Genomic DNA, 72089 nt, shown 5'->3' on the forward strand with positions numbered 1-72089 from the left:
GGAATTCTATGGTGTGGCTCAATTCCCCAAAGTGCTTGGTGCAATTGACTGCACACATGTGGCTCTACGTCCACCCAGGGCAACAGAGCACATCTATAGAAACCGCAAGCACTGGCATTCCATCAACGTCCAAGTTATATGCAATGCCAAGGGAATCATCACATCAGTATATGCCAACTATCCAGGGTCCACCCACGACAGCTTCATCTACAGAATGTCTACCCTATGCCGGGACCTAGAGGCTGGCCAGCATGGAGATACATGGCTGCTTGGTGAGCATGAATGCCACTCCACATGTATGCATGTCAGATACTGGGTCATGACACAACACCACTAATGATACCCATCACCACCTCCGCAGGGGACAGTGCCTACCCTATCAGCCCCCACATGATGACCCCAATCCGGAACCCCACCACGCCACCCCAGGTAAGGTACAACACAGCCCACATTGCTACACGGGGCATAGTGGAGCGCACATTCGGAGTGCTCAAGTCACGCTTTCGCTCCCTTGACCGTTCTGGCGGGCAGCTGTTATATGCTCCCCGAATAGTGTGCAGGATCATAGTGGCAGCATGTGTCCTGCACAACGTTGCAACACGCCGGGGCCTGCCCGTGGACATGGTGGTGCCCCCACATCCACAACCACATGCACGCCCGCTGCGCATGGGAGGGGAAAGGGCACGGGGGGAGGCAGCCCGTACGCAACTGGTGGCCAACTTCTTCACCTAGGAATCACAGTGCTGGCTAGTGCACACTGCTCTGGCACATACCATCTGACAATCAATGATGACTCTACCTGACAATGTCTGAAAATTACTTGACAATGAACTGTCAGATACACATCAGCCTGAGATTGTTAACATGGAAGTGTCAATATGTGTGCACCCCTAGCTACACATACACCAGCTATGCATCACAACGCAAAGACACAACTCCATCAATCTAAAATGCATTGCCACAGGCGATTCACTACATGACAACATTGCCATGTCACCCACTCCCTTCACAGTCCCGCCACTGAGGACACCATGTCATGGTATGTGACAGCAAACAAACTGGCCATCACAACATGACACCAGTGTCACAAATAGCAGTGCCCCAAATGGAACATAGCCGCACTTGAGCAGCTAACCGCCCTGGAGCCACTACTACACACCTGTGTAAGAGTAATTTCTATCAAATTACACACCAACCCACCCTGAAGCCCACCCAAACAAGACACATTGCATGTAATCAATGGTAGTCTCATTACCTGATTCAGCTGGTATGTCCTCACCGTCCAGATGTACAGTGATGGCGCCATGCAAAAGTGTCAGTGCACATCTACCGACATGTAGTGTGACTCCAGAGAGTATGCCCTTGTGAAGATCTGTGTGAAATACCTGCAAAACATGAGCAACATATGTAAGTAGAGGCACATATCATACCATCATGCATAGTTAGGTGCAACAACAATGAACACTATGAATGTCTACACAGTATTGACTATGGACTGGCCAACAGCTCATGGGAGTCCAATGTCACCGTGTAATTTGCTGTCACTTGGGCACACCCTTTGCAAGCCCATGGAAACGGAAGCAGGAGGGGTGTGGATGTCTGCTACCCAAGCATCGAAACCAAACTCAGGACAAGCCTGCATGTGCCCAGCCACAATACAGTGTATGCCCAGGTACCCACACAAGGCAACACTCTTGCAAAATAAAAATGAAAAAGAGAAAAAATGGCCATGAAAGGGCCGGCGGGGGGGGGGGGGGGCCACCTATGAGGTCCGAGGACAGGATGCACGCCACAATCCACCTGTGTGGATCATGGGAAAGGAAAACACCCCATAGGCTCGTGGCCCACACGGCTACTCTGTTGTGGGAGATGAGTCGCTATGGCTCTGCCCAGACCCTGCAGCTGACTCTGGAGGTGGGGGAGCTGCCTCAGAAGATGGTGTGACAATGGGAGGCAGCCCACGCAAAGCACGAGTTTGCTCCTCCATGGCTGCAAGCAGGCGGGTCTGGTAGTTCTGGTTCTGGGTTATAATCATGCGGAGGTCCCCATGCAGTAACTCCCGGGATGACCTGACCTCCGCACGAGTTGCCTGCATCTCGGCCGAGAGCGTCCGTGTCAGACGCTCCAGCTGCTCCTCTCTCCTTCTATGGGATGAAGCCTCAAGCTCTAACAGGGTCGACCTGAGGTGACGGAGTTCTTCCCTCAGGGCTTCCCTGTGGCGCTGGGACTCCATGGAAAGTGATTCCCGCAGAGTCGCCAGTGCCGCCCGCCTGTCCATGTTGGACGCCAACATATCCTCCCTGTGTGCCTGGCAGATGGACTCTGTAGCCTGCTCCAGTCGCTCCATCAGCCTTTCTGGGGGGACAATGGAAGTGGCCACACTATCCATGGCCTGTGCAATCATCTCGGATGATGCTGCCTGTTGGGTGGCCATACCGTAGATGGATTGCTCCCATACGGTATTGCCAGGTGGCATACGGCCACCACGTTGACGGGCACCACACCTGCCTGGGGCAAGGCGGACTGCGCCTTGCTGTGCCGGCAAGGCCTCAGGCTGCAGGACTGCATTCCCTCTCTGATCTGCAGCCCCAGGAACAGGATCAGAGATTGGGTGGTGTGGCCCTGCATCCGTAACCACCGGAGGCTGATCTGCCGACACTGACATCCCCATTGAGGCCAATGGCCTGGCTGCAGGTGGGTCGGACAGAGGAGATTCTCTCCCAAGAACACTCACCTGCGACTGCACATAGGTGTCATCCTCCGAGTCTACACCTGAATACTGCTCGGGGGAGGAACCCCCAGAGACACCCCTCGACAGCACGGCCTGCAGCACTTGTGGGTTTTCACCCACAAACACACCACGTCCCTCACTTGTGGTAGGTCGGCCCGGGTTGCCCTCCTGGGACGGCTCCACCACCACATCCCCAGCATCAACAAGTGCTTCGTCCCCTGCAAAGACATGAAAGAGAAAAATGGAAACAGGCATTAGCACCATGGCATGCAACAAGGGCTGATGAACAACATAGGCAGTAGTCCTACGACACATGTCCTACATGACTGGGAGTCCTCCTATGCATTCACCATCACTGGGTCTGTAGGGGAGGCTCAGGGCATACTATGTACTGATTGGAGAGCAACGCCTGCTCACCTTGATGCCTAGCACTGCCATCACACATTGGGCGGTGATTGCCATGTCAAAGGCACATGCCATCACACACATGGCATGTGACATAGCCACCAAGTGAAGAGGGAGAGGAGGGCTACTTTTTTGGATTTCAACCACTCTGGTCCTGACATTGCATCGTCACATCAATTAGTATACATGTTGTACATGGATCTGCTAGTCCAAATTGGCAACGATGCACAGTGCCTTGTCTACATCAACATAATGCAGTAAACATTGTGATTCCACCTCCCCAACACCTGTAACGGAATAATTTTGCATTCGTGAAGCACCGGTCAAGTAATGTTTGTAGGTGCAGCGGAGCACTGAGGGGTGGTGGGGCAGAAGGGGATGCCAGTCAACAATACTACTGGTGCTGGTGTCATTCATGTCACGCAAGTGCAGGGGTGGGTGGCACAATGAAGTGCAAGGGGGAGTGGCGGCTGGAAGTGCTGTACAAGGTAAGTAGGACTTGACGTCAAGGGCAGATGGTGTTAGGCGCAGACAAGTGCTGGGGGGGTGGCCTATAGGGGTACAGAGACAATCATGCTGTGCTGTGGGCTCGGAGGGGACAGGGGAGGTACACACTGCTTCTGGCTCGGCAAGGTCCTTTCAGATTTCTATGTGTCCTGCAGAGTTGTCACATGCCGCAGATATGTGCCCTTGGATTGGGGATCTCATCTTGGTGAGAAGGGTGAGGCGCTATTGCCTTTGGAGCATGTGGCAGGCCAGTTTGCCAGAGGATGGCCATGATGCAGGACATTCCCTCTCTGCCACCCGGCACCTGTGGTTTGGGTTCCCAAGATCCGAGTCATGCCAGGACTCTGCATTGGCATGGGGCTTCAGACAGGTGGTCATGACCGTGGCAAAGACATCCAGTGTACCTGACATGGAGTGGAGCATGGAGTGGGCCCTGTCAGGATGGGAGTGAGCCTAAGGGGGAGCTGGATGGGGGGGAGATTTTGGCAGCATGAGCCTCGACTGACACACACTTCATGGGTCGGAATACCAAGAAGGTGTGTGACAGTGGTGAGGGTGGCTTTGCCTGTGGGGTGTTGAGGGTGAGCTGGGAGGAGAGGAGAATGTGATCACTCCAGGAGAGAGGAGTGCAGAGATGGACGGAGAGGGGAAAGTCAGATGAGATCAGAGCATCAAGAGTGTGCCCTGCAGAATGAGTAGGGACAGACGGGAGTCTAGAGGGTGAGAGGGAGTTGCTGAGGTCACAGAAAGGTCACGTGGGGGCGTCAACAGGCATGCAGGTGGATGCGTACCGCACCAAGGATGAGGAATTCTGTGTCTGGGGACATGAGTGAGGAGGAGAGGTGAGGACACTCAGAAAGGAAGTAGTACATTTGACCAGTTTTCCCAGACACAGTACGCACTGTTTGAGAATGTCAAGGTGTGGTGGACAGAAACCTCACACAAGCCATTCCAGAGTGGAGTAGGTCTAAGTAGGTGTGACAGTGGCAGGAATACCCTCAGGGAAGCCAAGGGCACACCCCCCCTGCACAGTAGTGGCGGGCCAAGGAGAGGGTCAAGGATGCAGACAGAGCTGGCCGTCAGACATGTTTCCATGAGACCAAGGATGTCAAGGTGCATAACCTCATGTAAGTGACAGTTATCGGAGGAATGCCTGATGCAGCCGCAGTGAAAGGAGTGTAATTGTGGAGGAGGTTGACAGCCTTGTAGGACTTACGGGGAGTGCTAGAGATCAGAGGTGCCGCATGTGTAGGAGTTGGAGTGGGAGGCGGAGAAGGTTCATGGGAGGGTGCAGGGAGGCAGTGCAGGATTGATGAGGAGAGAGGAGGGGGGACAGCAGGAGAGGTAAGGAAGTTGATGAGATGTGGGTAGCATTTCTCAAGGAGATTGAGGTTGGCCTAAGGGCCTTGGACTGAGACGCTCCCATTACCATGCACATCAATAGTGGTATCTGAGGATTGGAAGGAGGCCAGGAGTACACCCCAACGGGTCCCACCTATGATGGTGGAAGAGGAGCAAGGAGAGAGGACAGGGACCATGTGAAGGGTCTATGGGACAGGCAAAGGCATGTATGAGCAGATGTCAGTGAGAGTTAGCTTAGAGTAGGCTCAGATGCACTGGTCAGCAATAGGGTGGGTCGCATTGGAGGGCAGGCTGCCCTCATTTGACTTTTGGCAAGCAGGTGTCGTGCGTAGGGCACGATGGTCTGAACTGTAGAAGTCATGGAAGATAGACCATGAAGAGCAGCATGGAGTGTGAGGGAATGGGGCTCGAAACCAGACGGTACCAAAGGACCCAGGAAGGAGGTGGATGTCAAGGCTACATCCACAGTATGACTGCATGTTGGTAGGCATTTATATACAGAGGACGCATTAGCATGTGGTATCATTGCATGTCAGGCATGTGAAGATGAAACTTGAATGGCTGGGGGAAAGGAGAGGAATGGTATGTAAGACATCAGATGAATAGACAGGGGAGTATGAGCAACAATGTAGTGACAAAATTACTAATCAAGGGCAACTTCCATGGTGTTGGCCCATATGTGCACTGTTGCCAGTAGGGATAGTGCTGTGGCCAGATGGTGTTGCACTGAACATACTGGATGAGGCACATGGGTGCCACTATCAACTCTGCCACACACCCCCTTGACAGGCACCCAACATGAATGCTTCACACACACACCATGCACATGGATAATACACACATGCATGTGCACTCACCGGATGATGCCTCGTAATCAGGGAGGTCTCCCACACCTTGGAGTTGTCCCTCGGTGACGTAGGATCCAGCTACGGACTCGTGTGGTGTGAGTTCTATTTCCTGTGCTGGGGACCCACCTCCAGTCACCAAGGTTGCGGCATGACTTGAGGCCAGCTTATCCTTTGCCCTGCGCTTAAGGTCATTCCAGCGCTTCTGGCAATCACTAGCTGTGCGCCTCACTACTCCAAGGGCACTTATTCTGTCAGCAATGGTCTGCCAGTGTGCCTGGCGTCTGGCATGTGTGGTCTTGGACCCTGCAACAATGACCATTTCCCTATCATGATCTGACACATACTGAACAAGTGCATTAAGTTCGGCGTCTGTGAAGCTTGGCTTCCTTGATGGGCCGGACTGTGCAGCCGTGTCTGGGGCATCAGCCTGTGCCGGACGTGCACTCTTCCTCTTGCGCTTGGAAGGGGGTGGGGATCCAGAGTGTCCTACGCCGCTGTGGACACTAGGGGCAGGAGCCGTGGTGGACTCTGTACTGGGTGTGTGTGATTGCCCACTCAGCATGGGAGTAGGTGCAGGCATTGGGGGTAGTGGGATGGGGTCAGGCCTGATCTGAGGTGCATGAACTAGGACCGACACAGTCTTGGCAGGGTGTATGAGAGGTGGGGTGGATTGAGCCACACCCTGGCTACGGGGGCCAGCAGATGACCTATCTGGCATAGATGCGCGTGCCCTGATGACACCAATGTGCACCGGTGCACGTGCAGTGGACCTGCTGACCTGGATGTCAGCGATGGAATCACCCTCGGACAGGTCTGGTGCCACAATGGCCTGGTCCGACATGGGCTGATCAGGGTTGGGGGTTGGTATCAGCCACATGACTCTCAACTGGGGGGGGGGGGGGGGGCATGGGTGTCCCTGACTGTTCCTCCAGACTGGGGGGAACAGGGGCGCCCTGCAAGTCACAACCACGTCCCCTGTTGGATCCTCCACGGCCACCACGTGTGGCTCGGCCACCTTTGCCACCCTTACGGCTTGCACGCCTCCCAACCATGGCACTGATGGTATTGTGCGTATGGGAGTGGGTGTGCACAATTGTCCTGGGCAATTGGGTGTCAAAGGGGTTGGGTACCAGATGGTATTCGTACCCTAGTGCAGTGGCAAGGCTATATGACACCCCTGGGGAAAGATGACGGGTCACGCAACGCACAGGCACCCCAAAAAAGTTAAGGAACGTGCACAATACCCCTCCTAGACCACGTGTGCTGATGGAAAACCCTGCACTACGCTGTGGCATCCAGTAACACAATGAACGTATGCGTGTCACACGCGGCCTAGATTGACCTCTGAAGGGGTAGGCTACACACGGGGCAAGCACAGATGTTAGATACGTGCGTGACTCACCGTCTGCCAGGTAAAAGAGCGTGAAAAAATAGCACTTTTGGTTGGCAACACCCCCGCCAAAAGAAGAGGTGTACGCTGTCTGAGGAGACAGGACAACTGTAGAAGGGGACACTGTTTGAGGGAACAGGCCCAGGAAAACCAGTACAAGAGGAAAAAGAGAAAAGAGCTGTCAGAGGTAACAGGGAGTACGAACTGGAAACGCCGTGAAGTAAATCGCGTGTGAAACGACAAGAAGTACCGAATTCACCCACTCGCTCTCCACGAAAAGCACGTACAAGGAAATTGTGTTCAACACTACCTTTTATACAGGCCCACACGTACATCGTCACTTACGGCGTGTACGTGCTTGGCCCATTTTCACCAATCACACGCTTTGGCACTCCTGCGTGTAGCTCTCTTTTCACCAATCACACGCTTTGTCACTCCTGCATGTGGATCCTTTTTCACCAATCACGCGCTTCGACACTCCTGCGTGTAGCTCACTTTTCACCAATCACACGCTTTGTCACTCCTGCATGTGGATCCTTTTTCACCAATCACGCGCTTCGACACTCCTGCGTGTCGCTCACTTTTCACCAATCACACGCTTTGTCACTCCTGCATGTGGATCCTTTTTCACCAATCACGCGCTTCGACACTCCTGCGTGTCGCTCACTTTTCACCAATCACACGCTTTGACACTGCACGTGCAGGTAACTATTGACGCACATATGCTGGTGACGGGTTTTCGCGCGATGAGTGTGGGGTTTTCAGGTGCAAAATCACTCCCTATCAGGCTGTCCACGCGTTCTAACACGAAAGACCACGCTCCTGGCCAGGAGGCCAAATTTAAGTCCCCAAGAAGCCTGAGCACGCTCCCACCTGCCATCGGCTGCTGCCTGACTGCCTGCTGGCCACGTGCCCCACAGTGCTGGTGGGTGGGGGTGGTGGGAGACATGGGTGGGGGCCTGGTGGAGGGTGCCCCTGGTGGATGGGGGTTGGAGGTGGTGGGAGACATGGATGGGGGCCTGATGGCAGGTGCCCCTGCACTGCTGGGGGGTGGGGGTGGTGGGAGACATGGGTGGGGGCCTGGTGGAGGGTGCCCCTGGTGGATGGGGGTGCAGGGGGACATGATCAGGTGTGCAGGGTAGTCCACTGTTTTGTGGGCTGCCTGCAGGGGCCGGGGAGGGTGTACAGGGTACACCTGTGGGGGCCCACCCAGCCTATTCGCATGTGATAATTCCCACGCACCCCTGTGATACACGTACCCTGGCCAATCGCGTGTTGAACTTCCCGCTACCCCTGTAATACACGCACCCTGCCTGTTCGCGTGTGATGATTCCCGCGTACCCCTGTAATACACGTTCCCTGGCCTATCGCGTGTTCTACTTCACGCGTCCCCCTGTAATACACGTTCCCTGGCCCATCGCGTGTTGAACTTCCCGCTACCCCTGTAATACACGCACCCTGGCTGTTCGCGTGTGATAATTCCCGCGTACCCCTGTGATGCACGTTCCCTGGCCTATCGCGTGTTCTACTTCACGCGTCCCCCTGTAATACACGTTCCCTGGCCCATCGCGTGTTGAACTTCCCGCTACCCCTGTAATACACGCACCCTGGCTGTTCGCGTGTGATGATTCCCGCGTACCCCTGTAATACACGTTCCCTGGCCTATCGCGTGTTCTACTTCACGCGTCCCCCTGTAATTCACGTTCCCTGGCCAATCGCGTGTTGAACTTCCCGCTACCCCTGTAATACACGCACCCTGGCTGTTCGCGTGTGATGATTCCCGCGTACCCCTGTGATTCACGTTCCCTGCCTAGTCGCGTGTAGTACTTCCCGCGTACTCCTGATTTGGAGATTGCCCGCTTTGCTTTCCTTGTTTGCCTGCCCTGTGAAGTGGTCCGGGGTTAGCGCAGCCCTTAGCGATGATTTAGCGCTTTTGATGGCTTTTCCGTGCGCGAGGGCGTTCTTGGGGGCGTTACTGGCGCTGCTGCAGGCTCGCTGCGATTCTCTGCGCCACGGCTGTTTTGGGAGCTTGAAATCCATGAATACGCTGTGCGCGGAAATCTGTTTTAGCGCACGTGCCTGGCGCAGACTATCGCAGGCGCACGCTGTGCGCCAGCCGCGTGCGCTACTTGTGCGCTGGATTCTATGAATTACCCTGTATATTTTCTGTATCCACATAGACAGCACGGAATGAGGCTCCATCGACTCCCTGAAACATAGTATTTTCATTACTGTGTATCAAAATATTATTAGCATAAAACACACGTGAGGACGAACACACAGGTACATCTCAAAAGCTAAACACGATTTAAACATTGTGTGGAACAATCAAACGACAAGTATTCGAGCGCTGATGACCTAGTTCGATGGAGCTGTCAGTATCCATACCTCTGGCTCTGCATGGACTGCCAAGAATGATTGTATTGAAGAGGAGGCATCATCAACTCCTTGAAACACAGTACTTGCGTTAGTATGGTTTTCAATATTGTAAACATAACACACACTTGGGGTCGACGGCACAGGTACATATAAAGAGATGACCACAAATGTTGCATTGTCTAAAAGAATCAAGGAATATTTAAATATGATCAGATTTAATCAACTTATTTCTCCGATTTCTTTACATCTGCATCATCTAAATGGGATCTTGTGATTGTAGTGGAAGCGCCATCGTCTCCCTGAAACACAGTACTTGCGTTAATAGGGAAGAAAGTATAGCAAATGGAATCACGTTATATGATCACGTTCGATGGAGCCGTCAGTATCCATACCTCGTGCTGCTGAAGAATATCTATGGATGTTGTAAATGTGGTACAAACTTCCGAAAGCTGTAGCGCCGATTCGTATCCGCATGGACCCGCTTCTCCTGGAATTACTTGAATGTCAGGCTCTGCATCAAGTGCGTGGGTTGACGCTTCAACAACTGCCTGAAACATAGTATATGCATTAGTAAGGATTACAATATTGAAAACACAACACACACTTGGGGTTGACCGCACAGGTACATATCAATGGCTAACCACGAATGAAACATGGTGTAGAACAATCAAACGACAAGTGTTCCAGTCCTGATGATCACAGTCGATGGAGCTGTCAGTATCCATACCTCGTGCTGCTGAAGAACATCTAGGGCTGTTGTCAATGTGGTGGACGCTTCAGCATCTCCCTGAAAGACAGTACTTGCATTAGTATGGATAACACTAATTATAACTGAAAAACACCAGGGGACGACAACTAAGGTGTATAACAATTGGAAAGCACTAACCAAACAATTGGTAAAATAATCACACGATACATAAAAACTATTACTTGACATGCATAAAACAAGTCTGTAGCGGAATAGCCAAGTATGATTACCTGATACGCTCTAGAAGTGGTTGATAACTGCGGGCACGTCACGGATGTAGAATGTTCTTGCTTCAGATTCAGTGGTTAATAAAGCAGTTGTAAAGGTAAATTATTGTTTGATGAAAGGCAAATATTAAAAACATTGCCATGTAAACCGACAGAAAACTTGAGAATAATGCTATTGAAAATGCGCAATATAGTACAGTTCCCTGTGCCCATAAGTAGATTTCCTTTGGGGGTTATAAAATCGAAAAATAATTTATTGATAAATGTCATTCAAAAAGCTATACACTCATATCAATATCGAAAGTATTACAAGGGAGTATTACAAGGGACACAACACCTAAAATATCAATTAATCCATTCGGCTACCTACACACTACCGCAAGGCCTAAAGCTAAATCCGGACACTTGACTCACCAGTGGCGGAATGTGGACGAATAGAGTTGGAATAGCGTCTGCGAGCAATTTTCATGTCGTTCGCCGTTTATTCTTCTTTGTTATCCAAGATGTGGCATACATGTTCGAGGAAAAGTGCCGGCTGCAGATGCGGTATCGATCACCCCTCTTGTCCTCTAAGACTTGTTGGACTCTACTTTCCAGCTCATCCAGTGGATATCCGCAATGTCTGACCCATTCTCTTATTCGATCAACAGTTTTAGGGAATACATGCATTGTAGTGCCTTCAGATTTAGCATGGTTCTTCGAAGGGCAACCGCTAATCGAACAGGCAGGCATGGTTGAAAATTCTGAAAGTAAATATCAAGATTATTATAAAACCTTGATGAATAAAAATGTCATAAAAAAGTAAATTAACCATACCATGCTCAATGCAAGGTTTGTTTTGGTCGCCGGAACTATACCAGTTCATCATGTGCGGCTTAGTATTTGCATAAGTTAGACATTTTTTAAATTATGTGACTAAACTCTGAACATGTGACTCGTCCCTTGGATGTTCTGTTTTGCACGAAAAGGAAACATGCTTACATTATAGACAGGTCCCCCGAAGGATGCAATTCGATGCCAATTTACACAGATGAAAATAAATAGATCTATTGATAGCATAACAATTGAAACTCAAGTCAATAGCAACGAGACCAATGACCATAGCTCTATTGGGTACTGTAATCGCAAATAGATAGAAATGTAAAAATGACCGAAATATGACTAGGATACATGGCCTTACCTTGACCAACAAACAGTTGGATTCAGCAGGCCGAGCAGTATGTTGCAGGAGAACAGGTAGATGGCCACAGGTAGCACACCGACGAGTTTGCTCGAAGCGGTCGCAGATAGCACGACGACGAGCAGATTAGCATAGATCTCAGTGCTTCTCAGGTAGAAGGTTCAGGAGTTAACTTGCAAGGCACAAAGATGTTCTCATGAGACATATCAAGTGGTTTATAAAGTATTAGAAACAGGGGTGTGTTTGTGAATGAATGACGTGTGTATGTCGTGGTATTATGTGGTTCGCAGGGTGCCTCAGGGGAGGCCTGCCTGGAGACACGGGGTCTGAGGAGGCCATGTGCACGATGGCCCCTGGGCGTGGGATACATTTTGAAGTGTACATGCTGTTTGGCACCTTGGCCGTTTGCACCCGTGACAGCCCCCTATGCCATCGCTCATCCCCGGGTGCGAACCATCTTTGATAGAGGGGGGGTGGGATGGATGGGCCGGTGGGCATGCAGGCAAGTGTGTGGGAGCGAGGGGCCACCAGGCCCCTCTCATCCTTTACTTCTCAATAGAAACTCGGACCAAGTGCCTCCAGTAGTGGGTTCACCCCTTGCCCTTATGTGAGGTTAATGGTTGACATTCGCGTAGATGGGACCACTGAGCAGGACACAGGGCATCCATTTTTGTACCCCCTTTCCAATCCATCTTGGTGACCAGGCCTCACTGCGCACAGCACATGGCCCCCACCCTCGTTCCCACTCGGACTGGAAAACTCCAGAGGTATTTGCAACAGTTAATTTAACACATCACTCTTCCTCTTCGATCACTGTCCTGCATGTGAACCAGCCTGAACTAAGCACATAGCTCGTTCATCTCCACAAACGTGTCCTCAATACCTGCATGCATTATTGAGAATATATGTTAGCTTGGATAGTGACCACCCTGCTTCACAGCGACCTGACCTTCACCCATTCGGAGCACAGATGTCCGACGTCCATCCTTGAATGGAGACACACTTGATTAATTTAAAAAATGAAAACAACCATTGTTAAAATATATGTGGGGTTTTATTTTGTATCTTATTTTGATGACACAAAAATACAAGACTTTACACATTGTACAGGTCAGGTTGCAGCACAGTGAGAGAAAATCCCCTGTACTGACCGCTGTCACTCGGGAACGTTTCTCTTATGGCACGAACGGCACAGGCGGGTATCACTCTTCGAATGCGGTGTCCAAGCCTCCCTTGAAGCCACCATGTAAAGGAACGAAAGCCCATCAGCCTGTACCACCTGTGAAAAGGAATGACACAAACTGTTTTTAAATGACCAAGATAAGTTTAATAAACGTTTGTTGTCAATGACAATTCTTGTAACTAATGGCATTCTGCTCGGACAAATGCTATCTAGACACTGCACACTATTGAACGACTTTCATGCGTTACAATGATATGTATATGTAATTTTGGATATACATGAAGACCATGAAATAGGAGTGGCATGACAAGCAGAGTATACTTACTCGTTACTCGGATTACGAGGACGAACAGTTGCGCGAAGTTCGTGCATAAGCACCATAATTATCCTCAACACGGACCGTGTGAGGCAGGCTGCCCTGAAGTGGCAGCTCGGTGATGTATTGCGGCCGTGGCTCGCCTTCCGAAACGTAGGCCACGCATCCAGAGTTTTCACAGCAGCAGCAGTTCTCGTCCCCGGTTGGCATTAGCTTGCACCGATTGCATGCGCACCAGGTGGAAACACCGTCCATGCGACTAGGTCCAGGCTCTTCAGCTGTTGAATTGTCCTCCCAACTGCTGTCCGAAGACCCATCGTTTTCGCTTGTTTCCATTTCCAGAAGTTCCTCCTCTGTATACTCAGGCTCGTACATGTAGGGCATTATTGTAGCCATTGTGTGTTAAAACTAAAATAATTTATAGCGGTGGTACTGGTATCTGTTCACACGGGCTACAAGCAACGAAAGTTGCTGACCAGAGCACAGAAACGAGTCACAGAATACTCAAAGTAACACAGAGAGAGGAATGGAATCGAAAATCTGCTGCGGTGTGTTGTGAAACAGTCTGTTTATACTTATTGAGGAAAGAGGCGTCCTGCCATTTACATGGCGACACATCATTAGCTGAAGCGCAGCGAATGTTGACACGAGACTTGCTTTGGCGTTGTGAAATGGGCGGTACGCGTCTGCTGATGACAGGCTCAGGGGCGGGGATATGATTTAGTGCCGCAAAAGCAGGTCAGCCAGGGCGATGGGGGAAAATGATAGGATTATCACAAAATGGCAGCTCCCTGTTTTCGCGTGCGTTTAATGGATGAAAACTCGGGTAAGGTCCATAGGAAATTTTTCTAAAATCAAGCGATTTAGGCTTAAAAACACATGGCCGATGCGTAGGGGCAATAAAAAATGTTTACCGAACCATTCCTTTAACTCTGAGCAACTGTTCCCAGTTATCGCGTACTGCTACTCTTCCGCAGGAATTTCGGCTATTGGAAAGGATTACTGTGAAATTATGGCGGGAATAAGGAGTTAGAAAAAAAGGTATAACATTTGCAGTGCCTAAATCTACTGGGCAGGAGGCAATGGGAGTTGGCAATATTGAGGGAATACTGGGGAAATCCCGTGGGATGTATGTGTAGTTTATTGCAGTTATCGGATGGGGGAATCCCGCGGGAATGTGGAGCGAGTGAAAACAATAAGTAATGTTACACCTACAGTGATCACATCTGATAGGCAGGGGTAATGAATCTCTTTGCCCAAGGCCATGGCTAGTGGGTTCAATGAAATCTATTGGTGCAAGACATACAGTGGCCATGGCTGTACCACCAAAATGAGCCAAAAGCAGAGGTATGGTGGTGGCTAGAAGCATTATAAAACATGCTGGCTAGAAACAATTTGAGCCATGGGGGGTTAAAGAAGTATGAAACGGGTGGGTAAAAGATGTGTTCGAGGAGCAGCTGTGGTATAATGAGGTAGAGACAGTGTTTCAGGGCCTTGTGGTTAGAAAGTTAGAAGAATTAAAGGACCATGTTGGATAGCAAAATAGGTATGGAGACATTATCATTAGAAGTCAGTGGTTATAACAGATATAATGCAGTTATTAGAAGAGGTTGGGAGGCAGTGCTTACCTTTACAAGCTCACCTTAGAAAGATAGAAAAAATCACCATGAAGCATAAAAAGTCAAATAAAATATGAAGATTCTGCCAGATGAATGCACAATCCACCTGAACCCCTCTCCCCCACAGGACTTGTGAACAAAAGCAGAATTCATCCAGATACTGCATGTTTCCCTGTCTTTGTAATCTGTATATTATTGAAAATATTGACTTTGAGGAGGAGAGCTATTTGTTTGCCCTATGAACTAAACAAAGTCTTCGGAATACATTTTCGAAACACTGTAGCAAAGCAACAGATACTATGGTTGTAATGTCAAGGAAGGAGCTAATATTAACTCCAAACAATAGGTTTTATTAGAAAAATGTAAAAACAAAATTATGCAATTTATGGACAAGAAGAACATACGAGAAGTCTACCTTCCACCTTTCTAACCCAGCTGTCACAATAGATGCTATGGCAGGCCACAGGAGATTGTCATAGTGCCTATAAAGCTTAAAAAATTGGTCTTTATTTTAATGACATAGTTTTAAGTGCAATTCCTGTCCCTGTGTAGGCCATTCAGATTTGATTTCACTGTCTTTAGTTTTCCTCTGCTTTACAGTTTTAAAACATTTGTGTACCCCCACAGTGCCACTTTTAGAGACATTCTGCTTCTTCAGATAGTTGCATGTTAGATTAGAATAGTAAAGCGAGAGCCTACACTCTGAAAATTAGCCTGCACTGGCTTGTTCAAGCTTCGCTCGCATTAGTCCAGGTCGAGCATTTTGTTAGTCACCGCACAGCCTGGAAGACTTTGCAGGATTTGATGGATTCCTTGATCTTCAAATACAATGCCATTCAAGTTGAGGGACAGAAGTTTGGGCATCACTGTGCAGACAGAAATGATCGAACCCGGAGACAGGCCCATGCACCATTCCAAACCAAGACTGCTCAAATCTTTCAAAGAATCCAAGCAAGACAGCCCAAAATCTGTCAGGGAACGGAAATTGACCAGCTCCAGCTTCTGAAGAGCTTTCAAATGGCGCCCGATGACATGGAGCGCGCCGTCTGTGATGTTGCAACCTTGAAGTCTCAGGTGCTGTAAACCCTTCAGGTGCTCTGCTGCTTTTTCAATTCCCACATCAGTGACGCGGTATGTTCCAGTGAGGGACAGTGTCTTGAGACTAGTTTCACGACATAGCGTTTCTAGGTGGAGGTTGGAAAAGCCTGGTACATGACTTAGCACAAGGTGTTCCACCTTTGGGTAAAGTTTACAGTTTCCCTTTGTGCCATCTCCCTGGAACCAGAGCGAGGGGATCTCACAGTGGCTCAACTCCAACGTCTTCACAGAAGATGGAAGAGAGTCAAATCTCAAGCGGCGGAGGTCGGTCTCAGAAAGGCACAGCTTCAGCAGGTTAGGGCTTCGCTTTCCGAGCTCCTGCAAGAGTGCTTGTGAAAGAAACTCCAGTTTCTTTGCCGAATGCAGAAGTCCTTTCACCTTTAACGCCTTCAAGCTGCCTCCTAGGTAACGCCGAACGAGGTGCCACAATACTTTGGAGTTTATCTGCAAATAGGGAAAGAGTTTTCAAATTGTGATGCAAAATATTAAGTCATTATATTGTTTAACCAATATACCATGTCTTATAGTTAGTATACTGAAGTAAACATATCAACAGAATAGTAAAATCGATCCTTTGACCTTGTCAAACTCACATTAGCAAACACTGACAATAGTTTTGGCTTTTAAGTAGGCATGGAATATGCATTTACATGCGGAAAATAGTGCGATTATCTGGGCATATGAGATAACGGTGTCTAGCAAATGGTTATCTAATACCTATATACGGGGAAAACCTATTTTCTTTGTCAATGCTTGTTTTTAAGAGGACTTCAGAGCAAGGTACACACAAATTGAGTGTCAGAAGGCTCACTTAATAGATTAATACAGCAGTTGCATATTTACAGCTAGAATTAAGCCATGAATTCCCAGCAGACTGCTTAGAAAGAGCGCTGGCATGCCAAAGTTGGATGTTACTGCTCAACAGAGTTAGCTCAAAAGAAATCCCAGGGGGGGGGGGTGCTTTTGGTTGGAGGCAGCAGGTATTATGTGGAAATGACCACAGGGACTGACATTGCTATCAGTAGTCAATGGGTGGGTAAATAACGAAACATCATCCACAAGCTGTGTATTCCTCATCATACATCATCTCCCTCCTAGCTGTACTCCAATGCAATAGTTTTGCTTTTAGGTGTTGCTCAAGCACCACCCAATAGCGAGAACGTCACTACGCTAGCAAATCTGTAGTGAATGGATTGCCAACAGCATAGCAATACAGTCGACTGAAAAAGTGGGTCCAACAAACTGTGCATAAAACGATGCATTATGTGGTCTAGGGCATCCTACTGGTTTCATCTTCCTGTCTGAATATTTAAAGACAGAGCAAACCAGTGATACACCATATAAGACTCACCCAGATCTCATGAAGTTTTAAGTAGAATAACTTTCCAGTAAAGTGACCAGTTTGCATAGGATATGATTGGGTATTAAGCGTGTTATAAATAACCTGAGGTTTCTATGCGCGGACCCAGGATCGAACCTGCATTGCTCTGTGTGGTCTTGCTTCCAAGGCAAACACGTTGCCCCTGAGTAACCCTCCGAGACCATACCCACCAACACTGCAAATAACTAACAGAAAACAGTGGTACATGTTAAAAGACCTTGGATTGTTCCCAGAGGAGTATTTACAACCCCTTAACGGATGCCCATATGTTTTAGGAGAATATGACCAAGGCTCTCATTTCTTTTTATTTATTTATCCTGACAATAAGGTCTATTTTTTTTTACAGTCACTTGTTTAATGTACGCTGATTGTCTTTTACATTTATTTTTTTTGTTTATTTTTCAGAAGTTTTTTTTTTAAGGGAAGCTTTAGGAGTTTAAACACCCTCAACATGGCCAGTAACATCACCTGCACATTAGGGGATTCAACACGATGGACACCTCATTTGAGTGACCAATTTTGGATTTGACCGACTGCAGCAGTGGCCATCCTGCAATCTAGGATTATTCTTTTCACTAACCAGTGAGGACTGGCAGTGACACCATCACTGCTGCAATGTGCATGCCACTTGCTCCTCTATGCCCCATCCTAGAAACAGGAAGTGCCTAAACTGAAACATTTTACTTTTAATTAATGTTCAGTTTACAAAAATGTCAGAGTAACCAAACCTCTCGAGCAATACCAAAATAAAAGTGTAACCTGTAATACCTAGAGTAAAGTTAGTGTGAACATCAATCATACTGTGCTGAGCCCAAAGTTCTTTTTTAGAATTTAATATTCAAGTGTCCTTACAGTTTTCCAGTGCTCCCAAAAAAAGAAGAGTGTCATGACGAAGACAAAACGTCTTTTCCAAGGTTAATTGACACTTGAATAGCGTTGAATAGTGCTCTCAAACCTGGACTTCAACTTTCCCTCTGTTCGGATCCTCGATCGCTCTTCTGCCTTTGACACAGTCAACCACTCCATCCTCATAAGTCGTCTCCATGATACCCTAGGCGTCACGGACCGGGCACTGGCGTGGTTGACCTGCCTTTCAAACCGATCCTCCCAAGTGCAAATAGGCCCCTTCCTCTCCTCCACCTCACGCTCCATCTGTGGCGTCCTCAGGGCTCTATCCTATCGCCATGGCTCTTCAACATCTACTTAGCCCCTCTGGCCCACTTGATCTCCACCTTCTCTCCTTATTTCCAGTGTTATGCTGATGGCACACAGCTCTTCTTTAAACTTCCTTCCTCTTCCTCCTCGCCTTCTGCTCTCATACCGGACTGCTATTCAAGCGTGGTGCCCTGCCAATGATATCTGCCTTAATCCCAGTTAGATAGACAGAGATCCTACTCATTGGGACGCCTGCTTCCCGTTTCTCCCCCACTCTCTGGCTACCCAACTTGGGTCCCCTGCACTCACCCTCTTGTGAGGAAAAAAAACCTTGGGGTCATCTTTGACCCCTCCCTCTACACACATGACAGACCTTGCCAAGAAGTCAAATGTTCAGCTCCTCGCCCTCGGGCGCATTCTCGCTTTCCTCACCTTCCCCCAGAAGCTCAAGGCACCCAGAGCTATGGTTCGCTCTAGGTTGGACTACTGCAACAGCCTCTTCCTCAATCTGCCTCGTTCCTCCATTCGCCCCCTTCAACCAATCCAGAATAGGGCTGGAAAACGTATCCTTGGCCTCTGGCCCAGGGGCCGCAACTCTCAGTCCTAAAATCCCTCTACAAGACCCTTTTGCATCATCAACAAGGCTGTCTGGGGCCTGGGACCACTCTACATCCAGCTTTCTCTCCCTTAATACCCCCCTGCGAGAGTTCTTCGGTCCTCTAGCTCCAACTCTCTGCAGGTCAAACGTTTCACCAAACAGAGTGGGAGGTAGAACCCTTTCCTTGGGAGGTTCCTCCCTCTGAACAGCCTCCCTGCCCCCATCAGATTGAGTTTCCTTTTCACTTCTTCCTTCCTTCTCCCCCTCCCATGATAATGTTCCTCTGCAACTGGTGCCTGGTCCCTTCCGAGTCATACAGGGGCCAGACCACCCCTGACCAGTCTCCCCCAGCATCCCCTACCAGCACTTGCCCTCAGGCACCCTTCCCTGGACTAGCTCTAATCTGGCCCATGCTGTCCATCACAAGTATCAGCCCATACCCCTTTTTTCCCCCTGCCACTTGCCCTCACTGGCCACCCTCAGCACTTGGTCACTCTGTGCCCTTCATCCCCCTCCCATCCTCTACCGCCCTGCCCCCTACTCCTCGCTCCTCTGCACTTCTCACCTTTGTCTTTGCACTTCCACAGAAGGATTGTCACAAGGTCAATATAACCGTCATTGTGCTCTTCTTTTTCCTATGTCCCCCACCATTTGTTGTCTTGTGGCCCCTGGAAACACTTGTCTATAGGCACCATACCAATGCCAAATAAATATTACATTCTAAAAAAGAAGACTGGGGCCAGCGCAGTTTCATTGGTGTTCACACTATTCTTACACTACTTCCTTAAGAGGTGAAGGCATTTCCTCTTGAACAATAGAATATGCATTGGTCAACTCTAGTAATTTTTCTAAGCGCGTAAGACAATTGGTTGCCCTAAAAATGGTCTATACCTGTAATATCTAGAACATATATATTGCTCATTAGTAAGTAGGATACAGAATCATAGCAGCGTGCAATGGAAGGCTCTTTGAGAGAAAACAAGAATACCTTGTGAGGCGATAAGTCCACATTTCTCCACAAAGCTTTGTCTAAGACGAGTCTTTTCCAGTGTTTGCAGACTCTGAAAGAAATAAGAGAAATATCATACATATAAAGAACTTCATGTCACTGGCTACAATAGCCTAATCAGCTAACATTCCCAGTGGGAGATGTGGAGAATCCGGTGGCTCTCCCACCAATTCCTTGCCTGAAGTCTCCTCCCAGGAGGCCAGGAGAGAGCAGATGCTTCCGGGTCCGAATCCTGGAGGAGGATCTACTGGGTGGAGACAGGCCCAGGGCATTGGGGAGATTTTGCAGGGTGAGACACAGTATTTCTCCTTAAGAGGAATGGTCTTGTCACAGGCTTAGAGGAGGAATTTGTTATTGCCATATTGATATAGTTCAGCCTCCTATAAAGGATGGGAGGGTCAATTCTAAAGATGGTAGGAATGTTTGGAGGAATGGTGGGCACCTGCGCTCTCCAACCACTCGCCCTTGGTAAGAACCTCTATATTTAATTCAACAACTACCAGCTAACTTATTACCTACTCACTCTCTACCCTTTCTCCCCCTCCCTCCCTCCTTCCATGGTACATTCTGTGAACCAATTTATGTGACAAAAACATTGATATGTCAATGTTTGTGTACCTAAAAAAAAAAAATATTCACATCTTTCACCACAATGGCACTTCACACACCACTTTGAACCATGTACATACTGTTCCTGAATGTATTGGATGTGTGACCTATACATGTTGCGTCGACATGCACCAACCGTGTCACCAACACACACTCAATTCACTACGTATGCACAGCCTTGACAAAGACTTCGGTCGAAACACGTGTTGGTGCTTCTCACATGCACTTAAGCACACTAACAATTAACAATATATTCTGTATGTGAACACGAATAAAGTGTTGACGTTCTTCATTTAGCAATCGCAAACATGGTCTCAACCATTGTCCAGCGCCATTGCTAAACAAGGTTTCCCTATTCGCCAATACTAAATTCTAAAGATGGGATTCAACAGTGTTGTACTTAAAGAACAAGTCTTTTGTGCTCCTAAAATCCCATATCCTCCACAATGTCAAAGGTATGCCAAAAGGAATGACGGAAATGACATTTTTCCTGTCCCATCTGCCTTTAAGGTTAAAGCCTATAATTCCTCTTCTAACAACTTCAAGGGAAGAAAAAACATCCTTAAACCTTTTAAAGAAGTAGGAAACCCGAATCTCTTAAAAGTGGACTGCATGTCCCAGAGGCCAGCAGGGACAAAGCAGAGGGCTAGAGAGGCATGTAGGAGCCAAGGACAGACAGCCTGGCCTAATAGCTTTTGGCAGGGTCAAGTAATTAGCTCAAAAGGTCCTGTACCTGAAGCCAATTAACCCACCTGAGGGGCAATAAAGGCTGCAGCAGGAAGGGCAGTAGAAAGAAGCTGGAGCCGGAGCTGGAAGGTTGGCAGCAGTAGCAGTACAAGAAGCAAATCACGAGGCTGGCAGTTCACTATGAAGTGACGCCAGAGCAGAGGAAGATCAGATTAACACTTGCAGGCTTTGAGATGGTCCTGTGATCACAAACCCTGTTTGGCTGTGGCTGCATTAGAAGAGACTGGGAGAAACAGGTAGTCTTTCCCAGTGCACCCAATTGCTGCACATGCAGAGCTGAAGTTGTGCATCCACCCGAGACTCGTGTGCAGAAGCAAGCCGAGGGAAGTTGGAGAAGCGAAGACTCACCATTATCGAGGCCGGATCTGAGACACCCATGTTGCAGAGAGGTGTGGGTCCAAAGAGTGCCTGTAGCAGTTGTAACAGAAGAAATAAAGTCGGGACGTAGAAGCAACCCTACAACCTCTGCGATTGTGGAGCTAGTGAATGAAGCTTTGTACTCCAAATCAGGAATACCTTGCCAGTAACTGCTACCAGTAAATTGAAGCTCACATGCAAGCAAAGGTGGTTCACAGCCGTGGGAAGTTATTCTAACAAGGGAATTGTATCACACACTTATTTCACTGAAGTTAAAGTGCCCGTGTGAAGAGAAAGCCTTTCTTTTTCCCCATTGTAAACTGTTTGCGAACGGTCGCGTGTCTCCTATTAAGGAGGAGAACGTTGCCGGAAAACCTTTATGAAGTAGAAGCTTACTTTCCCAAAGTGTTACAAGACTGAACATCAAATAGTTTGCATGTATGAAACTGTGTTTCCTGATCAAAGTTAAAGCAGAACGCAGCACAAACAAAACGTAAGTCTTTAAGTGGATGTTTAACATCAGCGAGAGATTGTGTGTACCTACATTTGTTTCTAAAGTGAAACCGGACTCTCGTAACAGTCAGAACAATTATCAAGTAGTTGTAGAAGTTACTTAAGTCACAAAAAGAACAAGCATTACCCAAGCCAGTAGGCAGATCCTTTCCAAGGAGAAACCAGCACAATTAAGACATGAACACCGATGCTTTGAAGTAGTTATAAATCCAGAGTCCTCTGATACAAAGGTGACAAGGTTATCCAAGGCAGGAAGAGTGACAATACAGCTTTGAGGCAACTACTGGAAGCCAGAAGGTGTGCAAAAAAGCTATCTGGGGGCTTTCTGTGAAGCCGAGTCTGTTGAAGCGGAGAGAACTAGTCTAGAAGCCAAGACAGATTTTGTGATAGCTGTAAGACAAACAGAAGAGGCAACGAGGCTTCCCTTTTTAAGAGTGTCCTGCCTACCTGTATGGGTTGAAGAGTCTGTATATGTACAAAGTATCAAGTTGCAGCAGAAGCAGTAGACCTGTGGTGGTCTATAATTTTGTCAGAACATTTTTATTAGAATGTGGTTGAAGTAGTAGTAGACTGAGGCAAAGGAGCCTGCTTTCACAGTTTCATTGGCAAAAGGGAGGTGCCGAGAAGAAATCGGTCCCCTTAAAAGAAGCATCCTGACAAGTTACATTAAAGATGCTGCAGAGGGTACAGAAGAAGTACTGTTCAATTCAAACCGGTACTTTTGTTTTGAACTTTATCCATTCTATCCTCGAAGGAAGTTATCCAGGATTACCACTCGTGCCATTTTCGGGAAGGGAACTTTTCAACAAACTAAGAAGGAACTGTTACCATTGGATTTTTGTTTGATTTAACAGTTGTTTCTTTGGAACTTTTCAAGAACTGATTTAAGAGTATTTCTCCTTGGAAGAAATTGACTTTGGACATTCCCGGGGAACTAGATCTACCCAGGACAAGTAGAAGTGATCCAAGACACTGAATATTTGGTAATCTTTCAGTTATGTTGTTTATGCTTTATTTGGATTGTCTTTTTGTTTAGTGTGAGGACCATTTTTGTGCATGTTAGGCGATGTTCCCTTAGATCCTAGACTAGGTAGGGAATCCCCTGGTAGAGGAGACTTAGTTTTGCTTTGCAATTCTTGTGTACAATAAAATGTCAAATACTGAGAAAACTACAAGCAGCTGTCCGCCTCGCATTACTGACCCCTCACATCGTTTAGAGGAATAATTATCAACTCTTTTACCAATATTCTCATATTTCCTTATATTAAAGCAAAGTTTTGTCATCGGCACACTACCACCACTTCAAAATTAAGGTGTTAATGTCAACTTAGAATGACAAGTCACATTCAGCCTACCTGCGAAGTTGCCCGGTTCTATGCGGGCACCTTGGGCTAGTGCTGGTTTTTGCTTCCTTGACCACATAAACGATAGATGATATAATTTGCAACGCCACCGAGAGCTCCCAAAAATCCGTCCCATGATTTGTAAACATTGGACCAACAATAAACAAACAGGTTTTTGTTCTTGGAGTACGGGTGAGGAGGCATACTTTCCCCAAGAAGCCTCCCAGGAGATCCAATACCTTATTGTCATAAGACCAACTCAACATCTCCCACAATGCCTCACTATACTCTCCTTTGGACTGAAAACCCAGAGTATATTCAGAATTTCAGGGAAATACGGGAATGGAAACCTCACAGCCTTTCCTATACCAAAGCAACAGCTACAGTGAAGTATGCATATTTTCCTTTTTGGCACAGCCAGAAAAGTCTAGTGGGAAAACATCCCCTTTTCATCCAGCTGTAAGAAATTTCGGTGCAAAATACCTTACATGCAAACTGGGTACACCAATTTGAAATTCTTCAGGGAAATAGATGGTGCAGTCCAACCCTGAAAAACAACCCAAATTTTAACTTTTTACTTGTAGAAATTGTGGCAAACTGGAAAAGAAATGCAGAATCCTTCCCTCCGAATGCTAAAACGCAAAGCCTCATGTCCAATTAGATCACGCCTCCTGCAAATCAGTGAGCAGAAGTGTGGTTTGGCAGGTACATATGGGGATCACTTTCCTCTTTCAGAACCATGGTACGTTGGAATGCACACATACCTTACAGAGTCAAGCCAGTGGAAAGAGGGCGTAGGAGAAGAGATTGCAAGGGAATTCAGAATAAAAGATCAAGGAGGAGGATGGAAAAATGGTGAGGGTCAGGTGGCTGTGGGAAAAGGGAGCGAAGAGACTGAAAGAGGAAAATGAGGGAGGGGAAAGGGAGACTTGTCAAGGATAGGGAGGAGTTTTCAAAAGGGACAGAGAAATCTGGAAGGAAGAATATAGGAGAACAATAAAGGCATGGAGATGTTGCCATTGTAGAAGGAACAGAGAAGCAAGGAGGAGGCAAGGCGACAATAGATGAAGTTGGAGAGAGAGTGTTCTCCCAGTCTTGAACATCCTATGCGGTTAGCTTTCACAAGTAGAAAGCATACATTTCCCAAGCCAAGAGGGCCACAGTTTACCAACTTCCTCGATATTTGCAGAAGACTATTTCTTTAAGCCCAAAATGTTGGTATTATTTTTAACTTCCACCAGTCTAAAATTAGGGTGGCCATCTCCAAACTAAACAGTTTTTGGGGCCCCGATCACAGAGCCTTGGGATACCCCACTGAACCTTGTCAACAACTCCCCACCACCCCCCCTGAACCTTGCTAAACCACTCCCCCCTCCTCCTTGTGTCAAAAGGTGTGCTATTCTGTTTATATATATATATATAGACATCAAAGTAAGCGACTGAAAGACTGGAGGTGGGGGGGGGGTATCTGTACTCCAGCACTCTATATGGCAGAGTCGAGGCACAGAGCACCGCAGCAAAGATTCTCCATTTGGCATCGTGGGCGAGCAATCAAAGCTTAAGCTCTCAGGAGGTAATGCAGGCTGGTTCTTAAGTACACTGTAGTCCCCAAGCACCCACAAAGGAATGCCCACACACTATATTAGTGATATATAATATAAATAAGGTCCAAAGTTATATACACAATAACACACTTTGTACTCTGGCAATACTATAATGGCAAATATATACAGGTCTGTGTGGTACCACTCTTAACTATCGATTCATTTGAAATGTCTCAATTACTAACAGTTCATATGGCATCCGAATCAGATTATAAGAGTAATCAACGATAGACATAGAAGGAAAGCAAGTTAAATCAAGCAATGGCAGAACAGCCTCCCGTCTACCTAGAGACAGTCCTGTGTGAGGATCCCCCCCAACTGGGCAACCTGTAAATAAAGCATATTGACACGCCCAGTCCAGATATGCTCAATATAGTCTTGATTACTTCTAAAGGTTCTACGACCCCAATGTACCTGGTTTCGTAGAGTTCTTTGATGAGTCGTCGACGGGCCCTTCTTGAGTGAACTCCCTTTAAAAGCAGGAGCGATGGGTCGTCAAGATTCCAAGTGAAAGAAGAGGTGAACGCTGTTGTCGGGAACAGCTTCGATCCTCGCTGTGCTAGTTGATGAAAAGCTTGTGAACGTCCTGTAAAGAGGAGGCATGCGGTATACCTCGATGAAGATAATTCGTTGTCGCAGAGAGTCAATGAAGGACTTTGGACCTGCAAAGGTGCTGGGACGTTGGCGATCGGGACGTGACCACGACTGGCTGTTGGATCTTTGGTGACGTTTTAGAGGACTTTGGGTGGCGGGAAACCCATCACCCGATTCTCCTCGGTCGTCGACGACCTCGACTTTCTCCAGCCGGACAAAGCGGTCAACGGTGATGAGAAAGGGAGTCCTTGAATCAAACGTCTTAGGCAATGGAGCGTTTGCGGCTCTGGTCGTTGAGCAGAACGACGTCAAGTTGTCCCTGCGTCTTGGCAACACACTTCGACCAGCGGTTATAGCAAACCTGCGAACCCTGGTCAACGACGATGGACTGGATGTCCGGTTGCTTCATTTCAGATTCCCCGGCAGTCCCCTTCTCCGGTCGGCAGCCTTTCGAGGGTCTGACTACCAGAGAGCTTTGGCAAAGATCAGCTGGTGCACAATGGTCCCTCGTAGCTCGGGAAGAGGTGCCCTAGCCCGGTCTGCTCTTGGATCAGGTTCTTAAAAAGGCACATCAGCTTTCAGATTACATCGGTTCTTCTTCTTATTCTTCCTCCGGCTCGACTTTGAGTGTAAGCATCAAGTTTCGACTTCAGCTTCTGAACAATCAGTGAGAGGTCCCCAGATATACTGTTCGGTCTCTCATTCACTCTGCTGAGTCACACACAGGCAACCAATCATTCAGAAGAGCAGCCATGCAGGCAGGCAGCCAATCAGGCTCACAGTGCATTCAGGCCATTCTTCTCCATCTAGACACTCACAACACGGAATGTGGATTTGGACAAGCACCCAGCCATTCAGCCATCCACACTTTTATCCATTCCTGGGCTTCAAATTACAAACTTAATTGCCTCCAAGAAAGACTGGATAAGGTAACCTAAGCTCACTGTTCCTCCCCTCCTTATACCTCTGATAAAGGGGGAAGTTTACTTGCACAACTGCAGCATATCATCTAAATCACACTCGCAAATCTCTTTTCAAAAGATAGCATAGCTAATCGCCACCTAGTAATAGTCCTGCTCTGGCATTGAGATGCAGCCTGTGCGAGGGACCCCACTCCACCCCTGCCTTAACACATTGGTCTCTTTGGGAAGCACTGCTCTAATACACATCAATGCACACTGTGAGAAGCACTTTCCTAATAGACATACATACGTGCGTACATATTCACATCCAGGTGCCAGATCTGATCACTATGGTTTCACTATTTCTAAGAAAAGAGCCCCCTCCCACCCACAGGATCGAGCATCAGTCCAAATAACTCTTGCAGAGTAGGGAAATCATGTGACAAGACTCAAGGAGCTCGATATCACACAGATCATGGAAGGAAAGCCTCAGACACACCCATTGCTTCAAAAGCTTTATAAACACATGACCTATTGTGAGGGGAGACTGCCCAGAGGAGGGGCACGCTGTACGCTTGGCTAACTTCTGCAACCACTCCTTCGCCACTAGAATCTTCCCTTCCCCACCTGAAGCACTCCCTTGTGCACCCCCTTCTTAAGAAACCCTCATCCGACCCCTCCTGCCCTGCTAACTACCAACCAATCTCCATCGCTCCTTTCCTCGGCAAACCCCTGGAAAAGCTGGCCATCTCCCAGCTTAATATTCACACTGAATCTGTTGGTTGTCTCCATGACCATCAGCCTAGCTTCAGAGCTGTGTGTGCCCCTCACCCCCATTGCCCCCGTGATGGCTGTGTGTGTCCCTAACCCCTCTTGCCCCACCCATGATGGCTGTGTGTGTCCCTCACCCCCTCATGCCCCCTGTGATGGCTGTGATGGCTGTGTGTGAGACCCTCACTCCCCCTTCTCCCCCTCCCCCATTACCCCTGTAAACGGTGGACCGGACTAATGCTGTTGATATGAGAGAAAGTCCATAGTACCAACAGATCTATCTTACCAACATTACGGTATGATTGTGATCAGGTACAATCCTCCTATCTCAGAGGGAGCTTGGGTCAGTTGAAAATGACATTAGGAACATCTTGTGGAATTGGCAAAATACTAATGGATTTCTATGGAATCTGCCAAGTCTTGACTGGGTGCATAGAGGGACCAACCCCCACTATGACCCTACCTCTTTCCCCAGGATCTAAGACATTTATGCAATGGTTACATTCTCATAATAATCACAAGGACAATTAGTGTACATTTGGAAGCACAAGATCACATTCATTAGGATTTCCTGAACATCTGTGAACACCTGCTCTCCAACCTTGACTCCCCCTGTGTCCTCATCTTACTTGAGCTCTCTTCTGCCTTTGACACGGTCAACCATGCCATCCTGCTCAGCCGTCTCCCGATCAGGCCCTGGCTTGGCTGACCTCTTTCCTCTCCGATCCACCCTCCAAAGTCCAACTTGGGTCCTTCCTCTACTTTATCTCTACTTGTGGTGTTCCCCGGGGGTCCAACCTCTCTCCCTGGCTGTTCAACCAATATCTGGCACTTCTTGCCCATCGCATTGCTGCTCTCTGCCGCAACTTTCAGTGCTAAGAGGATGACTCAGCTCATTTTCAGGCTCTCTTCCGCCACCTCTTCTCCTATCTATGACTGTCCGCTATCCAGGGGTGGTATGCCGCCAATGAGCTCTCCCTTAATGCCAGTAAGATGGAGATTCTCCTCATCAGCACAACTTCTCCCTCCTTTCCCGGTCATTCTCTGGCCGGCCTCTCTTGGCCTTCTTCCTTCTCCCAACTGTGAGGCCAAAAACCTCAGGGTCATCTTCGACTCCACTCTCTCCTTACATCTCTAAGAAGTCACACTACCAGCTGCACTTCCTCAGAAGTATTCTTCCTTTCCTCTCCTTCCCCCAGAGGTTCACTGTCTCCAGAGCTCCAGTTCGCTCTTAGCTGGACTACTGCCAACAGCCTCTATATAAATCCGCCCGCTTCTACTCTCCGCCCTCTGCAACTCATCCAGAACAGGACTGTGAGACTTGTCTTTGACCTCAAGCCCAGGGATCATATCTCTCCAGGACGGAAATCTCTGCACTGGCTCCCAGTCGCTGCAAGGATTAAGTTCAAATCCCCTCTACATTGTCCACAAGGCCTTCTGGGGCCTCAATACCTCCAACTCTCTCTTCCTAAATATCTTCCTTCACAAGCTCTTCGCTCATCCGCCTCCAACTCCCTTAGGGGCAGCCACTTCTCCAAGCAATGAGTTGGTGGTAGATCTCTTGTCGGTTGGGGCCTCCCACAAGCTGGCCACACTTCTACCTTTTGTTTCATTTATTCTTACTGTTGATCCCATGAATTGCACTGCCCCCTCTCTCTACCCTCTCCCGCACTTTCCCTTCCCCCCTCTCCTGCACTTGCGCGATCCCGTTGTCACCTGGCCTAGTAAGTTTGTTGTCTGTCTTCCCTCTGTTCCACTTCCTTTACATTGTTGTGCCTTCAAACACTTGTGTATAGGCGCATTTTAAATGCCATATCATATACAGCAAGCACGCTGTCCACACTTAGGAATTGATGACTATTCCCAGAATTTTAGGGTTGTCATACGTTACTGACTTTTGATCTCCCCCCTCTTTGCATTTTGGTACTTGTGTCCCCCATTTTCTTAACGGGAACAGTTAAGCTACAGGTACCGGATTGCTAAGTGTCGCCAACTAAAAAGCCAGAAACCCTCAAATGCATATAGATACTTCACATTTTTTTTTCTTCCCCCCGTTTCATGCATGTCCTAAGAGTTGGACAATAATATTATTCATGAACAGTTCAAAGGTTAGAGTGATTGAAAGGGTCTTCCATGTCAACAAAACATTTTTATTCACTTCTTCATACCCGATTCCCTTGCTTCTAAGTACTGCAATAATACATGTTAATACCCAGGTTAATGGTCAATTTATCGGCCTGCAAAGAACGGAGAACTGTCAGGACTTGCACGACAACTCATAAATTGCCTAATTTTACGAGTAAAAGCGTTTTTGTTTATTTACAAGCATGAATAAGGGGCTTTTATCAACAGCTACTGCCAATGACTGAGCTTACAGCCTCAGCAAAATCAGTTGTGTGTATTAGGGGCGTGCATGGCAAAGGGTTTAAATGCTGCACATCACATGATGTAGCTGATTTTGACTGTAGACATAATGCAGTTCACTCCGGTGGCTCAGGTTCACCAATGGCCTTTCTGCTACTTGTGCCAGGGCAGCCACAATCCAGGTTGTGGGAAACAGTGCGGTTATGAGAGCAGGTGTGAGTGGAAGTGTGGTGCTGAGTGAGTGCCAGTGTGGGTAGGGAGTATCCATACATGAAAATGAAGTGGATGTGCGAGTGAAGTTTGTATGTGCTGCTTGCAGGCTCAAGCCATCACACTGCAGGGATAAAGTGTCAGCGAGGGTAGGGAGTGTTAGTATAGGAGGGTGGACGTGAGATGTGCTGTTGTGTGTGTGTTTTGCTGACACGCTCCATTGCACCCCAGAGCAGAACATTATGCTTCCTCCCAAAAATAATGAAACCAAAAGTCAAAAGTAACCAAAAAGGCCCATTGCACTCTGGGCTGCAGATGTCCTGGAACCATTTCATCATGGAGTGCAGATACTCGTAAGGTGCCTGGACCATTGACATGTAAACTTTTTTTTTTTAAAGCTGCAAGATGCGCACGTGTAGACATTGCAGACCTTCATTAGTTGGCCTTGGAGAACGTTCGGCCCTGGGCTTAGCTCACCTTATATATGAAGGCAATTACTGGCACACTGGTCCCTGCCATTCACAACCATGCAAATGCCAGCAGCAAGATACACATCTTATAGATCCACCCCCCCTACACTAACATTCGAACAATCATGCTGCTGCATCCCATGAATGCCATGAGGAAGGGGCCAACTGCGCGTCTATGTAGCAGGCAAAGCAAACGCAGGTGGAACTACTTTCGAATATGGCGTATGAGAGGGCCAGGCAGTTGCAGTGATCATGGGGGCTATGGTTTCTGGCTGCCGTCATTTACACCTCAGCCATCAGAAGGCTATGCTGCTCAAGATTTATTTTGAAGGAAAGATGCCGTTTGAGGACTCCTTTGAAGAATAGGTGCATTGCATATTCAAGGCTAACAAACATTTGTATATTACAGCCTAGTCCAAATAGGTTTATTAATAGTCTGTTTCTCTTACAGACGCCAAATATTGGTCTGGGTTAGGTGTCCTAGACAGCTGGAAGGACCTGTGTGGGAATCCACTTGATTTTTTTTTCACTTTATATTGTGGTGGTAATATTTGTAAGTATAAGTACATTATGATTCATTAAGTGGTTTCGAGATTTTCGCAAAGGTAGCCTTTTATTCTAAAAACGGTAAATAAATAGGCCTGTTGCCAATTGTGTCCAATGCATTTCGGTCATCCATGAGCATCTTCAGGGACATTGATATTTATCAGGATTCTTATATCTTCACTTGATGTTTGCCAAAGTATAACTTGCATTCAGTCTGGTGCCCTCAATTTTTCTTAATCTGTAAAGGTAGATGTGTTTCCAGGAGTCCTAGCAGGACCTTGTTTTTCATAATATTCGCCAGCAGGACACCAGACTCGCAGTGATCACATCTACCTTTACATCTAAATATCAATGTCGCTGAAGATGGTCATGGATGACCGAAATGCATTGGACACAATTTGCAACAGGCCTATTTCTGTTTGTGTAGTTTCCTGTGAAGCCCGCCCAGGATCCAGTGTGTCTGGAAAGGCAGGGCGTGAGGGAGGGTCCCAAAACTCCCCTGTCCTTTGTCTCTGGGTGTGCCTGAGTGAAACCAGTTTCCATTGGCCAGCTGGCTGTGCAGAAAGGACAGCCACCCTGCTGTGTGATTGACATCCTAGGGAGGTGAATGAATGGGAACTTGCTTAAAAAGCGAGGGTTTGGTACTAGATGCAGAGTCACCCCTGAAGGACAGAAGACACCAGTAGCACCCTCCTGGACCGCAAACTGCCCAGTGAAGCCCTGTAGCTGTGCGGACCCAGCCTTCGAATGGGCAGGGCAGATCCGTAAAGGACGACTTCCTCCCTTAGACTGCAGGGACCAACCAGCCTCGAGACAAACTCTGTTTTGGCACAACCCCCAACTTGCTGCGACTTTCCAAGTCTGCAGAAGCCTAATGCCCGGGGAAGTTCTACCACTTGTGAGTGCATTGTCTTCTGAAGTCCGAATCTGGACAGATCTTCGTGGGCATCCAGAGGACCCTACAGAAGCAAGACATTTGCATCCAGTGTCCCCTTAGCAGGGTCCAGGACCGAGGGATCAAGGACATTCTTACCAGAGCTTTTCATTCTTCAGTGGCGCTGAGAATAAGGCGCCAAAACCACAAAGAGCCACTGAACCGACAGAAATCCATTGCTGCCGAGTCTCTCTCGAGAGAGTGCTGCCACAGGAGCCCGCCAGAGGCCCTCCCTTTCGTCACCACGACCAAGGACCAGGAACAAGGGTTTACTGCATTGCATCGTGAAGGCAACCAGCTGGAACACTTAATTTTCAAGATACTATGGGGCTTGTGGTATTTTATCCTTTGCCCTTTGGGGCGATTCCTACCTTTGGGAGTGCGATTTAACCCAACACAAAGTTGACCTCAACTTCCCTGCATTGGCCTTACAGCGTGTGCTTTCTAAAGGTGACTCCTCTTGAGTTGCGGCAATTTCTTTTCTGAACACTGAGTATTTAAGAAACGTTTTCTAAGAAGAGCATCAGCCTTTGGGTGTCCTGGCCTCCCTCTCAACGTATTGGCTTTGGCAGTGCTTGTTCCCTCAAAGGTCTTAAATGTTGAACACTTTAATGCTGGGATAATTGACTGCCTGCATCCCTTTGGGAGAATCTAATGGTTCTTATAATCCATCAGTCTTGTCTGATCTAACGTGAACCTTTCCTTCCTGAGAAACTCACTATTGCAAAGGTGTTGCCTATTCGCTGACCTCAAATGACGTCACCCCCGGGGGCTGGAACATGTGTAACATATGAATGATAACTCACCTGCTTTATTGTTCACTTTTGAATTAATTTAATCCTAACTGAGAATTAATGTTACAGCTAATTGCTTTAAATATCTTTGTGTATAAATAAATAATTTACTATAAACTAAGTGCATAAGTGTTTATCTAACTGGATTTTTTCGTTCTTCATTGGTGCTGAGGAAAAAGGTGCCAAAACCACAATATTTACTGCTTTCATTGCAAAGCTCTACAGCTCACATTGCCCCTCCTAAAATAAGCCTGGATGCTCAGTCACACTACCAACTTATGTAGTACAGGCCTATATTAAAAAAGGTGGGTCTAATACCAAGGAGATAAGTCTTGTGTAGTCCCACACTAGCTGGACTGCACTAATTCTTACCCAACACTTCTTGATTCAGGTTTCTTGTTTCAGCTTCTGACAAGGAGGGGAGTAGGAGGTCCCCGGTTATACAAAACACTCCTCATTCACTCAGGGTGAGCCAGGCTCAGCCAGCCCCTCACACACAAGTGCATTCATGCAGGCAGCACACAATCAAGGCTCACAGGTATTGAAGCCATTCACCTAATACCAGACACTCATAACAGAGGATGTGAATTGGGGGCAACTCCCCATCCTTTCAGAACACCACACTGCCAGATTCAGTCACGGTGGCTCAGGCATTGTATCACACCACCAAACCCAGACACCCACAACACAGAATGCATATTGACTCCTCATTCCGTTCATTCAGGCTCCACCACACGGTTGTATCCACAACAATCAGTCCCTGCGAAGGCTCCAGCGAGTCTGGCAGGAGGCAGCCCCAGAGCCATAGATGGTCCTTCCACCCACAGCCATTTAGGGGAAGGGAACAGAGCCAGGGCTTCTCATGGCTTTCAAAAACAAGGGAGAGAGGCAAAGGAAACCAAGAGGCCACCAGTGTCCATTTTGCCTTTGTGTAAGAATCCATTAATTCCTACGACAGGGCCTGGGTATCCCAAATATTGAGGATACCCAGAGCCACTGTCAAGTCATCATGTAGCTGCCATCAGACCATACTCTGCTCTGTGGGCAACACACATTTCTACTCCAAAACATACATTAGAGGTACAAGGGTGTACCCCTACCTATGAGTGCCCCAAGGGTATCCCATGGGTACTGTTCTCCAAAAGGTAAAGATGAAGAGCTGCACTGCCAGGGGCCCAAACTGGGCTCCAGTGCAGGAAAACACACAGAAACATCAGCAGAGAAGTGGTAGGTCAAGGTTGAGGAGGCCCTGTCGCTCCAAAGGTATTTCCAACATCACACCTATGTAGGTCCATAGATTTGGCTTCTACTGATACAAGGAAGAACATGGACTAGCCAAGGCAGAGTGATATTAGAAGTACTGGGACGAGGAGGAGGCACAGAGGAATAAAGATTGAAGGGCCAAAGCCATTGAAAATGCGACAAACTTCAAGCCAACCTTTGCCAATCAGCCGATATAAAAATAGACAAAAGGATTACATAAGAGCCAGCCAACCAGCAGGAGAGGCAGTCCGGGCTGGGAAGTTCAACGAGAAGACGACAATGAAGCCACGAGGAACACGCTCTCCAAGTCCACAGGCTTGCATGGAACGAGTTAAGAACAGAACTGGAAAGTGGAGGCGTAATCCCAAGTGGGTGGCCGAATGGTCACTGAAGAACGCTTTGATCGCCAGCAACATCCTGCAGTGGAGCCGAGTAGGAGAGCACCAAACGGAATGAGATGGTGCAATTCAAGTCCCGCACATCTGTCAAGAACCGGCAAAGAGCTCCTGAGAAGGAGGTAACGGGAGAACGAGAAAGTCTGGGTGGAGACGGGGGTGACAGCAATAGTCAAAGAAGCAAGAGAGTGCATCAGGAGTCCTCTACCTTGGCGCAGTGGTTGGTTGCAAGTCACTGTTGAAGCAGACAGTAAGAGAAAGTATATCGCAATTCAATTTTTTCATGGCAGTACCTGGCAGGAGTGAACCAGGGTTGCCAAAACCCAGTCACAAAGAGGTACATCGTAGTACTTGGCAAGATAGGATACCAAGTACTCCTCGGGGAAGAAGAGAAACCTGGGTCTGGGACCTTCATCATAATTGGAGCTTTGCTTTATGAGAAAGGTCAAGAGGAAGGGAGTCATATTGAACTTTTTGACGCAGGGTGCAACCCTGTTTGTGAAGCACTAAAACCAGGGGAAGCGAGTCATTCCCCCTTGTGGAACACTTTGAACCAGTACTGTGCTTCTAGTCCAGGAGGGAGTCATTCTTCTGGACCAAGAACTTTGGTACAATTTTTAATTATAACTGTAAGGGACAGTAATAAGGACATTTTGACACAGGACGCTTGACTCCGATTTCCAAGACATCCCGACAGACCCATTAGCCCTATAGTTGGGGCAGGGAAACCCCCATGGATATAGGAAGAGGTAGGTTTTATCTTTATTTTGATCTCAAATAAAAGCCTATAGCAATCACTATGCCACTTGTAGGTCAGTCTCCTCCTTCTGCACCCTTACACAGTCTTTACCAATGTGTTGGTTCCGGTGGTAGCACTCCTTCACACTAGCGGAATACAGGTATTTCCTTAGCTGGACGGGTGGCTGCTCAACGCTTCCTCCATGGAGCTTTTGCTAGGGCACGTGGGGATCATGTGCAGGGTGCTTCAGAAGCTGTGATTTCTGCTCAACCTGGAGAAGTCTCACTTATGATATGGCATTTATAACGCGCCTATACACAAGTGTTTCAAGGCACGATGAGGCAAGGGAGGGGGGGAAACAGAGGGAAGACAGACAATGATGTCATTCAGATCGCGCAAGTGCAGGGGAAGGGGGAGGGAGGAGAAGACAGTACAGTACATGGGATAAGACAAATAATAAGTAAAGGTACGGCCAGCAGGTGGCAAGTGAGAGGGTAAGTGCAGACGTCCGGTGTCAAGTGCTGGAAATGGGACCGTAGGGATACAGAAAACAGTCACCATGTGTGGGGTGTTGCCAGGAGGGCAGTGCAGGAGTGCGACTGGCGGGGAGTGGACCTGGGCCTGAGATCAGAGGGTGGCCAGGTAACCAGTGCAGTTTCAGTGTCAGCCAGGAAATCAGCAAGGGAGAGGAGGAGAAAAAGCAGCCGCAAAGTGAAAGGTTTTGGAGGTGCTTACGGAACCGAAGAGGACTCCCCTCAAGTTTCAGGGATGTAGGAGGCTATTCCAGAGGGAGGCGCCAGCGGAAGAAAGAGATCTACCACCAGCGGTTGAAGCCGTCGTGGGATCTTCAGTACGTTGGAGCCTGCTTTTGGACAGCACAGATGCGAGTGTTCCTGCCGTTGGATGGGGCAGTCCACCTTCAGAAATTAGGGGGTCTGCAGTACAGGGATTGTTTAGCTGGAGCCTCTGGCTTTTGAGTTGGGCTGCTGGGCCAAGCACAACCTGCAGTTTCTGCAGGAGATTCAATAAGAGGAGAGGACAATGTCCAAGCAGGGTGTTTACTTTTTCCCTTTTGGTTGCTGTGCCTGAAGGTGTTCTTCTTGATTTGCAGGAGGTTCGTTGTGCCAGTGCTGCCTCATTCGCTTCTCCTCAGGATACGAAGCTGCCCCGGTTCTGTTCAAGGTTTCCCTGTCCAGGACCGGATATTGAAGAGGGAAAATCAGAACGTGCCCCTCCCGTCCCAGAAGACCCTTCAACAGGAAGAGGAAACTGACAATATGGCCGGCGTTCATACAAACTTACACCCATTTCCATTGCTCCAACGACGGATAATTATAACGAGAGATACCCTCCCAGCAGACCCTACAATCCAGCAGTTGTACGAATCTGAGACGCAAGACAGAGCTGGAGACTGCTACATGGACAGACTCAATTAAGCTCCAAGAAACCAAACCACTTGTCGGTACAGACACCATGACAACATAGCTACGTTAGACATGAAGCACACGTGCTATCCGCACACCCTGGACATTCATACTCAACTACACAGGTATACAGCTCTAGAGTTAGAGGACAGTGACACACACATACTGTCTGCACGTTTATTATTTTGCCATTAGACCCGCTACAGCACTGCAGTAACGCAAGAAGCAAGAAGAGTTTGTGTACATGCTTGCAGACGCTCTTATGCAAATAACCCCATGGTGTGGCAGGAACACTCAAGGGACCCGACAGCCATAACGCACTAACCTATTGTTACGCTCACCTGATATCCACAGGGATGCCACCCAGCCGGGTTACTCGCTGGTATGCTTTTCAGCTTTGCCCTGATGTGGTCTGCGGGGAAGGTTCTGCCTGAAAATACAAGACTACTGTGTTCAAGACTGACCAACTGGGTTAAGTATCCTCCTGTTACGCTCACCTGGCTCCCACAGGGGCGTCGATCGGAACTGCGGTTTCCACCCACGTGACACGTAGTGCAGAGATGACAGACTGGACCACCTAATCTCGTCTGCTTGACCCGAAGAAGTATTCTTCTGAAAGTGGAGAAAGGGAATTAGCCACCCGTGGATTTGAGTGATAACCCCCCACTGTTCTCCCCTCTAATCACCTCCGATGTCTCTTTATATTCTCACCTTAGGTTTTCTCTCCATCCTGCGTAGAATGCAGGGGCGTGTGGATAACCAGTTACTTCACTGGTCCGAAGGAATTGGAGAGTTCCAGAACAATATTGACTCTGAGGTTCCTGCCGAGGATCGTAAGTATATAGTTCAGAAGAGTTCAAAATGTCTGACTTTCACTCTTGTCCGATTCCTTGCAGCTTGACCCTAGAGAAGATTTCCTCGTGCGGCTGGTAAGAGTCTGTAGTATCCAACACAGTCCGGTAAATGACACCTGTATGTAATCTGTTGCCTTCTCTCTTATTACAGGTGCTGAGTGAGAATTATGGCGTTTTGAGGAATAATATCTCCGGCGGTAAAATCAGGTAAGTCTATTATGGTGAAGGAGATTCCCTTGGTTTGTTCTTTCGGCTCACCTGGCTGTCCTTTTGTTCCCCTTAGATGCCGGAGTTCGGCAAAGATGAAAGGAGACTGCACCGGCCCGTGGAGATGAAGAATGCCTCCGACGGTAAAATCAGGTAAGTCTATTGTGGTGACTAATACAGCCTTATTATTCACTCGGCTCACCTTGCTGTTTTCTTGGTGCCGGAGTTTGGTGAAGAAATGAAGAAGACAGAGGTGGATCGTGGAGGTGCTGCGAAGGCTGGTGAGTATAGCGCGGCGCTGCAGCAGGCGATGTGACGCGCATCAAATAATGTCTTTCTTCCTATTCGGATGAGCGATGGATCCAGAATCAGGTGAGGAAAAAGTATTGTTCTTGTTCTAACCTTTTTCCTTCTTTCTCCCTTTTCTCTAGGAGCTCCAGACTCGAGGCGGGTGTTACGCTGCAGGATGCAGAATAACGCAAAGCGTGAGCTGCTCTTCGGGCGTGGTTTAAATAGCCTTCAAAGTAGTCCCAGGTAAGAGGTTTCCAAGACCACACCCGAGTAAGAAAATGGTCCCCGACATAAAGTAGTCCCCCTTCAGACTTCACATTGGCTTGAATGCTGAGCAGCATGGTCTGCATGAGGTAAGTGAAAGCAAATGAGCCTGGCGCCTATCGCGCCAGGACTGAACCCGTCTATGAGCCAGGGCTGCTGGGTTTTTCCCAAGTATCTGGATGCCTGCTCCTGGGACAGATGGACCTGGTCCAGATGCACAGGAGTAGGAATCATGACACCTCCCTCCACCCTCCATATGATTTCAGTCCCTCTGGCGCCCTCTCCTCACCTTGTGGTAGTATTAGGCGTGCTCTCCGTCCTGCCTTCTTTGCAGGGGCGTGTTGTCTTTCATGGGCGAGTGCGGTCCAGTTACTTCACTGACGCCGGCCCGTTTGATATTGTTCAGGTAGGTCTTATTGCTGTTCTTGTTGCTATCCTGCATGCCTTTCTTTGTTTAAAATGTCTCTTTTTTCTCCCTTAGGTATGCAGAGCTTCAGCGTGGCGAAATGGGTTGGTTGAGCCCCGCTGGTAAATGATGGCGCATTAAGAGCGCTACGATGCGGTAAGTAAGCGCTATACGCAGCGCTGCAAAGTCTTGCGTTTGCTAACCTGTGTTTTCCTCCCTTGTAGGTCGCTGTGTTCTTCAGCGCGAGTGGAATGTCCAGAGTGGTGCCAGCCGAGAGGCGACCAGCCAGGTAAGCCTTTTGAGCAGTTTGTAATGTGTAAATGCCTCTACTGCTTTCTTTAATGTTGCCTCCATCTTCCTCTTTCAGGTCGTTCTGTCCGGGAGGCGTGCAGATTCGAGGAAGCTGTTCTCAGTAGCTGCGAGTGTTTAAAGATGAAGACTGCAGGTAAGATGCTGCTAATGATGTTCCTTTTGTCTCCTTGCAGGTACTGCTTCTCCGAGGTTCGAGGGAATAGCTGGACACGGTGAGCGTCACGTTGCAAGCTGCAAAGTAACGCAAAGCGTATTGTCTTGCTCGGGTGTGGTTTAAACAGCTCCAACAAAATAGTCCAGGTAAAGTAGTCCCTAGGCGGCCACATCCAAAACCCTAGACCGCATAGCTTGGTTCGGAACCAAGCTATGTGGATGCCTCCATGTTGGCTGACAATACAATAAAGTAGTTCCCAAGCACATTGTTTTTCATGGTGTATGAGACTGCCGCCATAGGCGCCAGGACTGACCCCATGAGGGCTTTTGAAGAGGATGCCAGGCTCTAGAGGCCAGAGTCCTGACTCCACTTTGCCAATGGGTTTGCCAGAGGGGGTTTTGGGCGAGGGTCACGACACCTATAGACTATTAAGAAGAAAGTATAATAGAAATCCAGCAGGCCGCCATCGGCTTACAAATGGGACCACAAGCCTCGCAGAATTTTGCAAAAGCAGAACTACTGTGGCAGCAGCAAAGCCACCACCAAGGTTGCAATGTTGCAAATGACATTCCTCAATCTGAACCTAAGTAACACTGTCTACAGGAGAGGGGAGCTCTCCGACAAAATACAGAACAATTCGGAGGTCCCGGGCTCACAGGCAGGTCTCCAAGTAATCTGGCATGATCTGTCTGAGCGGAGGGGCTGCCAAGATTGGGACCCCGAAAAGAGCAACCTGTTCTGCTGTCCAGACAATAGCTGCAACAATGTTGTTACAGTCACGTTACAGCACTGCGTTGGAAACCAGAGCACGCTAATTACAGCTATGGACTACACACCGTCATGATGGAGACACATAGTTGCACCTTGCTGATACAGAATTACACAAGGCACTATTCACAGGTGTTCCACGGCTGGGAACAGTGTAAGTCCCAGGTCTGGGGACTAGGTTCCTGGCTCATCCAATCATAGCCAAAGACCCTCAGGGTGGACAGTGGGGGACACCGATCAATCACAGGGCTTACTGACTGTAACAACTTTAAGTAACATCTTTTTGGGAATTGCTAAACGTACCACTTGACACTATTATTATACGTGAATTGTGATGTCAAACAACCACAAAACTGGCCTGCGAGCCAGGGTCCGTTCAGAGATGGGTGGACACACTTCCATGTATGTGATCGCTGTGGTGCGTTTATTATATTAAACCGCAGTAATTCCTTGCCTCTTGTACGGACCCGACGTTCTTGATGGGAAACGGGAAGGCATTAGGCCTTCCACATCGCACCTGCGTGCCCCCATAGTGGCTCAGCTGGACCAAGGGGGCCTGCCCCTAACAAGTTGGAGGCCCCAGCGAGATCTGTTGTGGCGCCACCCCCGGCCAGAAGCTACCTCCTTAGCCGTCTGACGCAGAAGGCTGCAGGACCCTCGCAGGAATTGAGAGACAACCTGACAGCGCAACCGGAGACAGGCCGACGGGAGCCGCCTTGAGAAATCTATCTCGCCAGCAGTCGGCAAAGTGTCAGCGCAGTTCAGAGGGGCGAGAGGAGTGGTTAACGGGGAGCCAGCGGCCGAGCAGCATCGACGAAGACAGAAGAACCTAAGTGTGGTCCACATAACAGGCAATGTGTTGTGTAGGTGGGTTTTATGTATGCGGGGGGGCGGGAGGTGTAACGTGCGATTAATGTTACTGCTGGAGTGGTTTTGACTTGTATGGTGGTAGGGACCTGAGCGGAGATAGAAGTCCCTTTTCTGTGTTTGTTCGAGTAACGTGGCAAAAGGCACTGATGATGAGCAAGGATTGTGGGTTCAGTAGGCTCGGACTGTGACAACTCGTATATATGTGGTATTCCTATGTGTTGGACGTTTTAGTTCGGAAGGTGTTCTGGTTAAGCCTCCCGGAGAGAGGCATTTCAGCCATCAGAGGACGCGTCAGTTGCAGCAAACACAAAAAGAGAACACTCCACCCCCAGAGCGGTGGGAGACAGCTGTGGGGTTATTTTGGGGTTTGGGGTGTATTGCGGGGAGTGGGGGGGAAAACAGGCAGTCATGTGCACACAATGGTCTCTTTATTTGCTTGAACTTTAGATTGGGTCACCATAGGTTGATGCATAGGACATTGTGTTGGGAAGGCGAGGAGTTGGTGTTGTGAAATTGGGCTTGAAGGCCAGGTGAATAAGTGTTAGTGCGTGGAAGGTGCCTGTGCACGGTTGCAGTGGTGTGCTGGACAGCGGCAGTGCTGGCTGGTGAAGGCTGGGCTGACTTCGGAGCTCGCTAGGTAAGGTGTAGAGCCGCAGGGGCTGGAAGTGAATAATATTGATAAACAGTGTACTATAACCTTTTCCTGCCGTGACAGCGGATATCCAAAACCTCGACTAGAGGTCAGGTAAAGGGGTTGCTATGTATTCGTATGGTGGGGCGGGGACCATGTATAGTGGGCGGTAACCCCCATACAGCATCTTTGTAAGACCCTGCCCCCATATATGGATAACAGAGTGAAGTACAGTATACAATGGTCTAAAAGCACAGAAGGGAAAATAGCGAGGCCATGGCCGCCCGATGGCAGCTTCTCTAAAGACGTGCAGCAATCACTTTTGACGAATTTACAGAGTATGTACGAAGGGAAAAGGTTAGATAAACGCATGGAAATATTTGAACTGTGGCGTATGTTCCAAGAGAACAGGCCATTGATGATGAGTACGAGAGAGGTGAAGGAGGAGGGATCAGACTTCGGCTCCGCCGAGTGCAATATCTAATGATGCGGAGGAGGAACAGGGCTTATACCCATTAAGAGAACTAAAAGCAGCAGAGGGTTACTCAAATCCCAATTATAAACCACCCCCATATGCCCAAACAGAACCACCACGAGGGATAGAGCAGGCGGCCGATGGCCCAGACCTCGACAGGGAGGGGCTGCAGTGTGCTAAAAGAGTTTGCAGGTATTGGGCCAGAAGAGTGGATAGCTGCACAGATACTACAACGGGGGGAAGCATAAGGTGCAACGAAGACAATAGAGAATCTGGAGCTGGGACACATGTGCCGTGCGAAGGCAGATAGATAAGAGGAGAAGGGAAATGAGCAACCTCAAGAGGGTGGACAAGCAAGATTAAGAAGGGAAGATAAAGCACGAAGGCGAGAGTCGGCGAGTGAACTGGAGTAGCGTGAGCAAAGTCGAAGGGAGTATTTGGCACTATTGGAAAATGAACAAAAGGACATAGTAGAAAGAGGTGATGGAAGAAAGATGTAGATGGCATCGTTGAGAAAGAAAATATTACTGCAGGAATCACCAAAGTACGAGGAGAAGTGACTGAAACAATTGAGGATGGAACGGTGGGCAAGGAAACAAAGTAGGAAGGAAGCACGGGCGTTGGAAAAGGTAAGTGACCAAGTAAAAAATTGAACTAGCCAGGAAAAGGCAAGAAGAAGACAAAAAGGAAGGGGCCAGTAGAATACCATGGAGTGCCAAGCGGACATGACGTGGCTCGCCAGGGTGTGCGGGAGAAGGACATATGTAAATTAACAGACATCGATCTTAATGTACCATACGACCCCAGTCTGGTAACACGAAAATGTAACTTCTCAACTAGTTTCTGTAGCAACATTGATGACGAATCTGTGTGACAGAGAGGACCATAGTGAGCCGTGGGACAAAACAATAGCAATATTCTATCATATCTTGGTGCAAGGATTACCAGAGGCAATACAGAAAAAAATTGGTAGGGGTGGAAGCGAAGGCGTCGCCAGAGATACAGCTCACCATAGTACATCATTGAATGTTATGGCAACAAAAAATGAAACAGAAGGCAGAGGAGAGGAAGGCAGATGAAGCTAAGCTAGTACAGAAGAAATTATCCAAATACGCTCTAGAAGGAACACTGATACGAGCCCCAGTCCCCAGGCACAAACAGCTACCTCACAACCACAACCTCAGCTCCAACCACAACAGTCATACGGCACTGTACCAATAGATGTGTCTCCCACGGGAGGAGGGTATATGGGGAGAGGTGGATACCCACAGAGTTTCAGAGGAAGGGGAGGCTTCTAGAGAGGACGAGGGTTTGGACCATTATCACACCAATACACTGGAGGGTTCCGGGGATACACACAGCAAATGCAGCAGGGGCCAGGTGGGGGAGAAGGGGATTCCCATGACAAGCAAGGGAGCCACTGTAGTGCTGGGCCTGTGGGCAACTAGGGCACATTTCCCTGAGCATGTAGAAACAGAGGGGGCCAGTTAGGGTGGGGAGAACAGGGGTATCAGGGAGGACGGAATGACTACTCAGTCCTAGAAATACAACAACATGGACCGATGCAAATCATGCAGCAACAGACACAGTTACCCCCCACAGGCACAACACCAACAAGCATCTTCAACCACAGCAAACGATGCTGCCTCAAGCGAGGACACCAGCACAGCAGCGAGCACAAGTACGTGCCCCTTCCCCAGAGCTCATGGACACGACAGCAATGGTATCAATTCAGAAGAGGGGAGGGGGTCACTATAGTAGGAAACAATCCCTACACAGGGAACAGACTATCCTTATTTCCCCAATAGGACAGCCAACAGACAAACTTGTTGTGTCCCATCCTGTCGGTCACGGAGGAAACTTGCATAAGGGCGACGACAAGTGACAAAACGTTCCTTTCTTGTTGACATTAGGGCGACTAGGTCATGTATTTGCTAAGGGACTTTTGCTTTGTCAGGCGACGCCATGAACACACAAGGATTCTTTGGGGCTCGAGAGGTTGTTCCATTTACTGATAACATCTCCTTGTCTATTGGGGAGCACGATCTATCACTACCCTTACTCTACTCCAAACGTGCACCTGTAGACATAATGGGTCGAGATATAATGAGCAGACTCAACGTGACCATCTCATTCACAGGCAAAGGCATACTCTGCTCAACACCAGGAATACACATGCTCACAGTAAGGCAACTTCTCCAGGCGCATTGTGGGAAAATAGTATAGAGGGGGGAGCCAGCAGACCCCAAACTATTCCAATATGGTACAGACCTGACCCTTGCATGGTTCCCAGGGATAGCAGGCAAGGTATGTAGAAGACCAGGTAAATAATGATTCAGGCCAGAAACACCATCAGATGAAGAAGGAATGGCAGAGGTTGTAGACATTGAAGGGATTGTAGTACGACATGACTGGATCGCAGTGCATGCAGTAGATAACCAAGGCAGACCATGGAGGGCAATACTTGCAGCAGCAGAAGGATGCAGATTGACCAGGTGACAGATGAGGAGCTCTTTTCGGAAGACACTACACATCACGTACAGGGAAGTAGCACAGAAAATGACGATGGAAGCTCCACCCCCATTTATAGAGAAAGACCTGGCCAAGGTACTGAACAACTTATGGACCACAAGTCCCTATGATGTGGGGTACATAAAAAGCACAGGGGGAGTTAAAATAAAATTGAAACCCGGTGCAATACTACCTAGAGTCAAGCAATACTCAGTGACAAAAGAGGCAGATTAGGGCATATACAAGACAATCAACGCACTTATTGAGGGACATTCCAGTACCATCAGAGTCTCTATGCAACACAGCAGTGTACCCTGTTCGCAAGGCAGAAGGGGGGGGGTCATGGCGTTTTATTTAAGATCTCCGCCCACTTAAGCACATTGTAGAAGCAGAGTATCCTGTAGCAGCAAACCCTGCAACGATTCTGTGTGGAATTCCAGCGGAAGCCACATAATTTACTGGTATCGATCTCAAAAGGGCAATTTTCTCAATACCACTGCACCCAGACTCACAAGATTTTTTTTACCCCAACCAGAAGTGGAAACAAACCAGGTTGCCACAAGGCTACTGTGAGTCACTGTCCATTTTCAAAAGAGTAATACAGATGGACCTAGCCAATGTTCAAACAGACAACACAGTACTACAGTATGTAGATGACATACTGATCTTGTAGTGAAACAGAAAGAGTGTAGGAATGTTTCAGTACATGTACTCACAGTGTTGGCAGACAAGGGGTACAAAGTAGACAAAGACAAACTTCAGTACTGCCAAAAGGAAGTATTATACATTGGGCAGATAATATCCAAAGACGGGAGACCCAAAGCCTCGAAAAGAGCACAGACAATACATTAAACTCCCCAGCCTAAAACAGTAAGGGAGCTGCAGCAGTTCCTCTGATTATAACTTGTAGAGCATGAGTCTTCGACTACAGCTCTTATGCATGTCCACTACCAACGGCCCTCAAGGAAGCGCAGAGAGGCAATGCCACTGGGATGGACAAGAGAAATTACTGATGCTTTCAAACAAAATGAAAGAAGCAATAAGCACAGCACCAGTGTTAAAGACCCAAGATTACAAAAAATAATGTTTCCTGTTTTCCCACGCAGATGGCGTGGTTATGAAAGCAGTACTGACCCAAAAGACAGACATGAGCCACAAGCCAATAGCATATTACAGTGCACAGTTGGACCCAGTAATGAAGTGGTAATTTCCGTGCGAAAAATATTTGGCTGCTACAGCATTCGCAGTAGAAAAGGCATCATCAATCACCATGGGATGCGCAACACCACTTTACGTGGAACATGCCATGCCCTCTTTGCATACTGCATAAACCAAAAAGCAAACTTAACAACCCAAAGAGCAACAGGGTACGAAATAATATGATCAAGAGTGAGGTGCAAAAATGTTAACCCTGCACAATTCGTAGATGTCGGACAACCAGATGTACACAAAATATTGAGTTCTTCAATGAGACACGCCGAGACATGCAAGGTAGAGGATGATGCACTTGAGGGGGTTGGGGGGGAGAAAGAGGTGTTGTACAAACCGACAAGGTTAGGAGAACTGGAGCAGCAGTAGTAAAGCTGAAGGAAGATTGGACAAGTGAAGTGGTGTACAGTGTCTGTTAACCCCCTCATTACTCAGCACAAGCTGCAGAACTAATGGCATTAATACTGGCATTACAAAATAGCATAGGGAAAAGAGTGACAATATATTCAGATGGTGCTTATGTCACCTCCACGGTACATTCTGGGCTCGCAGGATGTCTCAGAAGGGGATTCAATAGGGCAGATTGGACCCCAGTGCAGCATGCCCTACTCCAAGGGGAATTAATAAATGTTAAAACATACCCAGAGGAAGTAACACTAGTGAAATGCAAGACTCACCCAAATGGAGAAGATCCGATTTCAAGAGGGAATTAAGCAGAACAGGCAAAACATGCAACATATTTCATAGCAATTGTGGGACTTGAAGGAGGAGCAAAAGCAAAGGGGAGGGGTGAGACGAGATAGATGTTATTAAAGGATGGATACACTCACTTACCAGAAACGCAGATGATGGAGTTACAGGCAGCAGCACCACGAGATGAGAAGGAACTTTGGGTAAAGAGAGGATGCTCCATGTCCCCTACTGATGCCCTATGGCGGCAAAACAACACGGGGAAAGTGGTCATGTCACGCGTGCTCCTATAAACAGCATTACAGCAATTGCACTATCCTGCACACACTGGGCGAGAAGTCATTGCAGCACGCATTTGAAAATCACGATCTAAACAGCCATGTAGTAAACTTTATTAGCAATTGCTTGACGTGCCAACAGTTTAGTGCTGGCCTCACACAGAGTAATAACAGGAACAATAACCAGACCCCAAGGGCCGTTCTTGCATCTCCAAATGGACTACATGGACATGTTCCAAGTATGTCAAGGGTACCGTTTCATGATTGTGGTGGTCTGTCCCTTCGCTAGGTGGGCAGCGGCTGGGCCATGTTCCCATGCCGATGCCCTCAGAGTAGCAAAATTCCTAGTAAGAGACCCAAGATGCGGCGTCTGAGGTCCTGCGGTCTGACAACGGACCTAACTTCACCAATGAACTGTTCCACCCTATTAGGAATAAACACAAATTCGCCTGCGCTTACACCCCGCAAGCAAATGGGGTTTGCGGGCAGCCTCAATGGTCTCCTGAAAGAGCGTATTGCATAAAATCACCATAGCACAAAAAAGAAGAGCTGACCTACTGCTTGTCTTATTCGAATTACGAAATAAGCAAGGATAAGACCACCATTTATCGTCCCACAAGGAGGTGATAGGGCGCAGAATGCACCTTCCGTTAGCTCCACCCACAAGAGCTCTGAGGGATTGTCAAAATACAGCAGAAATACTTGGATAGGAACTGTACGATTGCGTAACTTCTATGTTTCTAGCATCTCTTTCATCTCTCACAAGATGGAAACAAGGGGACAGCCGGAAGACGACACGCAGGAGGATACCAGTAACACGGACACACAGAAAGAAACACCTATTCAAGTAGGCGACCAGGTGCTCCTGCGAAATTGTATTCGGCGTTGGAACTCACCTCGCTTCACCGGCCCACACATTGTACAGGCTGTGACGTATAGCACAGTGAAGCTACCAGGAAGGTTGGCTTGGAACCAACTGAACGATAAAGATTTATAAACCATCGGCTTCACCACAACGTACTGCTGCAGGAGCCGACAAGACCAACGTTGCATCAGCCAACCAGCAACAAGACAACCCAAATACCCAAGACCCTGATGACCCAAAACCAACTGGGCATGCAATGCTCAGACGTTCCCAAGTAACTGAGCCTCCCACAGACATACAAGTACAGATTGACCACTGCCCTATCCCCAGGACACTCAGTAACCCAAGTATTCCCATATCATACTCTCAGCCCCCTTCCATAAAAGTGGAATATATGAAGACATCATATGGTAGCACCATGTTTTAATTTGCCATACCACACACAAACAGTTCCAGTTTGTGCTACCGACTACGAATAACACCGTCTTAACCTCTCTCTCCTCTCGCACATGCAGGGTTCTGCGATTGTTGATGTACAAGTACTAAACGGTGTAGGTGTTCGGAAATGACTCTGATGTTGCCTCCCATTGAACACCCTGAAGCACTCTCCGACCAATTTATCCATGTTATAAGACATATGCATTTTTTAGGCCCCGGTCACCATGAATTTACTACTACGCATTTCTTGAATACCTACTACAAACCCACCCACAACTTGAGCAGAGCGCATACCCGGTCTTATCCACACTCCGACATCCTTCCATACAGAGAATTTGGGAACAGATGTTTGCATGGTCACTTGTTTATTTAGTACGCGGAGCTTGACTATACTTACAAGTACGATGTCGCCTTTTATTGCGATTTTCAGGCGGGCAACTTTATCATCTCATCGGATCCATCGGCAGTATAAGTGGCAAAGATGAAAATAATGCAAAAAATACTGTCTATGGTGTGGTTACTGCTTCCTACTGGACTATTAGCAACCACTTTCTGGCAACTCTTTCTTGCTTCGCTTGTCTCTTCTGTATTCCACACTAACTCACCGACCGAAGCTGCATGCACTACGGTGTCAGGCGGTACAGGCGATACTGCTGAAAATTTAAGGAGAGGTAAGCGCAGTGTTGCCACAGACATGAAAGGGGTAGAAACATATCTTACAGACACTGCACACATAACCAACATTTGGTACAAACACATGTACAGAATTCGGAGGGACACAACTTACGAGAGCCGTTATGTCTGCTCATTGATCCCCTATGCCCCGAGCGCCTCCAGAACCTTTCGTAGCAACAGAAATACCCGCAGCAACAGCACGATGCCTTATTTACTTAGCAATGTTTCAAACTTGGGGAAGATTCCAAGGGAAGACAGCCACCTTAAGATGGATGTCCAAAGCGACCTTTCCATATGAGGACAGTTAGATCAAGACTTTGCTCATTATGAACAATTACTGGCAACTCGCTGAAAGGCTGCAGTACGTTACAGAGGGACCAGAAAAGGGAGAAACAAAAACGATAACTTTGAACTACCTACCATGCAAGTGGAGAGCAAGAGAGATGGGAGGAGACCAGGGTGCTGGAAAAGGCCACACATTTTGATCTATGGACAAGTATACACGAATGATGGCTGGGTAGACGGAGTAGTGGGAAGCAAAGCAGTAACACTAGCAAAGGCAGCAGTGACTAAAGTACAAGAAGAAAATGACAATTGCCTTAAGGAGTGGGAAAAAAGTGCAAGATTATTGACATGGGTCAACAACGAAGCTAGACCCGTACCAATAATCCCACTAACCTCTGTTTCCAGAACAATGATGAAGAATAAGTGAGAGAAAACGTTGGGTGCAAAAAATAGAAATTATACGAGATACGGGGATCGGGGCAATCGTCCTAATGGATCACTATTGGGCTTGTTGAACAAAGACCTACGACAAGCTGCCTCCAAATTGGGGGGCGGGGATATGTTCACTGGTGCATGTGAACATCACCTCTCTGGTGGTGCCACAGAAAGACCTTCAGCTAGACAAATTCCCTAACATGCAATACAATAAAATAAAAGTAAAAGGAGATCAATAACCCTCACATCCAACAAACCAGGAGAAACAGATGAACATTGAAGGCTCAGCGGGGTGAAGAGAGAAGGAAACTACTTGTGGGGACGTTCTGAAGCAGTACTAGATGAGGTACCGCCTCCCACAGACTATTCAGCAGAACACAAATGTTCTTTGCATCTCCATTTCCTGGTGTACAAGCGTATGGCAATGCTAAATGGCTGCAAATTACCAGTTGGAAACTCATGGTCACCATCAATTCAACAATGAATGGCTTCAACGCAATAAAAGAAGTGCTCCGAGCGATAAGGTTGGTGGCACTAAAGAACAGATGTCCTAGATCTCATCACAGAGTTTGCGCAAAAATAAGAAGTTCCTGCTGCACGTTCATCCCTGCCAATGCAAAAATGGAAGCCGAAGCGATGGGGGACGGGGAAGGACAAGAACTGGTTTGCCCATCTCTGGTCATGGATGCCTTCCTGGCTGGCAGATAGCCTAAAGGTGCTGGCCCAAGAAAGAGAGAGACTGAGACAGCAGCATCTGATATGTTCCCACCTGGACTGAAGGTTGATAATCCTCACAACCTGAAGAAGTATGTTGGGAAGTGTGTGTACTCCAAGCCTGAAGAAGGCTGCGTATACATACTGATCATTCAAAGATCGTGTCAATTATTACGGACAGCAGGAATAACAAAGGTATGGTGGCTGGCAGACGATAGGGGAGATAATGGTGGTGTGGTTGACAAGTCGACCAGAGGGGGGACTGAAGAGGGAGAATCAGAACATGCCCCCCGTCCCGGAAGACCCTTCAACAGGAAGAAGAATCTGTGACAATATGGCCGGCGTTCAATTGAACTTGCACCCATTCCCACTGCTTCCACGATGGATAATTATCATGAGAGATACCCTCCCAGCAGAACATACAATCCAGCAGTAGTGTGAATCTTACCCAAAGTGAACGGGTAGACGCAAGACAGAGCTGGAGACTGCTGAATGGATAGACTTGATTAAGCTCCAAGAAACCAAGCTGTAGGAACACCATTACGACTTACCTACGGTAGACATGAAGCACACGTGCTATCCGCACACCCTGGACACTCATACATGCTCAACTACACAAAGAACACAGATATTCAGCTCTATAGTTAGAGGAGAGTGACACATACATACTGCATGTTTATTATTTTGCCATTAGACCTCCTACAGCACTGCGGTGACGCAAGAAGCAAGAAGAGTTTGTGTACATGCATGCCGACACTCGTATGCAAATAACCCCATGGTGTGGCAGAGACCCGAGAGCCATAACGCACTAACCTATAGACTATTAAGAAGATGTGTGTAGTAGAAGCCAGACCATGGCTTAAGAAATCCAGCAGGCTGACATCGGCTTAAAAATGGGACCCCACGCCTCACAGAATTATACACAAGTAGAACTACTGTTGCAGCAGCAAAGCCACCACGAAGGTTGCAATGTTGCAAATGACATTCCTCACTCTGAACCCAAGTGACATTAAGCTCTCTGACAAAACACAGAACAATTCGGAGGTCCCGGGCTCACAGGCATGATCTCCAAGTAATCTGGCGTGATCTCGCCGAGTTCAGGGGCTGCCAAAATTGGGACTTGAGAAAAGCAACCTGTTCTGCCGTCCAGACAATAGCTGCAACAAAGTTGTTACAGTCACGTTACAGCACTGCGTTGGGAACCGGAGCACGCTCATTACAGATATGGGGTACACACCGTCATGATGCTGACACATAGTTGCACCTTGCTGATACATAATTACACAAGGCACTATTCACAGGTGTTCCACGGCTGGGAACAGTGTTAGTCCCAGTACTGGGGACTAGGTTCCTGGCTCATCCAATCATAACCGATCAATCACAGGGCTTACTGACTAACAACTTTAAGTAACAACTTTTTGGGAATGGCTAAACGTACCACCTGACACTACATGGGCCAATAACATAGCACCTCTATACGTTTCCATATCGGGCCTACTACTCAAACGCCTATCCCTAGTTAGGATAGGTTTGTGAGACGACTCCCGAGGATGACATTAATTGTGATGTCAGCACCACAAAACTCACCCGAGAGCCAGGGTCCATTGAGAGATGCATGGACGATCTTCCATGTATGCGATGATCCCTGAGGTGCGTTAATTATAATAAACCGCAGTAATTCCTTGCCTTTTGTGTGGACCTGACGCTCTTGATTGGGCAACAGGAAGGAGATAGGGCTTCCATGGACTCGCACCTGCGGGTCCCCAGAGTGGCTCGGCTGGACCGAGGGGGCCTGCCCCTAACAACTTCATTACAGTGTCATGGCCATAGGGTCTGCACTATGTTTTTCCCTCTTTACCTCAATTTCCCATGGTGGTGCTCAAGATAAGGTTGGTGGTGATTCTGGTGGTGTCTCTGGTGTGGCTGAGCTGCTTTTAGTTTCCTCTTCTGCTCGACCGGCCGGTGGCACCAGGTTGGTTCCTGCCATCTTCCCCGCGCCCTCACAGGAAGGTTCCAAGTAGTCCTTCCTTCTGTATCCCAGGGGACGGGGAAAATGGAGAGGCAGGGGTTGCATCAGCTGGACCCGACTCTGCAGCTGGTTCTGCTGTCCAAAAGTCCAGGATGTCTTCTACACAGGTGTATGACAGGCATTGGAGGAATTTTGTGCTGTGGTGGGCCAAGAAGCCGGTTCAGGCGGTGGATTGCTCTTTGCTGATGATTTTGCAGTTCTTTAAAAAAGGCTGGGATATGGGCCTGGCTGAGCTCCTCAGCGAGCAGTTATTCAGGCTTTTCGGGATTCTAGGGTTTTGATGTAGGTGAGATGCTAGTGACGTGGCTATTGAAGAGTTTGCTGCTGACCAAGCCCATGTTGTATGCGCATGTTCCTCATTGGGGCCTACCATTGCTGTTGTGTGCTTTAAGGGTTTGAATCTGTGGAGTCACTGGAAGATCCTAATAAAGAAGGCTGTGTTTCTCATAGTTATTACCTCTGGCCACAGGTTGGAGGAGATTGGGGTGCTGCTGTGTTTGGCACAGTTATTGCGGGTCCAGCCTGATTTGCTTATTCTCCAGTGTCTTCCAAAGTTTCTCTCTAAATTTCACAAAGTACAGGACATGGTTCTTCCGTCGTATTTTCCCCTCATCCTACTCCTTCGTCAGAGGAGTAACGGCACCAATTGAATGTCACATGGTCATGCCTTACATATGTGGACAGGACTGCTTTACTTTAGGCAGTCAGACAGTTTGTTACATTTGGCGGCTCGAAGCCTGGCATGAGGGCTACGGTCCCTACTATTGGCTAATGGATTTGACAGGTGATTGCTTTGGCCTATTCAGTGACGCAAGTTCCCATGCCAGCCTCTTTTCATCGTGTCTTGACTAGAGGCATGGTGGCACTATGGGCAGAGGCACAGTGAGTGCTGTGATGAATCCTTTCGGAGTCGTCACAGAATCCCTGCCTAAAGTCTAGTCCCAGGTGGCCTGGGGAAGGCCCCAAAGGAAATAGGGGGCGCTCCATCAGGAGATACGCTGTATTCATCTCATTCGGAGGGCGAGCTGTCCATGATGCCAGATTAACAAATTGCTTGCTGTCAGAGTCAGGCTCCCTTTCTTAGAGAGAAACAAAATGTTGGCAACGAAAGCATTATGGTCAGTAGAAGAATCAGAACATAGCACTCCCCAAATGAAATAGGGGGCGCTCCATCAGGAGATACGCGGTATTCATCTCCTTCGGAGGGCGATCTGTCCATGATGCCAGATTAACAAATTGCTTGCTGTCAGAGTCAGGCTACCTTTCTTAGAGAGAACCAAAATGTTGGCAACGAAAGCATTATGGTCAGTAGAAGAATCAGAACATAGCACTCCCGGAGATACCTTCCTCAGGAAACCTCAGGCTCAACCAATTGTGCTCATTCAGGGCTAATGAATGAACCACAATCTGATTATGTGTTTTGAATGTACTGATCAAACATACTAACCACAAACAATAACATGCTTAAAAATAAAATGAAAAAGCATAATGTGTATTCTTTGAGGAACACAGAGTCCATTCTCATAAGGTCATGAGAATGCCTTTCAAACCCAGTTTCGTCTTCAGGGCAATATGTAAAAAGGACATTACATAAAGGACACACAGTAAAAAACACGACAAAAGAAAAAAAAGATAACATGTTAATGCAAGTCGTTCTAGGAATACACATCTCCTGTTGTGAAGGTAATTTAAGCTCACAGTACTGTGTGCTAATGCAAATGGACCAAGAACGCCATAAACCCAATTCTACAAGACAAATCAGAAAACATGCATGTTAACTCCTAGGTGTTAGGACATGCTGTTCCATCAAAGTACCAAGAACAACCTTACTCACAATCGTGCAGTTAGACTGACGTTCAAAGTGAAAAAGACATGCTTTGGGCTAGAGCTGCCTTGAAAAGAGATCCTATTGCCATAACACAAATTTTAAATACCACCGAATAAGAACATCAATACCCTCCCTTCTGAGAAATGTGGTTTAGACTGTGAAAACTAGAAACAACCATAAATATCTTACAGATCTTTATCTGAAGCCATGTTTGAAGACATAGTGAGTTAAGTCAAACTAAAAACAAAACTCTTTGATGAAAAGAAGGAAGATGTGAATGTTGAAGACATCAAGTGCCATAATGCCATAGGTACTCAGACGAGGAAGAGGGATTCAGGGGCACAGAACTGTTGTATGCAGTCTAGTGTTTCTGCCAATATACTACACCCGAGCTGGAATTTTGACTATTTAAAATCCCCTCAGATGCAGATGCCAGGGAGTAGCAGCAGAAGAAGTAATCCTTGGCAGTGTATGCAGCAGGGGCAGTACGACGATGCCAGACCACCGCGGTGCCTTTGGCAATTAATGGTGCTGCCTGAGTCGTAAGCAGAAGAAGCCCAGACTGCAGAGGTTGCGCAGTGGGAAGTGCTGTGGTTGCAGCTTGTCCAGTGGGAGAGGAGCTCTCCACACACTGTGCCGGTCTCCGGTGTCGAAAAAAACTCAAGATGGCAGGGATGTAGCCCTCCTCACGAAGAGTGGGAAGGGGAAGAGGAAAATAACCTGCAGTATATGTGGCCAAATAAACAGGGGAACAAACAGCACCAACGGGTATTGCATCCTTATGGAAGAAGGTGTGAATTGTGTTCTTGAACGTCAAAGACTTTACTGATGTTTTGAAGTAACCCACACAACAGAGTATTTGTAGTACGGTTAGGAGATTTATCCTGACAGGCAAGTACACCATGAAAGGGATTGTTAGTGATAGACCTGGCAGATTAGTGAACCAGGTAGAAGACATTGAAGTACTATATTGTGGTAAAGGTTGTGCTGGAAAGAAAGTTGCCAGGCCATTGAAATGTCTGATGAAAGATGGTGACGCCATCCTGACTAAAACATTGTTGTGTATAAAGAAGAGTACATTAGTTATCTTTCGCAAGAGAAGAAAAAGTCATATTGAAATATCCATTGGAAGAGTGAAAACATAGCTTAATGTTGAAGAATGCTGAACTTTGTTTGATTCCAAGACATTTACGAAGCCAAGTGAAACCCTCCAAAAGGAAAGGAACATTTTGTTGGAAACAGAACTTGGCAACTGGGAGAAACTTTTGTATGTTACCTTTTGAACCGCTTATTGGAGTGAACATTATTCATTGCAACTTTTGTTTGAAAATCCTGTTTTGAATCTGGGAATGGGGATCCGACCCTGGTTACAAGAATATTTGGTTTGAATTATTATTTTGTGGAATTTCAAAAACCTTATGAATACCTGAAATGCTTTTGCTACATGCAACGGATATCCTGATTTATTAAGAGTATTTTTCCTTTAATCTTAGTTTCATAGGCAGGGAAACCCAAATTAGGTTAGGGACAGTGAGGCGTTTATCACACCATTTTAGGTTAATAAAAATGGCTTCTTGTGAGAAACATTTACCATTTTGCCTGCCTCATATTTCTGACCCCTCACAGTGCTTATTCAGAAAATGTGCAGGGGGGCGAACTGGACTAACCCGAATACTTTCACCAGATCTCATCGCCTCAACCTCATCCTCATCTGAGTACATGCAACATGCCTCTCCGACCCTGGTGCAGAGTAAAAACCGCCATTAAGTGTGAGGAGTTATTGAACTGACACGCTGTGGTGGCAGGGGGTTTTATACTCTCAGTAGAGAGGGGTGGGAAATGTATGGTACATAAGAAAGAATTAATGTATTCCTGATGTGATGGTCGGGACCTAATAAGGTGTGTTATGCGAAAGAGTAGGACTAATGCAGATTACCGGATCAACAACGCTTGCTTTTCCGGCAGCAAAATCTCCCTCTTCATTGTTTGGTTTTGGTGGATTTTTGTGAGACTTGAGGAGCAAAATTGATGAAACCATTGTTAGAGAAGAGGTCGAGGGAATGTGGGTTCTGAGCTGAGAATATCTGCTTGGCCTAGCAACAGGCAATGCCATGGCATTAAACTGCCAAATCACAAACATCTCTTTCCAAACTCCTCCGCCGTGCTACCCAATAAGAAGTTCCCTAATAGTATTTGTGCCAATCAGGTATGCTTTTCTACAAATATGCCCTCTCTCTACCCCCGCCCACCCACTCTTTGCAGCAATTTCATATTGGGCTACTTTGATAGCGGATCTTTTACTGTCCTCCTGAGTTTGCCTTTCCACAAAATCCCACCTGCCTAGCACCAACTCTCTCTACCACCCCACCACACTTCCACTCAAGCTACCCCCACCCCACTCCCATTAAGTATGCTGGTTGGGTTTTATATGGGCAACTTTTGACAAGTTCTCCCGAGGTTGCTTTGTCCTTCATGTTTTAGCCCCCTAACCAACTACCATCATCCACCCATCCCACCTTTCTCTAAGCCCACCCACCCAATTCCCACATGCTCTACCCTAACCCACCCAATCCATTCTTTCGACCCCCACACACCCTAACCCCACCTTGTCTACCAACCCCCACTCTGCCTCCTAACCCTGACTCTCTGCCCTATCCATCCCACTCACCCTCCACTCTCTCTGCCCCCAAAAACCTCTCTCTACCCACCCCCACCATACCTCCACTCCCTCTACCTCCATCCACCCTACCCGCACCTGACCTCAACCATCCACCTAACTCTCACCCTCTCATCCACTCTTACTGTTTCTTACCCTCTCACTCTCAACCTACCCTCTCACTCTCAACCTTTCTTGCTTACATTTCCTCTTGTTCATCATTGCAATTGCACCCTCTCAATCATTCCCTTCCTTGCTCTATTCATCCTCCTTCTCATTCTCACCCACGCCCCTCATCACATCCTCCTTTGAAACGTGTGAACTCTCCTCCTTGCACCCAGGCAGGTGCGCAATAAACGTAAAACACAAAGAACAGCAAACTACTATCTCAGCCTGTGTGCTCTATGACATATTTCCCAGAATCCTTTGCACAGTTAAACCCTCCCCTAATTCGGTCCGCCCGGGCTATCGCCGCACATACCGACTACTGCGCAGCAAGTCCCGGACCGACAAGAAGCTGAACACCTCCACCAGAATGCTGTCGGGGAGATAGCCGATCACGGTAGCTGCCATGTCTCCGGTAGCAGAAGCACAGCGGTGAGAAATAACCCACCAACTCCTCCCCCGGCCTGCGTCAGCGCCGTCGTCATCTTGAAACTGGCATTATAACGTTTATCCCGGGCGACAACAGCATGTTGGATTGGGCTGCGGGCGGCCATCATTTCACGTCAAGATCAAGTGCAAGTCATACTGGCGGCCATCTTCCAACAGAAGCGGTTTGGCCGTTGAAAAGTTCGTTAAAGATTAAACGGTGGCGGCGAAACATTTTCAAAAGTAGCATTTGCCTGAGAGACACTGTGTAATTCAAAATAACGGTTACTTCAAAGTGTCCAAACAGCATAAATATTTTAAATGTCTGGCAACAAAATAGATTTTTTTTCTAGTCCAAGTTGAGGTTTGCAGTTATTGGTGTCTGTTATTTATTGAAATGGGAGTCATAGGCAGGGAGGCACGTCAGTCCGACAGTGGTATGAAGAAGTTCCTAACCGTGTCCGTTTTGAATTGGGGGTGTAATCTTTCCTCACGCAGCGAAATCGTGACAATTGTCTTTTGCCTTGGGTGGTTTTTACGCTTCATTCCCTCCCGTGAGATAGTCTAACCGCAATTATTTTCTGTTATATAAGTTGTAGGGTTTCAGAAGGTGTATTTGGTTTTATATTGTACATTTTAACCTCTTTCAATGACAAAATACTTTCCAGGCACTCTGTTTTGCATTGTAGTAATAATTGATAGTAACGCCATAATTAAAAAAAAAAAAACACGAACAAACAGTTCGTTGCTGTAGTCTACCAAATGTTTGAACTCTACGTCAATTCTGGCGCCTTTCAAATCAGACACGCCCCTGCTCAATGGCTTTTAAGGGCACAGGCACAGGCTCCTATTCTCAAAACTTGCAGCATTACAAGTGATGGTGAGAGCTCAGACAAAAAAGTACATGCGTGACATTCTGCAGAGGTCACATCAAATGCAATCGCTTATACGAACGTTTGAGAAAGTATTTAGATGCAACATACCATATTGGTTATCATATTTTTATGGTATAACGACGTCCCAGAAGAGCGTACGTGGTAAATATAATGTCTGGGTCCCTCCCAAGGCTCGTTGCGAAGACAGGTGATGCCATCTGTAATAAAAGGGTTGCACGGTGTCATGGTTATGTTAGGGCTCAATGGTTAGCACGCCAACCAGCTGTGGAGCCTCAGAAGTAAATCCAGGAAGGCATAGCTCTCAACCATTTATACTACAAAGGTGGGTGAAATCGCCCGATTTTGTTTTTGGCGGGAGAGACGCCCATTGGAATGAATGGGCGTGCAGGAGGCTTGGCGGGTGATTCAGCCCTTTACAAGGCGGGTGACACACCCGCCAAAAGCCTGTGAGTTGAGAGCTATGGGAAGGCTTTATTGTACATATATACACGTGTACAGTTCCAGTTAATTGTAGGTATATTATAGGAGGACATGTAGTCACACAGACACCCACCAGCCACCTAAACACATACTTGCCAACCCTACAGATTTAGGCAGTAGGCTGCTGCTTGTTAAGCAGTCCTACCGCCTACAGATTTCAGTGACAGATCCTACTGCTTTTTACAGTGGAAAGTAATTTGTGACTCTAAGGCAGGCTCCAGACAAAGCATGCAACACATTAATGGGTCCACTGTATACAGACCTTCCAGGATTTTGCGGCATGAAATGGCAAATTTTGCGGCACAAACCTTTATATATTGCAGCATTTTTGCGGGACATTTTTTATTAACTGGAGGGTGTAAGATTGCCACATTGCAGGAAATAGGCAGAGTGCAAGGCTACAAGAGAGCCAGGGTATCATTATTATGTATCTTTTGTATTCATTTAATAGGAAGAGTCCCAGATGTCTCTGGCTTGGCATAACAGTGTATGATTTGGCTACATTTCTGGTTTAATGTTCATGCCTATTTAATAGTATTAACTAAATTGATCATTATCAATTGTAATGCTGAAAATATTCCCCTTCTATGTTCTCCAATCCCCAAAACACCCACACGCCTCTATCACCAACACACATCTCACCAACTCTCCATCACAACTTACATTTCTTAACCTCTCACTCTGTCATACAAATACTCACGTGCTATGTCACACTGTCAAGTCACAATTTGCACTGCCCAGCCCCTGCCACACTCCAAATCATACTCCCAACTCACACCTTACACTCTACAATTCCTCTTGCAATATACAGTCCTTCATCCTTTTGTGCTGCTTCTGCATCTTGCATCCTTTCTCCCAATCTGCAGCTCACTGTCTCTTTCTGGCCAACCGCTTCCTCTCTGCTTTCTGGCTCACTGACCACACGCTCCCTCTACTTTCTGTACCTCTGCTCACTCAGATTTCTGGCCCACCGCATCACTGCTTCCTCTGCTCTCTTGTGCAGCGCTTCCTCCTCTGACCCACTGTTCTCCCTCTGCTTTCTTGCCTATCACTTCACATCTCACCCATCACTCTCCCTCTCTCTCATAGTGTTACCATTTTTCTATTTTTTTAAATGTAGATTTTGACCCAGTTCCTTAAATAATGGGGCATTTAAAAAAAGAACAGAGGATATGCTATTTTTAGACAACCCATTTTTGGAAATGAGCAGGTCACCTTATTCTCAAAGGTGACTGGCGCATTTCAACAGGCTTGAGCTGTATCGCAAATTGTGCGCTGGCCAGCTGCCTTGAATGGTGTTCTGGGTTGTTTGACCAAAGTCTAATTATTTGTGGCGGAATTGACCGTAGTCAATTTTGCTGCGAATTGATTTGCACTTCAGCCAAACAACCCAAAATGTACCTTTCACCACCACCCACCCCCTCCCCTATTTAACTGCTTGGTCGCTGCCGTTTCCCCTGCAACCTTGCGGTGCCAGATCCGTCCCTCTAACGCGGGTCGGATCTGACTACGCAGGGTCCCTTTTTCGTTATTTTCTTTTTTTTCTGTCCCCGCTTCCAATTTTGAGGAAAAAGGAGAAAACACTTCTGCAACCACCCTAGACCAAAAATACTGAACATGGGGAGCGGGTGTCGCCACCCGCAACACATGTTCAGTATTTATAAAAATCGATCGAATAGTACTGGACGAAATAGGTCAAATTGTAACATTCGATAGATTTTTGTCATCAAAATGGGCAGTACTTTGAATAGAATCGCTCCCCCGACAGTGTTCTGCAAGCTGTAAAATGCAACCCAAAAAATGCATTTTTATCCTGTTTGAGGAACAGAAATGCAAGCGACACAGCAGCGGTTCATACCTTTAAAAGAAATGCATGACAGGGTCAGGAAAGACCCTGTCATGCAGTGGCAGCCCCACATACCGTGCACGTAGGGTTGCCTACAATTTCTGCACATTTAAAAGTGCATCTTGCTTGGAAATGAGGGAATGCGCTTTTAAATTGACAGAAACGTCACTTTATTTGATCAAGGAGGTGAAAAAGGCCATCTGAATGGGCGTGCATATAAAATGTGCCCATTCATGTGTCCCTTGTGGATTGGGCTGCACTTATTTGGGGCGCAAGTGATGAGATGTGTTAGCGCATTTCATTTCTTGTGTAAAAAAAGTTGAGAACCCGGCACCCTGAGTATTATTTTTTTGAAACAGTAATTTTTGCAGATTACTTTAAAAAAAATGTAAACATTTTTTTTTAAAAAGATGCTGTTTTTACACAAAACGGCCGTTTTTGCAGCATTTTGTGCAAAACGTCTGTTTTCGCGGCATTTTGCGGGATCGCAAAATCCCTATAAACTGGAGGGTCTGACTGTATAGACTCTGTACAGTGGACTGGTATGTGATTACATTGATTGGGCTCAGACCTGACAGCTATTTGACTCTGCCCTTCACTCTTGCTGGACAATCCTTACATGAAGCACCAGTGAAGGCAAGTGGCAGAGTGTAACACCATCACCATCACACAGCATTTGCCTATCAGACTGAGGGGGGTATCAGTCGCCATGTCATTCAGTGTTCAACTTGCAATACGTATGTACTGCCAGGGTGCTGCTACAGAGCAGAGGCAAATGTTGCATAGCAGCTCTGTGTGATTACCTTCTGTGAAGTCATGTAATTGAATTTGGTGTTAAGTTACCATTCAGAATTATACATTTTTAACGTTTCAACATCTTTCCTTGTTATGCTTTTTGATGGGTTGTGTATTTTAGAATGGTTTAATGGTGCCAACAATGTATGTTTTGTATTTTCCTGTGATGTAATTGTTATGGGAATTATGTTTGAACCTTGAAAAATCCTGCATCTTTTTGGTCACAGAATGTTGTCAAGTATGCCTCACATCACCTGTTCAGGGAACATACAATTACAACACTCGCTCGACATTCTCCTGAGCTGCCAATCGTAACCCTCACCAACATTCTACCAGCATACATCCATGGCCAGCAGGACAGGACATGACTAGACTTACATTACGTTCACATGCGCAGTTGACAACCAAACTCACTGCCTCTTGCATCCATGTCCAGCAAGCATGCAGGAGGGGGCCTGTCCTTATCCAGAGCCCCATAACAATGGGGACGAGGAATACCACAACCACTCGTGCAGACCGGCATGGCTGGTGCATGCCCTTGAGTGTGCCTGCTTGAGGGTGCTAATTGTTTGTCGGGGCTTCCCCCAACAACCTTTGGCTTCCCCCGACAAGGTCTCGTTTCGGGGGGGCGTACGCCCCGGAGTCCCCGGAGCATGCTTGAAGAACGGCACAAGCTGCTCCCTCATGGGGGAGGAGCGGCACATCAATGACCGGCGCTGCATGAATTTATGTTGGACTCCCGCCCGGACGGTGATGGAGCAGCGCGGGGAGCACAACCGTCCCAATGGCTGCATGCCATAGCCTGCCTGGGGATAGAGGAGCGGCACAGCAGTGACCGCCGCTGCACCAATATGCTTTGAGCTCCTGCCTCGGGAGATGAAGTGGCGCAGCAATGACCGCTGCTGCTGTAGATTTTACTCAATACTCCCAACTGGGGGAGAGTGAGGTCAGGAGATCCTGACGTCAGACAGTTCACGGCAATGCTGGCGCATGCTGCTTGTGGCGCCCACGCTGGGGAAGAAGGCATGCAGCCTCTGCTGTAAGCAATAAACACATCTGCCCTGCATACAAAGCACTGGGGTGCCACATTGAATAGAGCCCCGCCTGGGGGAGTGCATATGTGGCCACCTAGAGACCTTGCCACCAGAGTGTCACTTATGCTAGCAGAGCACCATCAAGAGACCCAGGCAGCTGCCTCCCTGACACCACCAAGAAACTGCCTGGCGGCTCTTTTTTTTTCTTTTCTTTCTACAACAGGCAATCGGGTCTCCACGGAACAGATGTGGCCCCCAGTAATGCCGGTTGAGGTTCTGCCTGCATGTGGGTAACACACTTAAAGTGGACACAGTAAAGGTGTCGGCCTGAAACTGTGATCCTGTGAACTGCACGTAAGCTTAATTTGGGCTCAGTAAAAATGCACACTAGTGGTGTACCATCCTACTGGACTAATAAAGCATGTCTTGTGTGTGAAATGCCCAGTGCCCACTTGCTAGGGATGTTTTTCCAAATGTATGTGTTTTGTTTTAGTGTCCAAACCTACATGTGATCAAAGAGTGAATATACATTGTTGAGTGTTTGTACTGCTATATTCATTTTGGGGAGTTCGGAGTTGAAAGCCTGTGACGGAAATGTTCGAGGGAGAAAAGACCAAAGTTTATTTCTGTCAGTCTTTTCTCCCCTGAACATTTCCGACTTGGCCCACACCCACACCCCCCTACTTACTTTGCAGCGGGTCGCTGTGTCCCTGCAACGCCTATTTCCTTTCACTTCCTAATCAGGAAGGGTCCTTTTCTTTTTTTTGTGTGGCTTTTTGCAATCGGCTGCATGGAACTCCCCCGCAATCCCTGTTCACAATATAGTGAACAAGGTTACAGGATACCCCTGCAGCCCTTAACACCGAATAGGTGATTTGGTAAAACTTTCGGCCAAATCACCCATTCAGTCTTATAATCTCAGTCTTTTTGGATGATTCCTTAATTGTGCAATGACATGTGATGTCATCTATGCAAAAAAAGGGCCACACAGTTTCATGTGCGGCAGTTGACAACCGAACTCAGACTTCTGCATCTATGTCCAGCAAGCATGCAGGAGGGGGCCGGCCTTATCCGGAGCACCATAACATTAGACTTACCTGCTTTAATTCATTGTTTGACACGGGCTTGCAACCTGTTGCAAAGAATGTGAAACACGTATACAGTGCCACAGAAAAGGTGGACACGTGTTTATACATGCAACAGGTTAAAATGATCTAATTAGCATTTGAACATTTCAAAAAGACGTTTACTTAAGATTCAGTTCACTTTGCCAGAGGCAGGTTCAAACCCCAAAATGGGCTTTTAAATGCATATGTCTCAATAATTAGTAATTTGTACTGCCATTGGTTGTGATGTAGGCAACAAGCTACAGGACTCATGCCGAGTCACACATTGAGGATCACTGCTCAAGGCCCATATGTTGGCAATTATTATTATTTTTTAAAACATTTCCTCGAAAAATATTTGTGGGAGGAGACCCCCCACAATTTAATACCTGAATGCCCCCCATCTATATTTGCGAGGAAATGTGTTTAAAAAAAAAAAGGAGAACAAATGTGCCTTGATCAAATGGGCTAGAATGGATTAGTTAAACCAATGCACAAGACACTGTAGACACACGGTCCGCAGAGAGAAGTCACAGCTGTACGCAACACTGGACATTGTGTCACTTGTACCCATTTCTAAATAGGGCAGTGATATTTCAAGAAAGGTGGTGCCTATAATTCATGACAAACACTGCTAGCCTGTGATGAAGATCCCCGTCTATCTCTGGGTAGGACCAAAGGTGCGACTCAGGGAGGTACGTCCCTGAGTCAGTGTATGATTGGCCCTTGGGCAGAATTGAGGTGATCCATTGGTCACCAACCTTTGTTCCTGCCATTTGGCAAGGGACATTCACACAGAGACCAGCAGCCCCCACCTCAGTGAAAGTCCGCAACCTGTTCTTATGTTCTTGGCTGCAGTATTTACTTCTGTTGCTCACTGATCCATTCATGTATAGGTGTAGCAGCATTCTATGCTTTGACTCGACACATTTGTTGACTTTGGTGAAATGTTTCTATTATTTATATTTAACGAATTATGCAAGGACTCAGTTTTATTTTACTTGATGCCTTTTAGATTTAGTGAAAGTGCCATTCCTATCTCTGGAGTGTTGGGTAGTTCACCACATAATTCAATGACTGTCAGGAACACAGAAGAAGCCGCTCTTGGCCTCCTGCTCCTCCTCCCCGGGCCTCAGTCAGCTCCTCCATTGATGCCTGCAGATGTTGTAATGTATTATTCTAGTCTTGTCCTGTCCTGCTGGCTGCCTATGTATGCTGTGTAGAATGTTGGTAAGTGTAAGGATTGGCAGCTCAGGAGAACGTTGAGTGTTGCTATGTGAGTGTCAGGGTGGCTGGTGGGTGTGCTGAGTGATCCCTGTCCTGTAATATAATCAGAGAGTAACTTGAACCCTAACATGTACATATGTATAATAAAGATTACCAGCGTTATACTATGTGGCTCCACAGCTGGTTTGTTTCTGGACATGTGACTTCTTCATATACAACAGAGGGATGCTTTGGACACTTTGGGGAAATAACTCAAGCATGATGTCATTGAAGAGGTCACTGCATCTATCCTTTCCAGCCTGGACCTGGTGGATGTTAAGCTGCCTGCACCCCTGCCCACGGATGCCCCGTGCACCTCCAGTAGATATGTGCCTACAAAAGTCATGGGGCTCCCTCTCCTCCACAGTATCAATACCTTGTCCTTAAGGAGTGGAGGGATCTAGAGGCGGCGGCTGTGCCACGCCATTGGTCCAAGATGTACCCTCTGCAAAGTTTTCAGGAGGACTACCCTGACCACCTGAATATTTACTCTTTGCTCCCCTGCGCCACTGTTCGGACGTCAGTGTCCTCTGAGGAAGCCTCTCCTCCAGATCCGGTGGATCGGCAAGTGGAGTGGTCTCTGAAAAAGTAGCATGTTGCCTCTACTTTTGTCCTTCGGCTGGTGGTCTATGTGGCGTACCTCTCGCAATCTCTTTAAGGATTTCCAGGCTCTTTTCGTTACTCTGGATGAGCGTGCCGATCTGACGCCTTTGGTGGAGCTCATAGAAAAGGAGTTGATGTTCGCCTCAGACATTACTTGCAACGTCCAACACACCTTGGCTCTTCAGAAGGCGTCGGTGGTGGCTGGTCGCTGTCAATTCTGTCTGCGGGGCAGGATGGGGGAGGCCTCCGGGTTGTCTATTCTTCATTGACCGCTGCATCCTCTCTTTTGCCACTCGAGTTTTCCCCTCCTCTCAAGCACTCTCTTGTGCACCCTCTGCTCTAAAAACCCTAAGCTGACCCGTCTATTCCGGCAAACTTTCGCCCGATCTCCATCACCCCTTTCCTGGGAACACTCCTGGCGAAGCTGGCTATGACCCAACTTACCCTCCACACTGAATCTTTTGGTTGTCTTCATAACTATCAGTCTGGCTTTAGAGCATCCAGTGACATGGAAACTGCTCTTCTGAACACCTGTGAAGACCTACTCTCAAATCTTGACTCTAACTCTCCCTCTGTCCTCATTCTTCTTGACCTCTCATCTGCTTTCATTCCAGTAAACCACAACATCCTGATACCCTGGCAATCACAGATCAGGCGCTGCCGTGGCTCACCTTCTTTCTCTCTGACCGGCTCTCCCAGGTGGAACTTGGGTCCTTCTCTCCTCTATCACTCCCTAGTTGTGGTGTCCCCAGGGATCTAATGTGTCCCCTTGGTTCTTCAATATTTACATGGCCCCCATGACCGACTGGATCTCTACCTTTACCTCTAATTTTCAGTGTTATGTGGATGACACAGAGCTCACTTTCAGGCTACCCTCAGCCTCCTCTTCCTCCTCGCTCGCTCATTCCTGACTGTCCGCTACAGTCCTGCTGTAATGCTAACAATCTCTGCCTGAATGCCAGTAAGACGGAGATTGTCCTCATTGGGACCCCTGCTCCCGCTTTCCTACTTTCTCGCTGGCCGGCCTCCCTTGACCCTCACCTACCAATGAGGCAAAAAATCTTGAGTCATCTTCGACTCCACACTATCCTTCTCTTCGCACATCTCAGACATCTCCATAAAGTCCCACTACCAACTGCACCTCCCCAGTGGTATTCTACCTTTTCTCACTTTCCTCCAGAGGCTCAGCACCTCGAGAGCCCTGGTTCTCTCTAGGCTGGACTTTTGCAACAGCCTCTTTCTCAACCTTCCTACTTCTACCCTCTTTGGCCTCAAGCCCATGGACTGTATCTCTCCAACGCCGAAATCCCTCCACTGGCTCCCCGTGGCTGCACCCAGGGCTGGACTGGCACACTGGAACATCCCCCAGTAGGGCCTCTTTGGAGTGGAAGGATAGATACTCATGCACATTAAGCACATCGCGGGTGGTTTTCCCTGAATTGGCTGCCTGCAGTGCCGGCTGCCACAAGCGACCGAGGCAGGCGCTGCACATTTTCTTTTCTTCCCAACAGGGCTAGGCCCACGGGTGCCTGCGCATGAAGGCCTCTTGGGCTGGGCACCGGATTGGAACCGCACGTGCTCCGGGCTGGCCCCTGCAGTTCACACATTAGCAGTGCAGGCAGGTCAGCAGGGCAGGCTGCAGCCGGCCAAGGCTGTATGAGGGGAGGCCTTGGCAAGCCGCAAGATCCATGTCCATTGTTGACTAAGTAGGTAATCAAGAGCAAGACACTGAACGATATCACCATCATGAAGGAACCATTGATGGCAATGAGCTGCTCGTTGGATCCTCGAGAATCTAGAGATCATGGAATCCTTTGCTCGAGGATCTTGTTCCTCGCTCTAGTAAATAGCTCACCTCCATCAAGTTCCCGTAGACCCACTAGACTCACTCTCTGAAAGTGGATAGGGCCTTGTGTCAGCGATGCCATCGACTTGGCAGCTGCTTTGCAACTCTAGTTCTCTGCTACATTAGATAAACGGTAACCCACACTAATCTCCCAACAGTACGCACGTGCACATCATCAAAATTCTGTTTTGATGATCGAAACACTTCAGGCAAAAGCCCCTGAACATTTTATTTTTAAACAATAAAGATTACCCCTGCTAACTGCGCAGGCAGTATTAATTCTATTAAAGACTAGGAGGTGAACCCTTCAGCAGTTTCAACAAACTATATCAAACCACTACAAAGAAATGTCCATATGACTTTCACTTTAAAACTACAAATCCCCAAAGTCTCTGTAGTCCTTCTTCCTCCAGCTCAGCTATGACCACATCCTGTCCCTGAGCTCCTCCTCTTTTACGTGCTCTGAATGTCCTGTAACCAAACTTTCTCGTCCTGCCAACCGAGCAAGGACTTCTTGAACTCCAACAATAGTAACTTCACACTGGCTGACTCGCGCCTTCCTTTCTAGTCCATTCCCTCAGTTGTTCTTCTGCTCTTCCCCTAGGGAAAACAAAAACATAATATCAGGGCGGAATCTAGTTTGTCATCATATCCTTACACAATTACATATCATATGATTATCAAACAGTTGCGGGTGGGAACTAATGCTCGCCTCCTAGTCTTTAATAGATTTAATACTCCCTGCGCAGTTAGCACGGGTTATTTTTATTCTATGACAAGACTCGACGTGAGCATTATGCTTGTTCAAAGCTGTCCCAACACTGCACTTGCAATACTCTCAGTTAGTTTAAAATAAAATTCCCTGAAGATACGATCATTCGCCCAGTCTGCTGCTGCCATAATATCTTGCAAAGGAACCCCTGTCCTATATGCTTTGGACGCCATGGCCCCTCTCACTGAATGCGCACCATACTTCTTCAAATCAATACCTGCTGCTAGCATTACTTCTCTGACCCATCTCGCTATGGTAGCTGTCTTTACGGCTTGAAAGGGCTTCCTGCGCGCTATTAGCAGCTGATTTACACTCATCGCTCTATTCTCTGCCGTCCTGGCCTCGTATTCTTTGATGCAACTAGCTACGCACCATTTGGAATTATTTGGGAAATAGGGATAGTGCACCGTGGATGTGTTCGATTTAGTCCTCTGTACTACCACAAAGGACACTCCTTCTGGTCCGAATGTCCTCCTATTAATCTCTAATGCTTTGACATCCGATACTCTCTTACAGGATATGAGACATAGCAGCATTGCCAATTTGCCCGATAACTGCTTGAGAGACAAGTATCTATTAACCGGCCAACTTTCTAATAATCTCAATACTCGCGTCACGTCCCATAATGCTGTCTACCTGGGCACAGGTGGTGCTTTAAACTTAGCTCCTCTAATGAGCCTACACACTGCTGGGTGTTCACCCTCTGGCACACCTTACATCGGTATGTGACCTGCGGAAATTGCCGATCTGTACACTCCTATAGTGCGGAATGCTTTCCCATCCTGCAGCAGTTGCGCTAGGAAATTTAGTATGGCTACTACAGGTGCAGAAATGGGATGAAAACCTCTCCCTCTACACCAGTTCGTCCACTTGGCCCAAGCTGCGTCGTAGCTCCTCCTAGTCGATGGAGCCCAGGATTCGGTAATGAGTTCTGCTGCCTGCATCGAAATGCCCGGCAGTTCCCATCGTCTCCTGATATCCTGCACGCGATGAGCGGGAGTGTCCCTCTCACTCTCAGAGGATGATACTGCCCAGTTGGGTCCGTGAGCAATCGCTCCCCTTCCGGGAGGACTCTCGGCAGATCTATCAAGCGTTCTATTAGCGTTGGGAACCAAACCTGATCATTCAACAATGGTGCTATCAGCACCAGCTCCGCCCTCTCCCTCCAACATTTCACCAGCACTCTGCTCAGCATCACGAACGGAGGGAATGCGTAATGCATGCTGCCTGCCCAGTCCTGCAGGAATGCGTCCGTACCTTTTGCGTCTGGGTCTAGCCTACAGCTGATGTAGCTGGGTATCTGAGCGTTGAGGCGAGACGCAAACAGATCCTGGTGTAGTGGACCCCACTTCTGATCCAACATCTGAAACACTGCTGGATCCAGCCTCCAATCTCTGGAGTCCGTGAGGTATCGAGAGTTCCAATCTGCTATTACGTTCAGTGCCCCGGGTAGGTATTCCGCTGTCACTGACATCCCTGTCTTCAGGCAGTAATGCCAGAAGTCCTTCGCTAGCTCGGCTAACATCTTGGACTTCGTCCCCCCTAAGTGATTTATGTAACGTACTGCTGAAATGTTGTCAATTTTTAGCAGGACGCAACACTTCACTCTGTCTCTCGTGAAAGTCTTTATTGCGAAGGAGCCTGCTAGCAGCTCCAGGCAATTTATGTGCAGGCTCAACTCCTCTGTGCTCCATTTCCCTCCGGTTTGCAATTCTCCGCATCTAGCTCCCCATCCTAGACGACTGGCATCCGACTATCACGAGATCCGGCCGGTCCCCAAATATGGCACGCCCAATCCAGGCGTCCATATTCTGCAACCACCATTCCAGCTCCGTGATGGACTCCTGATCTAGCGGTATCGATTGATGATATCTCAACCCTTGTTGTAGTTGTCTGATCTTCAATCTTTGCAAGGCTCGATAGTGTAAGGGCCCCAGAAAAATGGCTTGTATGGAGGCTGCCAGGAGGCCCACATTTCTCGCCAGAACCCTCAGAGAAATCACTTTCTTCCCCAAGCATGCTCTGATCTCTCTTGATATCTTGTATCTTTCTCGCTGGAAGCTCCAGAGTGGCTTTCCTTGTATCCAGGACGAAGCCGAGGAAATCCAGCCTCTGCGCCGGCTTTGTATCTGACTTCTCCGTGTTTACCAGAAACCCCAGCGACTGCAATAGGTCTAGTACCCACTCGGTCTGATACTCCAGTGCCCCCCGATCTTCTGCTAGGAGCAACAGATCGTCCAAATATATAATCAGCCGAATCCCTTTCTCTCGGATGGCTGCGGCAACTGGTTTCATCAATTTCATGAACGCCCAAGGCGCTGACGCAAGCCCGAATGGCATTGTTCTGAATTGCCAGAACTGTCCTTTCCAGCAAAAAGCCAGGAATCTCCTGAAATGATTCTGTACTGGTACCGTAAGGTAGGCGACTTTTAGATCTAACCTGGTTAGCCAATCTCCTCCTCTCAGGGAGTCTCTGAGCTGATGGATTCCCTCCATCTTAAATGATGGTAAATTATCCATCCGTTCAATTCCTTTAGGTTTATTACAGGGCGAACTTTCTCCTTCCTGTGAACGAGAAACATATTGCTGAGGAAACTCGGGGCCCCGGGGCATCTTTCTATGGCTTTTTTCTTCACTAAATGTTCTAATTCTGTTTTGAGGGACGCCTGTTCCGCTTTCGCTATGCGCGGGCGCTGGGGTACTCTTGTCTGCACTGGCTCCTGAATGAACTCTAGCTGCAGACCTCTGACGGTTTGCAAAATCCAGGCATCACTGGAAAGCGTGCACCAGATTCCCCAGAACATACTTGTCCTCCCTCCCACTTGAGGGTAGGTTTTTGCTCTTACCTGGTGTAAACACGTTCTTCTGGCTGGGAAGAACGTGTCCTGTTGCCTGTTCTCCCAGTACTGGGCTCTGTGATTCGGGGGTCTTCTACCTCCTTGTTGGCGACCGGCCGAGCGACCCCTGTAACGACTGGTCCCGGCAAAAGCTCTCTGAGGGAAGATCTTTCGTATGGATGCTTGCGCTTTCTCCAGCGAAGCGTATGTGCCTACAAAGTGGCCCATCTCCTTCCCGAAAGTCTCGCCAAACAAGAGCCCTTTAGCTGCCTCCCCGGCCTCCTAGGAAGCTAGGTCACTGAGCTTCGAGTCTATCTTTAGAAGCAACCCCCTTTGTCTCTCTGAGGCTATAGCGCAATTCGCGTTTCCTAGGAGGCAAACCGCCCTTTGCGCCCATCCAGCTAGAGCCTCTGGGTCCACCTCTTCGCCTGTGTCTCTCGCCCTTTCTGCTAAGTCCATGATCTTCGCGAGAGGACCGGCTAAGTCCAGGACCTTCTCCTGGCAACTCTTCCAAGACCTATCTATCCCCTTACGGGGTTCCTTATTGGTCTTTGAGACAAAGGTGAGCATCTTCGGATCTAGTTCGGGGGCTTCTGCCACTTTCCCCGGCAAGTCTGGTCCGGGGCATTCTGCTCGGAGCCGCTGACGCACCTCCTTATCCAACGCTTTCCTCAGCCTAGCTGTCATATATTGAGCCATTTTTGGTGAGGGCTGCCAGTCGGAAGACCTCGGATTCCTAATGGTGTCCGGGTCGAACATATCGTCCTGCTCCTCTTCGAGGTGCTTTTCTTTGCGGGCTGTCTTACCCCCGCTGGGCTTCGCCCATTCCTCCTTGACTGGCTCCTCTGGCTCTTTAGGGGTTGAGTCCCCTTCCTCTGGCTCTTCTTCCGAGCCTGGGTCATCATCTCCTTCATATTCTTCCCCAGGAGAGGGGGTCATGAGGTCCGGCACGGCCTGATGCTGCAAATTTGCTTTCTTAAGCTTCACGAAGGCGTCGGCGACCTCCGGGGCCTTATCATCCACCCCATCCAAAGGGCCCTGGGGGTCTGCAGAGGCTTTTCTCTTGCGGGCCTGAATACATCCCATAGACCCTGCTCCAGAGGGTTCACTGGCAAGCTGCGAGTCTTCTTGGTGCTATCTTTAGGCTGACTAAACATTGCTTCTAGAGTCTCTAGCGTTTCTTGTAAGGGCCTCACCCCTTGAGCCACAGCATCTACTAGGGAATTCCCCAGCACCTCCTTGAAACTTGCAGCCAAGTCTAGGGACTGCTCTTCCTCACTCCATTCGAATATTGACATGATAGGGGTGCTGCATGCCTTATTACCTCAATATAGGTGTATCTTGCTGGCCACTTCCTAGTAGATGCTTCCCTCACGAAATGTATTTATTAAATTATTTTTTTTCTTTTTTTAATGCTCTCTTGTGGCTGCACCAGACTCTTAATATATTGTGCCTGT

At 47.8% G+C, this 72089-nt stretch overlaps 1 protein-coding gene across 1 annotated transcript; it reads right to left on the reverse strand.

The window, feature by feature from the left end:
* Positions 1-15206: 15206 nt before the first annotated feature.
* FBXL12 (F-box and leucine rich repeat protein 12) lies at positions 15207-57396 on the reverse strand. The gene is made up of 3 exons (XM_069604029.1): positions 57042-57396; positions 20116-20188; positions 15207-16437 (listed from the first exon to the last, which is right to left on the reverse strand). Exons 1-3 carry the CDS (start codon positions 57131-57133, stop codon positions 15640-15642), a joined length of 963 nt encoding a protein of 320 aa, XP_069460130.1. The 5' UTR covers positions 57134-57396; the 3' UTR covers positions 15207-15639.
* Between the last annotated feature and the right edge of the window lie 14693 nt (positions 57397-72089).

This window comes from Ambystoma mexicanum, chromosome 3q (assembly GCF_040938575.1).
Source record: "Ambystoma mexicanum isolate Mex_15411 chromosome 3q, UKY_AmexF1_1, whole genome shotgun sequence".
NCBI classification, from domain to species: Eukaryota; Metazoa; Chordata; class Amphibia; order Caudata; family Ambystomatidae; genus Ambystoma; species Ambystoma mexicanum.

Coding starts and splice junctions, on each gene's coding strand:
- FBXL12 (XM_069604029.1), bottom strand. CDS start 57,133: ATGGCAGCTACCGTGATCGGCTATCTCCCCGACAGCATTCTGGTGGAG. Junction 20,189..57,041: donor GACTTGCTGCGCAGTAGTCG/GTATGTGCGGCG, acceptor TATTTCTTTCAG/AGTCTGCAAACACTGGAAAA. Junction 16,438..20,115: donor TGGACTTATCGCCTCACAAG/GTATTCTTGTTT, acceptor CCCTATTTGCAG/ATAAACTCCAAAGTATTGTG.